This window comes from Saccostrea cucullata, unplaced genomic scaffold (assembly GCF_032062105.1).
Source record: "Saccostrea cucullata isolate Sc308-1 unplaced genomic scaffold, CSIRO_AGI_Scuc_v1 ctg347, whole genome shotgun sequence".
NCBI classification, from domain to species: Eukaryota; Metazoa; Mollusca; class Bivalvia; order Ostreida; family Ostreidae; genus Saccostrea; species Saccostrea cuccullata.
Window position 1 is genome coordinate 376,268 of NW_026933200.1, and position 72,089 is coordinate 448,356.

A 72,089-nucleotide genomic window follows, 5' to 3' on the forward strand; every position below is an offset into this window, starting at 1 on the left:
TATATCGAATAAAGGAATATTAAGTACAAGACCATAAGTGAGTCTAAATTTCCTTGTCTTTTTATATACTTTATTCGATGTTAGCCTAAATACCATAGTTGGTTTACTGAATTATAAATTATTTTTAATTCATAGAATTACTATAGTTTATGAAAATATTCGATATAATTTATTAAACTAAATTTCTGATCTCTAAATACGATATCAAACAAATGATAATTAAAATGTCAATTTTGACGTGTGTTATTACTTAGAGACTTAAAAATGAAATCACTTCGAAATTTTAAATACGAAAAAACCTAGAAATAATTTAATTATGAAATATTCATTCAGTTGATGTCATCAACAGAGGTGCAAATGAGAAAGGCATATTTTTCTTTATTTTAATAAAGGCACTTAAAAATTATTTTATGTGAATAATCACTTACTGAATACAATAAAATTTAAAACGTAATGATACTATATCCTACATTGTACACTTCATATCTTTCCATGCTTTGTCTGGTTTGTTAAGCTAGGTAGAACTTAAATACAATTCGAGAAAGTATGTTTATTAACAATATTTTAAATAACATTCAAATTTGAGGATATTTATGTTTTAAAACAATGTAAGATAATGTAAACGGGATATTGTCCTTTTGACATTAATCATAGGAATCAGTTGATGATCAACTGCTATGGAGACAATTAATCAATATGAGGCAACTCCATATCAATGTTAAGAACAAGTATCTTTACAAATGAATGCATGAGTGGGCAAAAAGAAAGTGAAAATAGATCAGGAATATAATTCTAATCACACCCCTGATTTTTGGGAGGTCCGTGTTTGCTCTGCTCCTATTTTGTTTTGTTTTATGGACTTTTGATCTTGAATACTGTTCCTTATCTCCATGTACATGTTATTGCATTGCTTTTGTTTTTTTTTTTAATTTTGCTAGTAATGCTATGGATAAAAAAAGGCATTTTCAATAAAATAGATAGTGAAAAATTAAAATGTAGATATTATGCATTAATTTGCAGTGTATAAAACTGTGTATTGTAAGAATTTATGACGTATACTCGTATCTTATGGTTTATAAATATAAAAGCATGACACTTTGTCTTACTCAATAATAATATAATATGCATGTAAATATACTTTGTGTCGTGTATAAATAATAATAATATACGACACTTTATCCGGTGTAAAACAACAATTTCAAATACTTTCTACGTACTATCATAACTGTAAACATGTACATATAACAATCGGTTTTGTGAATGAAGTCTGTTTTTTTTTTCTTTACCTCAATGAAATAAAATGTATAGCTACTGCAATTCATGTTTTTAAAAGAAATGATATTTACATGAATACTTTATAAAGAGTATCATATATTTCTTCAATCTAATCACACAGTAGAAAATATCATCAATTAATATTAGATATACAACAGACTTATGATATCATGAACACAACGAAAAATCAACTATTTGTTTACCTCTCAAGTTGAAACTTTATATTTGCTGGAGATCAGTAACTTTTTACACATCAAAGCTATAAAACATTAAATGTAATTATAATTTTAAACAAATTCAAAAACAACCTGAATTGAATAAAGCATGAAATCAGCAACATTAAGATATATTTTGATAATTTTATTGACAATCAGATAACATAAAGTCGACACTTCATTTATAACTAGAAGTCTTGATGATTCTCCGATGTGGAAAAAGATGGTGACTTGTCCCGGAGTGAACAAATCTCAGGTGCTCCGTGAAAGCTGAACTCCAAGTAAAGTAGAGGTACGTAGGTGTAGGCCAATCTCCGGGTAAAGTAGAGGTACGCCGGTAGTCTGATTTTATCTAGTACCTGCGGCACCACTACTTAACACGAAGTCAGCGAGCAAATTCGGGTGGGCGAGACAAGAAAACAATGCAAACACTAAGGTAATAGAAATATGAATATGTTACAGATACAAAGTCCACATTATTTAATTCAATTAGATATAATTAACAACATTTATCATAAAAAAAAATATACATATGGAAGTGACGACTTTCACCAAATAATAAAATAAAACATAAATATAATATTAAAAAAGAAAGAATAGAATAAATAAAACAAGAACAATACAGAGAAGAAACTGTTGTAGCAATGTACTAACGTATGAAAACAAATTATTAATAATCAAATATACCAATAAGTTTATTTTTATTTAATAAGTGACCTTAGTATGTTGTTGTGTCGTACATATTCCTCCATTTTGATGATCGATACAACGAGCATTCATACGCCGTCATGCCCATTATAACGGTCACAAAAAAGGAAGGATTATCAGCCATGCCCATTATAACGGTCACAAAAAGGAAAGGAGAAAAAGACCAATTTAACGGTCATAAAAACAAGGGATAGGAAGAATTATCAATTATACCCAAACTCCCGGAAGGTTTTTAAGTCATGCCCATTATAACGATCAGGAAAATGAAGGATTATCACTCATTCAGCACTGAAAATAGTAAAGAAAAGAGTAATATACATGTAAAGGTAGAAATAAAAAGAACATACAAAGAAATTACAGTAAAATAGTTAGGCTTGTGGAGAGAATGAAAAATTAAAAAAGATGGTAAGATTTGAAGCTTGACTAAACTAGTATCCTATATTATTAGAGACAAATTCATATCCCTTCCACATTCTATATGATTGAAATCATTTTGTCACTATATCCTTACTTTTTGTGAGTCAAAAAATAAAATTTTGTAAAAAAAAAAAAAAAAAAAATAGATAAATAAATTAAATTGCATTTTAGTTTACACAGATATTAGTATACGTGTCTTAAAATTTCTTTAATATAGTCAAACAGTCCAATAAATAAAAGCACATGGATCTTAAAGCACACACTAAAATAATCCCCGAAAACAAACGAAGCACGATACCACCACCATAAAACTTAAATGATACAATACAAACATCTCTCAAGTACCGTATCTTCACCAGAAAATCATCCTTGTTATAACAGTGAAAAATACGACAGTACCATAAAATGGTCAACTAAGAAGTATCAGTAACAAAACCTGTGACGATAGAAAGTAAATAATTGGTTAAATTACTTCAGGGGACTTAATATTTCACACATGTGAAGGGTGGGGAATGTTACATCGGAAAGGTAGTCGACATACAGTCACCTGTTGCAGGTAACAGGTGCCGGTCCAATGATTGTAATACGGGCAATAAAGCGTTTACACAGAAATTTCAATATTAGTCTGATCAAGTGTTCAACACGTGGTAATTCGATATTTAACACGTTTAGCTAACAATTAGATCGCTAAATCAATTGAATTTTGTATTTAAGTATTCTTTTGCCTTTATAGGTTATTTTTAATCTATTTTAACAACAGCGACTGCAAATTCATCAATTCTTGATCTCTTCAGACAAATTTGATACATTTATTTATTTTACAAGACATGATTTAATAATATTTAGTTAAATAAAATTTTAAAGATTTTTTTTTGTAGTAAGAGGGTTTCTGTTTAGGTTGAAATGTTGAAAATTTATCTAACATTTAAGCAATACTTTTAAACTATAAAAAAGCTACAAAAATGATACGATAGTTCGTTTTTGCTGAAACAAATATTAAATAATTAATATTCTAAAATTATTTTTTAAGTATCGACACAATTTTAACATGCTTACCCAAATTTTACAATAATGGTCCGAACGTTAAATTTGAGGCATTTTGGCCCCGTATTGTAGACGTGGCATTGCATCGGTGGTGATTACAAGTGCTTCAAGCTGCTGTTCAGCTAGAATAGACACAGGGAGAACGGCAGGTTAATTTTCATACAGCATTAAATGAAACGCTTGAATTAGTTCTGAATTAAAATTTATATTTTGATACAAAGGCAACATATTGCAATCTCTAGATCGTTTGAAGATTGTAAATTTAAGATATTAAATTGAAAAACCATTAAATATTAAAAGTACTTCCCATTGACAAATCTTGATCAGTTGATCGATTTGATGTAAAGTTAAACTGTCGTATCTAGAACTATCTTTATTTCCGTTTTTATTTAAAAAAGAAAAATTAAATCTTAAAGAAATCATTTTTATATGATTTCCTACTTAAATTAAAAAGGTCCCTTGAGTTTGAAATTTTTATCAATATATTCTTTTGTATTACATATAGGTGACATTTATGTATTCTACTATATATCCCATCGAAAACCCATTTATTTAAAATTCATTGTGGAAGTGTTAAGCTTCAATTATATTTAATCATCAGAAAACAGCAACAATTTATCAATAAATGCTGTAACATATGTTAGTTGATTTTGCAAAATAAAGAATCCGGATTGAAAAGGAGGACTATCTATAAATTCATGTAATATGAACATATCGTATGTCAAAAAATATCATAAGAGTCATTCATAACTTTTTTGACGTCATACGGTGAGTCTGGTGGTCAACTTTTCCTTATTTTACTACACTTATATTCTGTCGAAAGAGTTAGAACAGATGTTATATATCCGGATGTGTGAATGTATTTGATAAAATGAAATATGAAAAGAATCGTAATCAAACTCAGAACTCTATAGAAACAATACAAATTGGGTGCATAGCAAACATGGATGTTGGATCAAGTGGCATGGATGAGAAAGCATCCCTGTCAACCGGTCACACCATCGTGGGCTTCTAATCATTTAAAAATGTATTAGTACAATTACGTGAGACTAAAATAATGCAAGTTACTATTTTGATCTTGATCGTAAAGGAGATACTTAGTACAAAAAGAATGTCATTTAAGTATTGTATTTGTATTTAAAAATTAACATCATCCATGATGCTAGTAAGTCAACGTACGGATGCCAGGATGGTATTTTCAACATCCTTATATGATGAAATAAACTGAGCATAGATTATGTTTGATTGACTTGAGAAGACGACTGAAAATGAGTATGGCTCAACATGCCCGAGATGATACAAGTCACATATCTTCAGAGGTTAAATACCATAAGAAAGATCTAGCTTCACAAGACCCAAATACGAATGAACTGAACTCAAAAGTTTAAAGTCATATGCTGATATGATATATATGAAAGGTAATTAATTAAGTATATTAATTTTTTTTATGAATCTGAATCGAATAGGCTTCCTTGCCAGAAACAAATGAATGTGATAATAAATCAAGATCAATTGTCAACTCCATGTGTGAGTTAAAATGGTACTAAAACTTGCATTGATTGATGAAATTATTGCAAATTTAAATAATCTCTCCTCACATAATTTATACATAGTGTCTCTGAAAGGGGTTAAACAGTTAGATATATTTAGTCGTTATTAATTTCACAATAGCACTGTGGAATGAACAAAAGTCATAGCATCTCTCTGCACGAGACATTTAAGCACGGAAAAATACCCTCTTCACTTTCATACACACTTTTGAATCCTTTACATACATTTTGCTGCGTCGCACAGTAGTGAGAACGATTGCTGTGAAGTCGTGAAGTTAGGAGTTGCTCCCTACGTAGCGGGTTCGAATCCCATAAGCTGTGTTAGGCAGACACCGATCCTTCAAATGAGACCTCATAACCGAGATTCTGTGTCGGTGTCATTACTGGTACGTAAAAGATCCCTCGCTGCTCAAATAAGTACAGGTCTAACAAATGAACAAATAAACATACAGGACTTACATTACTTAACAGGCTTCTAAAGAACCACAGTCTTAACTAAATGGATGACTGAGGTCTCCATAATTATTCAACCGACATTAAATTTATCTAGTTCTTGTAATTACTTCGGTGAGCTAATGGACGTTAACTCGCATTATTTTAACATGAAATGGTCGACACATCTGTTGTGCACGGAGTGTGTTTTAACCAAGGACGGTCATTACTGATAATTACTGGTTATAATTTAGATATACAACTCATACGACACAACAAATGTCCCAATATTACAAAAGTGGTCTACAACGATGTCGCACTTATAAAGTTATTTCGCAGAATATGATAATACTTATTCTTCTTGCTTAAGTGAATAGAACTACGTAATATTAACTAAAAAAGAATTCTTTATAAAAATTTAAAATTTTAAATTCATATTTAGACAGAGTTTAAACATATAAAATAATTGTAATAACTGTAATCATTCAATAGCGATTGTTAGTATCTTTACTACAAAAGTTTGAAAAATGACAATTGATCATATGGTAAAAATTAAAGGACAGTCCGACAAACTGATTATCATTTGAATTTTTTTCAAAATCTGATGAAATTCAAAAGTGAATGAAACAAGAATATCGACCGCCTTGTTTGAAGTAATTATTTCATAAGTTCTTTTGTCGATACCATGATCTTGTCAGCAATTACAATTTATCACTGCGTCAAATGCTGACTGACGTTTTTCATATCAATTGTTAGTCCATTATTTATACTTTGAATTGACGACAGATTTTTTTCGTTATTTTCCGATCATGACAAGAAGCACACGGCGGGTGTGACCGCTCGGCAGGGGATGATCACTCCTCCATGGCACCTGATCCCATCTCTGCTGTTTCGGGGGTCCGTGTTTGCTCTGCTCCTGTTTTGTATTGTTTTACGGACTTTTGATCTTGAGAAGAAAAGTATTTTAAACAGATTATTGATATTCTAACTCTCTAATTAATTGATTGTTCTCATTTTTATAATTATTCGTATAAACAATAATGTAGCATTATATATATGTCTACAATATGAGTTAATTTAAGTTACTAGTAATTTATTCTGTACAAAGTGTTGGACACTTTTATAATTCATCCTGTTATAATATTTCATGTAGGTAGAGGGCATTATATATATATATATATATATATATATATATATATATATATATATATATATATATATATATATATATATATATATATATATATATATATATATATATATATATTTAGTGCAATAAAATATGTTCAAACCAAACCATCCATGTAACCTTGACAAAGACTTTGGTATTCCTGAGAATAAAAGAATAAAAAAAGATTTCATATTTTGGGGGATGACAAAGCTCTGTAAACTTTCTTTTATTCAAAGGCTACTTTATTTCTCTTTGTTAAAGTGCAGCAGCATTGCCAGGGAGAGGAAATTTACCCTGGCAACCATAGGTTATGGAAATACTGAGTATTAAATGGTGATAAAAAAGGTTAAAGTCATCACGTTTATCATTAAGGTTTGCTGTTTATAATAATAATATTATTATTAACGCCTTTTTCTAGTAAACTTTTGTTAGGTTCAATTTCTTTGTCAAAATAAACTTTTGTGACGATCAAATCTGCAGTATCTTTTAAAATAATGTATATCAATATAAATTTAATGTCTATCAATGAAAAAATGCATGTTGCTTATAGCATCGATAGTTTGGTTCCCCTTCGGATTTCGATTGATCAGTTTGACTGCAATCTTTTATTTCTACTTTTCTTTAAATTTGAATTTCTGAATCCACCCGAAAATTAGACACCGTTTAAGACAAGTCATCCCACAATATCAAAATAACATTTTTTTTAATGTGGGTTCTTCGGCTATTTATGTATTGTAGCACAGTTTTCACATAAGCCCTAATTTTTAGCTTCTTGACAGAGATCATCAGAAAAGTGGATTTCTTTGCGATGACAATAGGACAAAGCAGAGGACTTCTGTGATTATGAGATTGTAATAGACTTTTTCGACAAGTAAAAATGTAGAAAATATACTTCTACATTCTTTGTGAAAGACTGTGAATTACATGTTCAAAGTTTATACTCCCTATATAACACCTAGCTTTTTAGACGTCATTTATGGGCATATTCTTGATAATGTCATGAAGGAGGTAACAACAGAATAAAAGAACTACATATAGACTTGCAAACCATTTTTTAAAGACTGTGACAATTCTGTTCAAGAAGCCAGAAGTTTGATTGTGTGTTGTTTAACATCCCATTCGAGTACGAGTCTTTTCATTCAATGATAGAGGTGGCACCTGCTTTATAGCTTAAGTGACCAACGCATGGCGATTGTAAATGTAACAGATCATATTGTTCTATAAACGTCATTATTATGAAAAATTTTTAATTTTGAAAAACACTTACCTTTTATTAATTTGTTTTTCCAGGGCTGAGGAGAGTCGGTGTGGACCATGTGTTACCATACAAGCTCAGAAGCAGGCAATATCCTTGTTTACGGTCAATTTCATCTGTTTCACATCCCCCGTTGTGTAATAAAACCGACAATTTGTCCAAATGTTGCTATAAGTTACAGATTGATAGAGTTTTCCACAATTACAGACTGATGGATGTGTTGAAGAGAAAGGTCCCCTCAAAACAAATTAGAGGCGGAGCAAAGACGAGGGATCCGCCACGAAATATCTATCTCAAAGGTCACCCCTTCACCCTTCTAAAACTGAACCATAGCACATTTTCGTATGAAAATTCAAAATCGCACTAAAAATATTGCTCAATTTTTTATCCAAATGTGGTGGCCTTTTTGCTCAACTCTTTGAACAAGTTTCTGAATCAGATGACTGTAGAGGGAGGGGTAATTACCGTAATAATTTACCACACCACTAACAATGGCGGATACAGAATAGTGTCATTAAAGTAGTATAACCTCGACATTTGAAATTATTATTTCTAACAGCCTTTATCTCATATCTTGCATGCCGAGTGTCAAACATTCTCCGAATGAAATTTTGATGAAACCATTGGTTCATCGTAGTATTCTGACAGAAGGCAAATTGAGACACAATTTAAATATTTGTATTTGTAATGTCGATATAATATGCTGTATTAATGTTATGCTGATTAGTACATGTGAATAAAATCAAATACTGTGTCATAGAAAAAAAGAGAAACGTGACAAATTAGATTGGTGTCCTCGATTCATCTACATGATAAATTCTTATAATATCTATCTGTTGCTAAGCATATATTTTTTTCTAATAATAATCCTTCAGCTGGAAAAGACCTCGAAACACCACTGTGGAGTGAAGCCAGTTGTTTCCTAAAAAATAATATCCAAGCAAGTTTTCTAAAAATTTTCTAAAGTCAGCATTTAAACAAAGGATTTTTCTATACTCGGTACAAATTTTCCTTATGATAAAATTAAAAACAAGGCTTTTTGATTAAAAAGTGAAACAATTTTTTTTACTAAAATACAAAAAAAAAGGAAACCCAAGAAAAACCCAGAAATTTTCGATTCTTGTGATTGGTGATCAGCAAAGTTATTCAGAATCACCTCCGCTTTTACACATACTCTGAAGTTGATATAAAAAAAGGATGGGGAGTTCCTCATAAACAGTATTTTTGTATTCTCCGGAGACCAGGCGTCTTTCAACAAACTGTTGGGATTCCGATGGACCCTTACTGTGTTTCTTTATTCAGCAAAATGTTTCTATACTTCTTTCTACAAAGCTGAATTTGTTCAAAGACCACTACAAACCTACAGCAAAGAAGAAAACAATTGTTATAGCTTTTTGCATCGATATTCAGATTTATCGACAATTTTAAAACAATAACTACTTTCATTGAGATGTTGACTCAATACATCCCATTAAAACTTGAAAAAAAAACTCCACGGAGTGTATCTCATCTGTTTCATATTTAGCTATTTTACTGATAGATGATAAGGGCAAATTATTACAAACCACTGCAAATTACTTCAGCTTTTCCATAATAGATTTTTATTATTCATGTAACAATTCTCCGCTATCGCCTGCATAAGAAGTTCGTTTATTCCAACTAATACGATACTGAAGAGCAATATTCCGCGTACGGTCAATTTTTAAACCAAGACAAGCTACTCAGAGATAAGTCGATGTTACTGGGGTTTCAAAAACCTCGTCTAAAGTCCGAATTCCGTAATACTGTCATAGCGTATTAACATCCCAGCAGGCACACAACATTGAATAAACTTTGAATCAACGTTGTTTTTCTATGTTGATTCAACATTGATTTTATGTTAGATTTTGAAAATTTGTATCAACGTTGAAGTCTTAACATTGAATCAACATTGATAATCAATGTTGATTATATGTTGAAAAACAGTTGATTCAACATTTATTCAATTATTTATTTTAGAGAGGGGGTGTCATATAGCAATAATATACTTACTTAAATTTTTAAAATTTTTAATTGCTAAGATGCCTTTATAATTGTTGAAGGGATAGCGACCCTCTGATAAGACAGATAACTTCCATCATATGTTTGATCTCATCAAAATAGTAATACTACTCATAGTTTTCTTATTCAGTTTCCTGAGACCTCTGAGTAGTCAACTTGATGAGATCAAACACCTGATGGAAACATTACTTTCTATTTCTTTTGCAAATTTCTTTGTAATTGTTTTATTATATTTAACAATAAAACATTTAAATCCAACATCAAATGCTTTATAAACTGAATAAGAGGTATCTTTTTAAGTACCATTTTAAAAATGGTTTAATATTTCAAGTACTTAATACATTATTTTAATTAGAATGATTTTTTTTCACACGAAGAAATATTTAGAAGAAAGATAACTCCTCATCACAGATATATTTTTTTTTTCTTACAACCATATATAACATTGTGATTTTCTGACTTAGGAAACATCGCTCCATGATGTTTTCTAACATGATTTAAATAGGTATAATAGTAAGTATAATTATTTTCATATGCACCTCAAATATTATATTTAATGTTGTGGTAATAAATCGTTACTCTTTCTATTCTCTGTGTTCAATTTCTTCATTTCATGATCTACACATAAAAATCATTTCTGAAAAAATAAGCAGCGCTTTATACTTCAAACTATTTTCCATGTGGTTCTAATGTTATTGTTGTTTATGAAAATCAATATTACAAATCTAAAACTTTCGAAGATGAAATTTATAGCAGAGGGTCAGGACCCCTTAAATGAAAACAGACGGTATATGAAAAATATATATAATTTTATATTGTAAACAGTAAGTGTTTAATTTCCTATTAATAGTTAATTGTGTTACCATTATTTTCACCAAAATACATTCTATAAATTAATCATGTTACAAAATCTGAGCATTTACAAACGTTTTGTATTTTCACATGTGGTCATGAAATAGTTCAGAACATGAAACCATGCATTTCGACAAATTATGTCTCTTCAATGATAATAGTACACTGACATGCCGAAATGTTTTCTTTAAAGAGTATTTTTTTTAATTAAATCTTGGTGTTGAGTCCAGGCGATTGTGTTATGCTGTCTTTTTGAATATTATCCGGATGTCCTACTGCGTATGCTCTTAATTCGCACTTTGGCAAATTCGTTCTGAATTCATATTTATCAATGAATGTGTAAAATTCCTATATTTACCATCCTTGTTATTTTTAATAGTTAGTAATGATATACAGTAGTGCGACTTTGGTAAGTCCGACAGTGTTATAGTCCGACACTATCATAGTCCAAATTATCTATCAGCGAAAAATAGGATTGGCCCGCTCAGCGAAGATCCGACGTTGAATCAATGTTGGCAATTCAACTCAATTTGAATTCAATGTTGATTCAACGTTAAATTTTCAACGTTTAAAAGTCAACGTTGAATCAATATTGTATCTAGATTTATCAACGTCTAAACCCAACTTCAACTAATATTCAACGTTTAAACAACGTTGTGTGCCTGCTGGGATATACACATGTATAACCTTCACTGTATCACTAAGTCGCAAAATGGCTGACATGTTTCATACAATATGCCAAGCCTTTGTTATTTTATACTAAATTCTAATATGGAACGTTCTCTCTGTCTGATCAATAAATACAGCATAAGGTAAATACACTAAGATAACGAACACTATTCAAGATCAAATGTCTATAAAACAACACAAAATAGGAGCAGAACAAACACGGGCCTCCGAAACATCAGAGGTGGGATCAGGTGTCACGGTGGAGTGAGTAGCCCCTGCTGACCGGTCACACCCGCCGTGTTCTCCTTTTCATGCTCGGGAAATGAGGGGAAAATCCGTCGTCAATTCAGTGTATAATTAATGGACCAACAATTAGTATGAAAAACGTCAGTCAGCATTTGACTCAATGATAAATTGTATTAATGCTGACATGGTCATGGTATCGATCATAGAATTTACGAAATGATGTCTTTAAACGAGACTGCTGATATTTTTGTTTCATCAACTTGTTCGGCAATAATTAACCTTGAATATGTTCATACGCAGATAATGCTCTTGCGTATCGAATCAACTGTGATACATAAACTCCGTATGCAGGTAATGAAGGTATATTGCTGCATATGTAAGGGAAGTTGACGATAGAAAAGTTAAAGTCATTACGTTTATCATAGGGCTTGGTTGCAAGATTACCATTTACGTCTTTTTCAAATAAAATTTCCAAATATGAAACAGATATGTCAGACTCTGTGGTATCGTTTATCTCAAGTTAACCAGGATATATCGTAGCGACATAAGAATGGAAATTACCTTTATTAATTGACAATACGCCGTCGATATATCAAAATGCCGAGTTGAAGACCACAGAAAATGTTTTCTTTTCTTCATGCAAAAGAGTTTCCACAAATTTTGCTTCATATGAACACGAAAATAGGTCTGCGAATAACGGAGCGCAATTGGTACCCATGGGAATTCCAATAGATTGTTGGAAGACCTGGTCTCTAAAAACAACACAGCTATTTTCAGAAACTTAGGCATCTTTTTGACGTCAACTTTAGAGTATTTTTGTATACATTCAAAAAGTTTTTGATAAAATAATTTTGCAGATGACAAGGTAAGTAAATTTACGAGTTCCATTTTACTGAAAAAGTAGCCATCGATGGTATAAAAAAAACCTGGACTTTAATTTATCGTGGGGTATCTTGTTTGTAAGGATTCTTACAAAGCTTCAGGATCCAATATAGATATGGTATTTCAATTAATTTTTTTTTTTTTTTTGGGATATTAAAATATTCAAAACTGACATGAATTTGAAGATTTTTTCCTTAGAATGTGAACTATCTTTATAAGTTGGATTACCACTTGTGGAAATAAATCCAAGTTCTTCTAAAACACAATTTATTTAATGAGCCTTACAAACGAAGACAATGTTGTTACCTGCTTTGTCGGCAGGGACCATTACGTACTAATCTTGTTAACTATCTAATTTTTTTTTCATTTATAGATTATTTTGTACAGAAGAATACTCAGTAGATGGTTTTCATATTGCCCCATAATCTTTTAATACGCGATTTCCACATGGATGTGATACATTTAATCCATTCTGAGAGCTGGTCAACAGGGGATGCTTACTTCTCACAGGCACCTGATCCAATCTCTGGAATTTCTGTCGAGAGGTCTTTGTTTTATGCCCTCTTCAAAGATTTGTATTTATTTAGTTTTTGTAAAAATCCATCACTGTTCGTTATTTTCACATTTTTTTTATTTCAAAGCATTAACGTAAATAAAAGAAGGTTAATAAGGATGGACTAGATGGAAAAGCGGTATTTTAATTACTATTAGAGGGAAGAAAAGGAATGCCTAGTAATAGCTGTATACTTACCAGTTTATTATAATTACATATCTATTAAAATCTAAGTCGCACTATTGGTCAGAATACTGATTAACAATGATATAGTTGAATATCAAAGTTCATACTTTTGAGATAATAGACAACTGATTTTTGAATAAAAATATAATTCGTTAATATGCATACTCCGCATCTGCAAACTTATTTTCTAAAAAAAAAAAAAGAGAAACATTTTTATATTACACGCAAGTACTCCCAACCTGACATTAAACAGATTGTTGGGTTTCTCTTCTATGTAGTTTTTGGAGATTGCCTTCAAACATCTTGTTAGATTTAGCATACCAGTAGGTACTAAGCACAAACTCTATCCCATTTGGCAGACAGGTTCTATAATAATATGAAGCAGAATTTATTCATCCTGGTGAGCTTGAGATAAAAGATACCACAGAATCTGACACATCTATTTCATACTTGGATATTTTACTTGAAAAAGACGTTAATGGTAATGTAACAACCAAGCTATATGACAAACGTGATGACTTTAACTTTTCTATCGTTAACTTCCCTTACTTATGCAGCAATATACCTTCATCACCTGCGTACGGAGTATATAAATCTCAGTTGATTCGATACGCAAGAGCATGTTCTACGTATGAACAATTTCTAAAACGAGGTGAATTATTGACAAGCAAGTTGATGAAACAAGAATATCAACAGTCTCGAAGTAATCATTTCGAAAGTTCTATGGTCGATACATAACAATGACCTTGTCAGCAAATACAATTTATCATTGAGTCAAATGCTGATTGACGTTTTTCATACTAATTGTTAGTCCATTATTTATACACTGAATTGACAACAGATTTTTCCGTTATTACCTGATCATGACAAGGAGCACACGGCGGGTGTGACCGGTCAGCAGGGAATGCTCACTCCTCCATGGCACCTGATCCCACCTCTGATGTTTTGGAGGTCCGTGTTAGCTCTGTTCATGTTTTGTATTGTTTTATGGACTTTGAGATTGAATACTGTTCGTTATCTCCATATCTTTCTTTATTCAAAAACTATTGTATGAAAAGAACAGTCTCATTCTGTGAGCTTCCGTAAAAAGAGATATCTAAGATGTTTTAAATAATATTCATTTTCATTCCTACGTTGATTTCATGTATCCAGTCGCATTCGATGTACAGAAAATCAGTGTCGAACACATCTGTTCATATTCTAAAATAAATATTGATTGCAAACTAACAACTGTAATTTATGATACGTGAATTGGCTTCAACTTTTCTATCCCATCTTCACTTATTTACGGTATGTAGCTGTATACCTACGAGGCACGGTATTGACAAAAGGTTTATTTCTGATACTGAAAGTGATATCAAACAATCTCATTTAATGTTAACAAATTCGCAAATTCTCTGGTCAATAGAATGACCTTGCACGGAAATACATTAAGTCGTTAGGTCGAATGTTGTCTGACGTCTTTCATGCAAATTGTTAGAGCATTAATTTCAAAATGAATTGACTAAATTTTCCGTTAACCTAATTATGACACGGAGCTAACTGCGACTGTGTCTTATGGCCAAGGTATGCTTACTCCTCCATGGCACTGATCCTTCTTTTTAAAGACGTCCATGTTAACTCTGCTTTTATTTCTATTGATGGACAATTGATAATGATCAGTTTTGTTATTTAGCATTTTATTAACGAACTACTCTTACTTATTTTTGACTTACTTCTTCTTTTGGGGCATAGGCCACCAACAAGATTTCTACAGACATCCTTATCTTGTTCAATCTCTGATCTTTCCAGTACAGTTCTTGTTGTTTTCTTTCTGCTTCCATTTCTCTTTTTTCCCATCCTCTTTTTTACGTACACAGCAGGTGTTCAGAACGTCTTCAGAAGGTTTTGTGTGTGTTGGCCATTGTGGTAATCCATGTTTCTGTTGAAACTCTTAATCTTACTAGTGAGGGTTGGAACTTACCGGTAAGCTTCCTAGACTTTTGTCTTCCAATCCTGAACCTCTCTCCCGGTTTACCAGATACCTAATCATTTGATGATCACTACTTCCCTGGGCTCTTCTTCGAGTTTCCTTGCGTCGGAATTAGCAGTGTTCCTTCTAGAGGAAGAACTGTAACGTTACGGTTTTAGATTTGTGTCTGCAACTATTGAAGATTAGCAAATAATTACAATGGTTTCATTTTCACTGCGATTTATCACTTTTTCCGCGAAAATAAACTCATCTGAATACTATTATTAGTTTAAGGAACGTTGAAATGCTTATACAAAATTTATAATTTCTTGCAGCGTGAAATTAAAATTATCGCGATTGGTACTTTTTGAAAAATCTTGAAATTTTAACTTCGTGAAATTAAATTAAATTAATTAAAACGACTTTCGGTATGTTGGTTCTCAGGACTCGATTTTTTTTTTGTTGTTTGCAATTTCAGTTTGCACAATTCTTTTGTTTTTTCTCTCCATTGGCTGTTTTGTATGGTTTTTTTATGGAGCAAGATGTCTGCAAAGTTAAATTCCATTCTTTGTGCCCACAATATCTTTTGAATACGATTTTTTAAATTTCTATTACTGTATTACTGTTTAAAAAAGTCTACCACAGAAAGAATAGAAATACATTTAAAAAAAAAACAATTTATCGAGAGGTATGAATGGTAAAAGCAAATACTAGTAACTGCATCTGAATCCTGTTCTGACAAAAAATAAATGAAATATATATAGATATCGAAAAGTATCAATTAACAATTGAAATTTCCATTCTTATGTCGATACGATATATGCTGTAAGCTTGAAAAAAAAAAGATATCACAGAGTCTGACACATCTGTTTGCATATTTTACTTGAAAAAGACGTTAATGGTAATCTAACAACCAAGCTCTGTGATAAACGTGATGATTTTTACTTTTCTATCGTCAACTTCCCTTACTTATGCAGCAATATACTGGTACCTTCATCACCTGCATACGGATTTTTTCTTTATATCTCAGTTGATTCGATACGCAAGAGCATGCTTTACGTATGAACAATTTCTAAAACAATAAATTATTGATAAACAAGCTGTTGAAACAAGAATATCAGCAGTCTCGTTTAAGGTCATCATTTCGTAAGTTCTATGGTCGATACAATGACCTAATCAGCAAATACAATTTATCATTGAGTCAAATGCTGACTGACGTTTTTCATACTAATTGTTAGGCCATTATTTATACAACGGATTTTCCCATTATTTCCCGATCATGACAAGGAGCACACGACTGGCGTGACTGGTCGGCAGGCGATGCTCACTCCTCCATGGCACCTGATCCCAAATCTGATGTTTTGGAGTTCCGTGTTTGTTCTGCTCCTATTTTGTATTGTTTTATATACTTTGATATTGAATACTGTTCGTTATCTCCATATCATTCATCACCTGCGTACAGAGTTTATGTATCTCAGTTGATTCGATACGCAAGAGCTAGCATGCTCTACGTATGAACAATTTCGAAAACGAAATAAATTATTGACAATCAAGTTGATGCAACAAGAATATCAGCAGTCACGTTTAAAGTCATCATTTCGTAAGTTCTATGGTCGATACAATGACCTTGTCAGCAAATACAATTTATCATTGAGTCAAATGCTGACTGACGTTTTTCTTACTAATTGTTATTCTATTATTTAGACACTGAATTGACGACGGCTTTTCTGTTATTTTTCAATCATGTCAAGGAGCACACGGCTGGTGTGACCAGTCGGCAGGGAATGCTCACTCCTCCATGGCACCTGATCCCATTTCTGATGTTTTGGAGGTCCGTGTTTTTTCTGCTCCTGTTTTGTATTGTTTTATGGACTTTTGATCTTGGATACTGTTTGTTATCTCCGTATGTTTCATCAATGCTAATAAGTCCATTCAAACAAAAAAAAATCAAGAGCAGAACAAACATAGACCTCTCAAACACAAGAGGTGTGATCAGGTGTCAAGGGGGAGTGAACATCCCCTGCCGATCCATCACATCCGCTGTGTTGCGCATCGTCATGTTCGGAAAATAGTGCAAAACTTCATCGACGATTCCGTGTGTAAATTAGTAAAAACAATGTAAAACGTCAGTCTGCATTTGACTTAATGATATATTGTTTCTGCTGACAAGGCCATTGCATCCACTAGAACTAAAAGAAATGATAACTTTAAACGAGACTGTTGATATCCTTGTTTTTTCACTTACCTCGTTTTAGAAATTGTTCATACACAGACCATGATCTAATGTATCGAATCAAATAAGATATGTAAACCCCTTACGTAGGTTATAAAGGTATACATGTATTGCTAAATAAATTAGGGAAGTTAGATAATGCTTGAAAGAGTTAAAGTCGTGATGTTCATTATAAACATTTTTGTCAGATTACCATTAGGGTCTTTTTCTAGTAAACTATCTAAATATGACACAGATGTGTCAGACTCTGTAGTATCTTTTACTTCAAAGTCACTGGGATATATCGTGTCAATATATGCATGAAAATAACAATTGTTACTTGATAATACTTTGTCGATATATCTAAATGTCGAGTTGAAGGCCAGCGTAAGTATCTGCTTCATACGAATACACAAAATAGGTCTGAAAATAACAGGGGAGACATTGGTACCTGCAAGCTCCAACAGATTGTTAGAAAACCTGGTCTAAAAAAACACATAGATATTGTCATTCAGAAACTCAAACATCTTTTTAAAAGTAACTTCATAGTTTTTGTTTGTACAATCAAAAGGTTTTTGATTCACAAATGAGCAATGACAAAGTAAGTAAATTTTATAACCCAACCAGATTAAAACTAAATGCGGTATTTTGCATATTTTTGTCCTCAGTAAAGTAATATTTTCTTGAAATGTGCTAAATTGTATATATTGTATGGAAAAACAAAATTATCAATTAACAAAAAATATTATATATTTATTGACTGAGTTCAGGGGCAACATGCGTTTTATTAATCGGACCCGATAATCAAACTGTTTGCCGGAGGTCGTTAGGCAGACAGATTAGTTCGAGGGTCGAATTTACATATTTTCCCCGAGAACACAGTCAATAAATGTTTTGTTATTCCTTTCATTTAATTTAATTTTTTGACATACATGTATTTTGTACTGTCTTCCTGATGTATTATCAGGTCCATCACTTTTGAACACCAACGAATGAAAATGAAATTAATCTCCGCTCATTCTGTGACGTAAGCAGTTCAACATCTCACCGGCCGGTCCAACCACTCCACGGTCAAACATCGACTTTTTTTTATGCCCGCTCAGCAAAACATGAGAAATATTAGACTTTTTTCGTATAGATTTGTATAAGAACAAATTTTAAAGGTATAACAATATAGTTTCAAAGTAGGTTATTGACAATATTTGTTTTTATGACGGCACAAATTATTCGGATTTTTGTATGAATTTTTAGTAATAGGAATCAAATAAATATACAAAATTAATTTTGCTCATATTTTTACAAAAAAAAAGGAGAGAGAGAGAGAGAGAGAGAGAGAGAGAGAGAGAGAGAGAGAGAGAGAGAGAGAGAGAGAGAGAGAGAGAGAGAGAGAGAGAGAGAGAGAGAGAGAGAGAGAGAGAGAGAGAGAGCGCAGCTAGGTCTACTGAAGAACAGTATTTCATTGATATTATCATTCTATATATATATAACAAAATATTGAAGTTCAGCAGACCTGTGCTCGGTGACTATTGCTCAAAATGTTGAAGTTATATTCACCATTTTCTGGAGAAATCAGGGAAATTTTAATTAAACTTACGTCATTTCCCTGACGTAATATCAAACGTGACTCCCCATCAAACATATGACTCATGACTTATGAAAATATTCTGTGCTTTGAAGTATGCAGACAATCCACTGTTTTATATTTCTCCGTCAAAGTTTGATTTTGATGGCAAATAGTGACCATTATACCACATAAAGTTCTTTATATTTCAACAGAAGTCGAGATAATTTTCGAAAAATAAATGAGTTGTTTATAAAAACAGGCTCGACCAGAGACGTCTGAAACGATTTACAAGTAATAGCTTGCAGTGGTGGTGTCTGAATATGAGTTAGGTGCCCAGTGGTAAAAATAAAGCAGTAAAGTAGGCCCTAGTGCACCGGGGACCGTTAGACCCGTATACGATACATGTGCCTGTGCTACGGGTATTTCAGCAGGAATACTGTTAGGTTCAGCTGACTTGTCTTACTCATTGATTACCAGGGGTGGTGTAGGGGTTACTTTTTACTGTTAAAAATCTATCCCACTTATGTCTATTTTCAAGCCATTTGAATATTCGCGCCATTATGACGTTAGACTTTAAATAATCCGGGGATTACGCAGGGCTCCTTCTGTCAAAATGGCTGCCGCTTGTGACATTTCCGATTCGCAAGGTGAATATTATTTTGATAAAAGCCATCGATATCTTTAAGTTTTTAATCAATAATATATGAAGTTATGATGAGACTTAATATTTAGTATGATGTTACGGTTTCAAAATATGAAATTTGTCAAAGGCATAACGTTGACGATTTGTCAAGTGTATGGGAGGCCACGCTTCGAAAAATATTTCTTTATTGATCTAAGGGGGTATATAAAAAAAGGATGACAGACGAACTGCGGTCAAAATTAAGATAGGAAGAGTCCGAAGAAGGGATTTTAGGCTAATTGTTTTGGTTATGTCAATCACTGTCCTGAACTAGGCCTATTTTAACTCTAAACATGCCAGAGAAATTAAACAGAAGACGCACCCTGTGATAATAATATTAAGGTCTTTTCACTGCTTTGTGACTCTCATTTGTTGAAATATCCTCAGGTAACAATGAACCAGATGATGGTTAGCCTTGTAGATTTGTAAATACATGAAAGATTATATAACTGATAACGAAATTTCATCTGGATTTCTCTGTGCACGTAGTGTACTGAAATAGTAATGTCTGTAACATATATCACCAATAACATAGCCCTCCTCATTATTTACATGTAACCAAAGGCACTCCCCATCCTATTACATCAACTCAGGTCTGACACAAACGCTTAATTAAGCTGTTTATGTAGAAATAGTCGGACATATCTGACATTTTCCAGGCTTTTTCAGGATTTTGATATTTTGCGTGCTGGGAAAACATCAAAACTCAGGCATCATTACGATAACATGAAACTTTGCTGTCTCCAACTGGAGTTGAATATTTTTATCCTTGCCAAATTTAAAACTCACAATTCAAAAAAAAGCACAATGGTCCTAGTACTCGCCAATATGGATTGATTGATTGTATATTGTTTAACATGTGCCTCTCCAGAATATTTCACTCATATGGAGACACCACCACTTGCCAGTGGAGAGCTGCAAATTTTGTCCTATGTTCGGCACTCAAGGCCATTGAGTAGTGAGGGATTTTTTCATGCCAGCACCTACTGCGACACGGGACCTCGGTTTGTGCGGTCTCATCCGAAGGACCGGTCTCCACGTCCCACTGTGGGATTCGAACCCGCAACGTAAGGATTGACTCCTTACTTCGCGACTCTAGAGCAGACGCTCTAACCACTGCGCCATGCAGGCGACTTGCCAATATGGATAAAAACAAAACATTACTTTACATTTGGTATTTTCAATACATGTCTTTAAAAATATTTTTTTAAAATGCATGATATGAAAAATAATCTCAACAGTCTGATAGTGATAAAATGTTTTCATCAGATTACAGTTTTTTAAATGAATCCAAAAAAAAAAAATTGTTGAATTCTTAAAATATTTTACTATTGATAAGTTGTGAGTTTGACATTTTGATCAGATTGCATTGAAAATCAACCCAAGAATGCTGCCTCCATTCGGAGGTGGTGAATTCCCAGTTTTAGAATGGCGCCGGTTCTGACATTTTCCTGACATGAAAATATAAAAATTGTGAAAAAAAGCCAGGAAATATCAGTTGGAGTAATCTTGAAATAGCAATAAAGATATGTTAAAGTATTCAAAATAGCCTTATTTAGCTTTTTTGTCTTACTTTTTCATAGGTTACATGGTATGTTTATGAAATTTGAAGAACCATATTACATATTATGTATAATAATTTCATTAATTTCTTAATGGTTTTAATTTTTTTTTTACCTTTGTAGCAAAAGAAGTCATATTTATAAAGATTCGATATTCTTGCTATTTAGAGGCAGCTCATAATCAAATTGTTGTCAGTGAGGTACCTCTAGGGGTGTGGACAGTACAGAATGACCAAGTCATCAAAACCACCAGCGCAGGGGAGGAAAAATCGGAGGTCAAGTCGGTCCATGTCGTGGTATCTGTACAACCCGAGGAAAAGAAACCCTCCCGTGGGGAGGGATACCAGGAGAGGAGGTCAGGGAGAATACCCTCCAGGAAAAGGAGTGTCCCATTTAAATTCAGGTACAGTGCACGTCACTATACATGGCAGCTCACATTTCTTAGGATAGTATATGTGTTCTTACTTTTGTGACACACTTGCTCTAATGCCATTGTCGGAAACCCATGGTTGGTTATGCTTCATTCCTCTCTTTGTCATCAGATAGAGAGAGGAATGAAGCGTAATCAGTTGTAGGTTTCCGATGATGCTGTAATGCTCGAAGTCATGATATGACCAAATTCTGAGTATTTCATGGATGTTTGATGATTTTTTTAAACATGTTAAAAGTTAATAATCTTATGAATTTATTGAATTGTTTTATGGAGTGATGATAATCTCTTATTCAGGTAAACAATAAAGCTTTTAAAATAACTGTAGATGCTTCGAACCCAAATTTCATAGGATCCCATGTAATTTTCCTTTTAACAGGGATTACAGAAATCCAGACCTGGTGAACGAGGAGAATGAGGAGGAGGAAGCAGAGGAGAAATTTACACCCGAGGAGGAATTCAGGAATGTGTCCCTGGTCAAGCGGGCGACCACTGCCTCCACAAGGAAACGAGGTTAGAATGAATTGTGTGTTTTTTCTGACACATTTGAAGAATATTTTTAGACCATAGAAGATAATATGTAGTTATTGTTTTTAGGCTACACTCAAACATATTAAATGACCTTGATCAAGTTGGTGTTGGATGACCTGATGACTCATATGTATATTTCAGGAAGGCCAAGAAAACTGCCTATATATGACTCACCAGTGACACAAGAAATAATTTCATTAGGTAAGAAATGGGGGTGCGTATCATTACCGCTACGTTTTCAAAATTTTCATTACCGCTACATAGTCATTACCGCTACAAAAAACCTTACATTACCGCTTCATAAAAAAGTATACATTACCGCTACATTGCCTCTTTCGCTAGCAAGCCACATATGAGTACAGTACAACCTATAAATGCATAAGACCCGTTTTCCCTGCTCACCACGGGGAGGTGAAAGTAGAACTTTGAATAGGATGGGTTTTTTTTACTATTAAAATCAATTTTATTTCATAAAACACAAAAAATTATAATCAAGCACTGTTTCCTAGATAAAATTCTAAGGTTTGTCAAATGGTTTTATACTATCGCTAAAGCCTTGAAAGCCATTTGCTTCACATGTTGTTGTTGTTTTCTAAATTTATAACCATCGATAAGTAAGCCGGCATTCCCTTGATTTGTAACAAACTGTGGTCATAATGTTCATATGACGCTAAATAATTAAATTTCGACTGCAGAGTTATTTATATAAATATACTCATTCTGATTAGATAGTGAATGAATTATGTTGATTAGAACTCATATACCGGACCATACCTGGCTAAATCGATAGGTAGCGTTATTAATGAGTTGTTTTGGGCTGATTTATTATGTAGCGGTAATGAGTTGTTTTTGGCCGGAAAAATGTAGCGGTAATGATGGTCGAAAATCTGAAAAAATGTAGCGGTAATGAGTTGGAATTTTTGGCAATGTAGCGGTAATGTTGACCTCCCAGAAATGGATGGTTAAGAAATTTTCTTGATACTATTTCATTCATGAGACAGTTAACTTGTGAACTTTTATTAAAAAAGAAAGAAGAGTAAACAGGTGAAATTTAAAGAAACATTATGGAGAAAGTTTTTTTTATTATGTTACTTTTGTACAAATGTTTCCATAAAACAGAAATGACTATTTCACGGTGTAGTACCTAAACGGTTGCTATCCGAACAAAATAGCGTTCATTGTTGCTATTCGAAATTTCTACGGCTGCTATCAGAAATAAATATGTTTGAGGCGCTTGGAAGAAGTTGTAAAACTGTGAAATCTAGACCCCAAATCAATGTAGTCATTGAAAAAAATAAGTGCACGGAACAAGTAAGGCATTTCTATAAATGTTGTCATTTGTATTTTGTAGAATAGTCCTCTAATAATTTTGAATTAGTAGAATCTCCGAAGCCCGTATCAAATCTCAAGTCAATACACACCCAGTTTTCATGCCTTTTTTAACTTATCTATTATTTAGATTGTGTTTATTGTGGTATGTGAAGATGCGTCAATATATAATAATACTTACAAATGATTAAAACTATTCAAAAGTGTATTGTGAAAGAGATTTTTGGATGAAACACGATTTTTTAAAGTTACGGTTGCTATCAGAGTCTTAGCATATCCTGCACCGGCTATAAACTGAAAACATCTCATCGGTTGCCATTTGAAAATTACTTTTATTTCTATCAATTAAATATTAAATAAAGCTATGGCAGCAAATGCCTAAAATAGTTAAGTATCCCAAACAGCTTCTAAAATACGATGTCTATTATATATGCAGTGGACTTTAACCAACTTAATTCTGAGACGTAAGTTCGATTTTGAAAGGCGGGAAGTGGGGGGGGTACATATAGATAAAAGAAAATGGAAAATTGTCGAACTTCTTTCAGTTACATTTTTTCAGGCGCTAGCACCTTTTCTTGTTTGATTATACTGCCAAAGGCTTAGCCCCCCCACCTTTTTTGAAAGATAGACTTAGTATAGACATTGAAAATTGCTGCGTAGGTTTAGCCCCCCCCCCCCCTTACTTTCCACAGATACGTTGCAGTATAGGTTTAACATTGGGAAAGTGGTGCTGTTTGGAAAAACAATTTAGGTAATGAAGTTCACCCCACCCCACCCCTACGGGGTTTATTTTGGAGGTCTAAAAAAACTCTTATCGTTAACCCCCCTCTTTTAATTTGCTTCCGACGCCAATGACGCAATAAAAAGGGCGTGTAGGGGATGGGGGTTATGGTTGGAAAAAAGTCAACACCTATTTAATAAACATTTTATGAGTAAAGGTTATGCTTGGAACAAAATGGGGGGGGGGGGTCGACGTTCCTGTTACTCGAACGAATGCATGCAATAATCAAAACATTGACTCCCCTCGCCCTATTAAAATTTTCACGAATTATTAAATTTATATAGGTAAAACAAGACAAGCCCCTGTCCACCCCCCCCCCCCCCCCCCCACCCCATCCAGAAAGAAAGGAGGGTTTTAAGATAGACGGCCTCCACTTCTTTTTTTCAATAAATTCATAATTTTTGGACTTTTGGAGTGTTTGACATACTCATCATTTTTTTTACTTACAGAAAAGTTTCTTAACAAAAAAGAGAGCATACCCCCTTTTTTTCCTTCAATGAACATGAACATCATATGAACATCCTACCTATATAAAATGTTGAAGATAATGTAAGCTCATACCGGTATGTACTTACATTATTGTCTACGTTTTGCTCTTATGTACATTGTGCACTTTACTGCAGGAATCATGAACGTTGGACACTGGTCAAAACTTCATGTGGGATTTATTCATTTTTCAATTTAGATGTTTTTTTTTTTTTTTATCAGATAGAGATTAATAATCTGTAGGTTGTTTGGATAGGTAGACTTAGTAAACATTTCAGAAAAAAGAATATACTAGTAATAGGTTCAATAGTCACATGATTTAATTGCTGACAGTTTTGTAATTCTTTTACTATAGGCGTCGGAACGAATTGAAAAGCGGGGGTAGGGGGTTAACAAATAAAAACATAGATTCGTCCCAATTTTCAATGACTAAATTATGTATACATGTATCTTTGCAAAAAAGTAGGACGGCTAAGCCCCCCCCCCTTTCCGACGCATATATGTATATTATACATGTACATAGAAACTCCACTATTCATATTATACATATAAACATAAGATCGAAAGTAACATGCACAACAAGTAAATAATTTACAAAGAATATATAGAAGGAACATTTAGAATATACATGTGGTTTCCTTCACAGATGTAAATTGGGGATGCGATTTAATAAAATTTGAAAACTTAAACCTTTTCCAATAGTAACCGGTGCTGTTGTCTAATAGTAGCCGTTACATAAGTTTCTTCAAATAAAACGCTCTAGATTTTAAGAAACCCATCAAAGCGGGCGATGTTATAAAATAACCAATAATATTAACAAATACACAACGAACTGTCGATTCATTTTTATCAAAAACCTAAAAATTTTGACGCAGTTTCAATTTATTTCTTACGTGCATGTAAATGTGTCCAACGCTTTCGACAGTTTTCGTCTTATATATCAGCAATCCTTTAATTCATTAAAATTCTAAATAGACATGCTAGTTTTAGAAGGTATGTTGCGTTCCGTAGGGGTGAAATACCAAGCAGCGAAACTTAGATAATTGAATGATTGACCGTTTTGTTGAGCCAGCGAGGAAAAATACTTACAATTTCGTCCATTTTTTTCCACTAGCAACCGCTCAACTTTCGGATAGCAGTAAAGAACGCGTAATTTTTTCTGATAGCAACCGTTTAGGTACTACACCGTGTATTTTACTTGATTATTTGTTTTAGATGCCAATGAAGCTAACAGCCTGGGGGTGGGGAATGAGGAGGTCAGCATTGTGATCATACAGCAGGGGACAGACGGGGAGGATATTATTCTACAGACTGAGGGGGGAGAGGAACTGAGCCTCACAGAGGGGGGACAGGTCGCAAACAGTTCACAGGAGACGGAGCAGAGCACAAACCTACCTCAGCAGGTTAACATGGCCGAAGAAGGAGGGAAAGGAGAGGAAGGCTTAGCTCAGTGTAAAATAGAAAGTGATAGTGAGGGCCAAAAAGAAGGGACAAGTGATACTGATCTCACAGGGAGGGGAGGGGGAGAGGGGGGTGAGGGAGACAGCACAGCAGAACAGGAAAACCAGGGGGAGGAAGGAAGCTCCCTGACTCAGGAGAGAGGACCAGAATCAGGGAGTGAAACCTCTCAGCCTGAAGTCGAGTCAAAGCCAAGGATTGTCTACCTCAATAAGAAACCCCGTCGGAGTGGGAAGAAAAATAACATGGTGGTGGTTTACTCCTGTGGAGTATGCATGAAAAAGTTCTCTTCTAAAGGTATATTATTAATCATTAACATTATCATTCATTAAAATAATTTAATATACTTAATGGCAGAGTAATTTGGGTTAATTTTATGTACTAAATGGTAACAAAAATTGAGATTTTAAAAGTAATCATTGTTGAAGATGTCACTTTATGATGAAACAACTCATTAGTTACAGTTATTTCCCTTTGCAGATCAGTTCTTTGAAATTTTGATTTTGAATGAAATCTTTAATTTTTTTACATTATTAATTGTAGGAAATTTAAAAACACACATGAAGATACATTTAGGAGAGAAGCCTTTCCACTGTAATGTAGAGAACTGCAGTAAGACATTCAGGAGTAACGAGGCTCTTAGAAGACACAAAATGTCACACCTCGGTTTGTATCAAGCTTTAAGACTTGTCAAATAATGGAGTATTGATAATGTATTGCTTATAATGGAAAAACTAAAGGATCAAGGTTTACTTTAGACATGAAATGGTCTTGTCCGTAGAAACTGCAATCATTTTAATTGTGAATAGAGACTTCATGTTTTCTTTACCTGCAAAAAAATATCCTCATCAGGATCTGTATAATGGAGAAGAGGCATTGTCAAAAAGCATTGTCCTGGAATAAAAAACAGATTGAATATTTGAGTTCATGAATTTATTTTAAACATTAACTGATTAGTTATTTAGATTACATACAAAAGAAAAAATTTCTACACATGAAAAAAAAAATGAAACCAGAAGTGAAGTGTCGCTTTTATTTTTATTTCTTCTATATTTCTCTGTTGTCAATGACTGTATATTTTACAGGTATCAAACCATTTGAATGCAGTTTCTGTAAGAACAAGTTCTCCAGTAATGTAAGTCTCCAGGAACACATGTCACGTCACACGGACAGTAAACCTCACCAATGTCACGTATGTCTGCGGAACTTCCGACAGGTCAGCTGTCTACGGCGACATCTCATCACTCACTCCTCCGAGACGCCCTTCGCCTGTACCATATGTGGCCGCAAATTCTCTCAGAATATGTACCTCAGGTCACACATGAAAATGCACACAGGTCAGTGGCAGGGCTCTTATTTCAGGTTTCCGGTGTTTTACCTCAAATTTATCTTTGTTTTGAAATTCTTAAAAACATGAAATGAAGTATATATTGTATTGTGAAGTGGAAAATAGGGAAAATAACCCAGTTGAGTTAGAAATATACTCGTACTTTTAGAACTGGAAATTAGGACCTTTCAAGAATTTCATTTATAGATACTGTTATAACACATATTTTCATGGGATAAATTGTTTAAATTTAAAGGAAAAATATTGGTTTGTGGGGATTTGATTTTATGGTTGGAAAATATTATGTGCTAAATAACTAATGCATATTAAATTTTACATTTCGTGGTGTATATAAATTTGAGGGTCTCTTCATACCATGAAAACAACTAAAATTAACCCCTTATGAAAATTTGTGATTTCACAGTATTCAAAAGCCCCTCGTGACTTCACAGAAATCAACAGCAATATGTATTAATAAACATTTCTAGTACAATCTTAATTTTAACTATTTAAAAAAATTATTCAGATGGGCATGTACATGTTGAGAGTGACTTTATAGGTCTCTTTCTAAATTTTTAATACACTTATGAATAAATGTGTATAAATTTTGCAGATTTTTTTTCGGTGTGAAGGAGAGGGGCCATTTAAATGTCACTTGTGATTAAATGTGTATAAATTAAGCATATTTTTTCTGTGTGTAGGAGAGAGGCCATTCAAATGTAAGCAGTGTGAGAAAGCCTTTGCTCATCAATCTGATCTCAACAGACACAAAATTGTCCACTCAGGTAAGATAAGGTTGAAAGGCAGAAAAACACCTAACTAAATGAGTAATACTCCTGAAAATTTTCCCTAAGATAGATCTATTTCTCAGTTGTTAAAATTGGTCTCGGATGTAAACAGTAAAGAACGGTAATCTCTTTGAACAATTGTTTAGTGATTCGTAGAATGTGGATTTTATATTTTAAAAAAAAATTCTAAAAAATGTTAAGAAAGATGGAAAGAGGGTTGTTTATATATTTATTTTATTTAATAGGAGAAAAGCCATATGAATGTGAGGTGTGTGGCACAAGATTCAGTGACCCTTCCAGTAAAAGACGCCATGAACGTGAACATGTGGGAACCAAACCATATGTATGTCAATTGTGTTACGAGTCATTTAAACGTGCGGGACAATTAAAGGCTCACCTGAGCAGGAAACACCTGCACCAGAAGGATGACGTCCAGGTGATTCGGACCAGTACAGGTGCTCTACAGTTTGTGTTCCCTAACGCTGACCAGTGCATCACCCAGCAAGAAATCGCAGCCTCCATGTCCGGCGATCAACATACCATGATAAAACAAAAAAAGATAGTAAAGTTAATCCAGGACCTGAACTCTTCTATACAGAATGTCCCCATTAACCCTCCTCCGCATGATTATTCTGCCACCGAGACGCCATCCGTGCTCGATGCAGAGAGACAGGAGGAGATGTCTGTAGACTCAGTTATTAATGAAGCACTGGAAAAAAATCAGGGCCTCATTTCCCAGGGGAGGGAACAGCGAGTCCAGACCCTACCTGTATCTACTTTTGATAATTCTCAGATGTCAGAACCTACAGTTGTGACCATTGCAGAGGTGTTGGACAACGGTCACATCCAGACCATTCAGTCCGATGACTGTGTTCCTGTTGAGTATCTTCACATTATTGAAGAGCTAGCTCCAGAGTCCCTGGAGCAGCAGGTTGTGGAGGTCCACTATCAGGATTCAGAACAGAGGCCAGAGCCAGACCAATCCACAGAACAGGTGCTCTCTAAAGAAAGTGAAGAGTCCACGGCAGCAACAGCCTCAGTATCAGATCAGGCTTCAGACACGACATCCATGGATTACGTCAATCATCCAGATTTCAGCAGCCAAGCTTATTATAACTGGCTCTGTAGTTTTACAGAGCTCTGTAAAGTCATGCCAATGCCTTTAGATGTTTCACTATTTCAGAAAATCAGTCAGGTCCACAAACATTTATCTGATGTCATGGCAACACCTTCTGGGGTGGTGGCAGACAAGGAGAATTTTAAAACCCTCATGAACATCTCAAAAGAACTGAATACAATCATTAATGAACATTTATTTTATGTCATGCAAAATCTTGATGCCATGGATGATAAGGAATAATCATAATTTATTTGTTGTTACTGTTTTACAATGTTGCTACAAGTATTTATCTTTCTGTACTTGAGATTAAGGCATTCATGATAATTAGGGTATCAACTTAATGTGTTTTTGCATTGGTCAGGATTTTTGTATTAAACTTTTGAGCTGACATTTTATTACTATGTAATACATATATGTTAGATTTGTCACTGACATTGCTTGTATTTGTTATTTATTTTACAATGTGGCAAAATGAAGGTCATGAAAACATTTACAAATTTCGTGTTTTTTTTCATCATTTACAATTTCAAGAGTGTGATTCCTAATTATGCATGGTGTCTTCACGGTCATATTATACAAAATGTATGTATCTGGTATATTTGACAGACTGACAATAAGAGGTTAACAAAATAATAGTATAATTCCCATAGGAAATGTAATAGTACATAACTCGCTAATATTACAACACAATTCTTCTGATTTGTGAAGAGTGCAAAGATATTACAGCTGCCTTCATATCAGAGAAAAACAGAAAAAACAACTCAAGGCATGTAGGATGAAGCCTGTCTATAAATCTGTATCAACAATAACCCTATATCCACAACATTTGCACTCTAATAAGTTGATCCAAATACCGAGACAAGCAAACATTTCATCATATAAAATTATACTATGCATGTACTCAATTAAGTACATTGTATATCAGCGTAGGCATAAACCACCATATATTGTAGATTATATTTAAGCTATCAGTATTTCAGGGCATATTATTTAAGATAAAACGTTTTTTTTAAAAATTCCTTCAGAAAATCCATTGAGAGAAACTAAAAAAATAAACCCCACTCAAATATGCAGATTAAGACACTCGAGTTCAATAAAAATCAACAAAGTATATCTAACATAGTTGCAGATAATTAGAACATGTCAACAGTTATCACGGGTTTCCACGTCGCCGACTAAGCATTCTTCGGAACTTTCTGAATTTCTGTAGTCTTCGTATCTGTGCGTTTCTTGCTTGTGTCACGTTTGAAGTCACGGAGACCGGCGTGACGGTGCGAGAGTTACATTTTCCATCTTTAATTGAAATATCGTCTATAGATATGTCTCCTAGATAACCACCTGTCGCTATTGCTTCAAACACCAGCTAGCAATGAAAGAAGAAAATATGATGAAGATCGAAAAATAAACACACCTCATAAATACTCTCATACAAAACTGGATTGTAAATATACAGTTACTTATATTGTACCTGTCAAGTATATTGACGTATATTTATTTAAAAAAAAGAAAGAAAAAGATTTCGATTTGAATTGTCTCTTAGTAAACTTTGTAAATGACAATATCGATTCAAGAACAAGGTCTTATCTATTAAAAAATAGTTCCAATATGCTGTTTGATGATGACGAAAGCTTTACGCTTATCCCCCTTAAGCCTACCTGGAACCCCGCTCTGGCCAGATTCTTAGGTATGTCTAGAAGGGCCTGAATCCACACATTTCCTTGGTTACCATATGCTCTCCACGCCGACTCAATGACGTCACCGGTACGTGTCTAGAATGACAAATTTAAAAAATGGAACACAGTAATAATTTTTTACCCATGTTCATTATTAACCGAATTTCTCTAAACTTCATGAAGTAAAAACCAGTCTCGTTGATAAGTGATTTTTGTTTATACAACCTTGCTACACGTTTTCATATGCCAATTTTTTGATTGACAGAAGAACCATCCAACTCAATAAATCACAACTTCCACTAGGAAGACTGCAACCTGCCTGTCTTTCATTTTTCCTTAGTTTTAGATTTGTTTTGGATTTGCTTTGTTCTAACATCAATTCCAGACGATAATTTGTTTTTATTGAATACGAACAGAATAATTATGTTGGCCAGATGTCTCAAAAATCGGTTAGAAACAAGGAAGAAAGGCCGGCAAAAAATCGAATGAAAAAAAAGATTCAAATATTGTGTATGTCTGTACACGTATAAAGGTGAACAAAATTAACTCTGCGAACAATGTAGGACCCTCATTTAGTTTAAATCCAGAAGTTTTGAAATTGACCTATTTGTGAGTTTTCCGTCTTTGATACATCAAAATAATAATTTAAAAAGTGCTAAACGTATGCCATTGGTAATTTACAGTTGATAAAATAAAGGAGATGGATGATCAAGGCGTGCAGAATGCCTGCAGCTTCAGATATTCAATTTGTGAATTTAGAATTTAAAGCAAAGTTTTCATTATTGAAATTATGATTTTAAGAAAGCTTTTCGGAGGGTTTTTTTTTTGCAAACTGTGATTAGGATAAAAGTTCAAATAAATTGAGCAAAGACCCACTCATATAAAAAAGTGTGTTTTAGTATGAGAAAATGAAATTCTTTTTGCCCTCTTAAATGTGTGTATGCTATTTCATAGGTGAATAATTTTAATCTCTGTGAGATTTATGTTGCGGAGATTTTACAAAAAGTACTAGTATACTTTAAAATTAGATGAAATATCAAAGAAAATTTTCTTAAATAGTAATTTAATTTTCACTTTAATGTTTGTCGCACTATACATTCGCTTGCATTGTTCACCCGTCTTCTTTATTAATGGGTAAACATTTTTAATTATTATCATACTTTTAACAATTGTAAACTATACTTCATGGCAAATACGTCCATCTCGATGTGCAAAACACGACTTACATAAAAGACACAGTTTCACCTTTATAGAAGACCATTGCTAGTTGTTAATTATGAATTATAAGGTCTTTTTTGTTTTAACGTTTAGTTTCTTACAACGAATTCGAAAAGCACTGAATGAAATTTGTTTGGTGCGTTTAACAAACAAGTAATCAAGCTAAAAATCAAATGAAACAATACAAATCAGGAGCAGGGTAAACAGACCTCTAAAATGGCGGTTGAACTGGTGCCATTGAGGAGTAAGCATCCCGTTTACCGGCCACACATGTCGTGTGCTTCTTAGGCAAACGGAATATCTGAACACAATTCAACGTGTAAATAATGACGTAACAGTTAGTATGAATAAGGCAGTCAACATTTGACTTGATAGTAAATTGTATGAGGGGTTATAAAAAAATTGGTGGACTAGCTGAGGCGATAAAATTAGTATTATGTAGTAGTCTGTGATTTCAGAATTTATAAGGAGCATAAAACAGTAAAAGTTTAAGGAATGTTGAAATGTTATATTGATACGTTCAATATTATCATTTTTCATTTAATAATCCAGAAGTGATAAAAAAATTATATGGAATACATATTCCATGGCACGCCAAATTCACAAAAAATGAGCTAAACATAGTTTCACAGTCGATAAACTAGGTTTATCGGTTGTAAACTATAGTTTACGGACTGTAAACTATAGTTAACAAAGTTAATCTATATTTCATATCCATAAACCATAGTTAACGCGATAATCTATGTTTCACAATCGTAAACTATACTTAACACTGAAAACAATCATTTGCGATTGCAAAACATAGATTATCTGATAAATACAGTTTCACGATTTGTAAACTATACTTTACAAACCGTTAACTATAGTTAACGATCTGATAAATATAGCTTCACGATTTGTGAAAATCTGATTAACAACTCTTAACTATAGTTTACGATTGTAAACTATAGTTTACAAACGTGAATCTATGTTTATCAACAAAATCTATTGTTAACGCTTATTACAGACAGATAAACTTAGATTATCATTCGTAAACTATAGTTAACAACCGTTAAATATAGTATTACAGATGAAAACTATACTTAACGAATCGTTAACTATAGTTTACGGTTTGTAAACTATAGTTTACAGTCGATAAACCTAGTTTATCAAATGTGAAACTAGGTTTATCTCATTTTTGTGAATTTGGCGTGCCATAATTATCAGTACGTACTGGTCCCTGCTGACAAACCAGGTAACAACATTGTCTTTGTTTGTAAAACTCATTATATAAATTGTATTTTAGAAAAAAAAACTTGGTTTTAATTCTACAAGTGGTAATCCAACTTATACTCATAGTTCCCTTTCTAATGAAGAAATTCTTCAAAATCATATGTCAGTTTTGAATATTTTTAATATCCCAAAGAACCAAAATGAATTTGAACTACTATATACTGGATTCCGAAACTTTATAAGAATTAATCCTTACATACAAAGATACATTGTGGGTTCCAGTAAATGTTCAACCAAGTCTCTTTCTTTACTCCTCACTAAGATATTAACAGTAGTGAAGGAGAATCTTCAAAAGCACTGTGCAACAATATATTCAAGAAGTGGTGTAAATCAGATGTGAATACTTATAAATTCCAAGGAACTTTTTGACAATTTGAAATCACAAGATTTTACCAAAATCAACAGCTTAAAAACTTTTCAAGTTTATAAAAACCGTTTCCCACGATAAATTAAGTCCAGGCTTTTCGATATCATTGATCGCTGCTTTTTCAATAAAAATGGAACTCGAAAATTTACTTACCTTGTCATTGATCATTTGCAAAATTACTATTACTTTGTTTAAAAGCATTACAAGTACTCTGAAGTCGACATCAAAAAGATGATTGCGTTTCTGATTGACAATATCTGTGTTATGTTTGGAGATCAGGTCTTCCAACAATCTATTAGAAATCTCATGGGTACCAATTGCGCCCTGTTATCAGCAGACCTATTGTTTTATTCACATGAAGCAGAATTTGTGCAAACTTTTATGCGTGAAAAGAAGAAAACACTTGTTGTGGCCTTTAACTTGACATTTAGATATATGGACGACGTACTGTCAATTAACAATGATAATTTCCATTCCTATGTCGATACGATATATCCTGGTGAGCTTGAGATAAAAGATACCACAGTGTCTGACACATGTGTTTCATACTTGAATATTTGCTTGAAAAAGACATTAATTGTAATCTAGCAGCCAAGCTGTACGATAAACGTGATGACTTTAACTTTACTATCGTCAACTTCCCTTACTTATGCAGCAATATACCTTCGTCACCCGCATACGGAGTGTACATATCTCAGTTGATTCGATACGCAAGAGCATACTTTACGTATGAACAATTTCTAAACGAGGTAAATTATTGACAAACAAGTTGACGAAACAAGAATTTCAACAGTCTCGATCGTTTAAAGTCATCATTTCGTAAGTTCTAAGGTCCATACAATGACCTTGTCAGCTAATACAATTTATCATTGAGTCAAATGCTGACTGGCGCTTTTCATACTAATTGTTAGTCCAATATTTATACACTGAATTGTCGACGGGTTTTCCCGTTAATTCCCGATCATGACAAGGAGCACACGGCGGGTGTGACCGGTCGGCAGTGGATGCTCACTCCTCCATGGCACCTGATCCCACTTCCGATGTTTTGGAGGTCCGTATTTGCTCAGCTCCTATTTTGTATTGTTTTATGGACCTTTGATCTTGAATACTGTTCGTTATCTCCAGATGTTTCATGATAAACGTGATGACATAGCTTTTCAATCATCTACTTCGTTTACTTATGCAGCAATAAACCTTCATCATTTGCATTCACGGGGTTTATACTTCTTAGTAGATTGGATACGCTAGAGCATACTCTACGTATGAACAATTTTTTAAACGTGATAAATTTTTTATTGACACATTGCTGAGAAAAAGAATATCAGCAGTCTCGTTTAAAGTCATCATTTCGAACATTCTATTGTTGATACTATGACCTTGCAATTGTCAGCAAATACAATTTATCATTAAGTCAAATGCTGACTTATGTTTTTCATACTAATTCTTAGGCCATTATACATACTGAATTGTCAACGGATTTTCCCCACATTTCATTATCATGACAAGGAGCACACGGCGGGTGTGACCGGTCGGCAGGGGATGCTCACTCCCCCATGACACCTGAACCCACATATGGATTTCGGAGGTCCGTGTTTTCTCTGCTTCAAAATTTGTATTGTGTTATGGACTTTTGATCCTGAGTACTGTTCGTTATTCCATATATTTCATTTCAACCTCACCAAAAGATACCAAACGACAGACCTTTTCAGTGTTTCACTAAAACATCTTATTCTATTACTGATTATCTTATCTTTGTGTATACATTAAGTATCCTTGTCTGTCTATCTGTCTAGCTGTACAACTGTCTGTATGTTCGTTTTCTCTTTATGATAACTTTATCTTGAGTATACATTAAGTGCCCACGTATGGGCAGCGGAAAGGGCAAAAATTACCATAATGAGAAAACAAACAATTATTTTAATTTCAATGACCATAAAAACTTAACAAATGATATACGATGCATAATCAACAGACCTTTTCGCAGAACAAATATACATTAAAGCAAAACCAACGACCACGTACGTAATAAACATATATGAATGCAAAACCAACGATCATCTTTGCAGAACAAACGTACATAAATACACGACAAACGAAAAAAACTTAACAAACGTGCACGCGGTAAATCTAGTCTTGCCGACACCGGGCTCCCGACGGTCCCGGATTTTTTTTTTCTTTTTTTTGCGATTTCTTTTTTTTTCTGTGCACAGAAACTCTGCAAACTTCTCCGGCACATTTTCTTTTTAAATGAATTCAATGATATGTAAAAACTGAATCAGCAGTATCACCTGCCAAAAAGCGGTAAATGTAGTACTCCGTTATAAAACGGACATCGACACATGTGTGTGAGGGAGGGTGTGGGTATGTTTGTGTGTGTGTGGGGGGGGTGTTAGGTTCAACTTCTTTCAGTACCAATTTTTTCCTAATATACATGTACTACATAACCCATTTTTGACCTTACTCTTAAATTTGGGAAAAGTTGCTGCGTTCCTGTCATATGATATGTCACTGTAATTAAAAGTTATCAAAATAGATTCTTGTAATATTTAAAGAATTGGGGAAAACCAATTTATGTAACAACAACGAAAAAAAAAATGACAAAACGGCCTTCAGGAGAATGAGATTTTTTTCATTTTATGTAAATTCTTTTCTTTCATTTGCATTTTCTAAGATAAATTAGCTAAAAAAAGGGAAAAAATAAAAGGGTTGTATATGTAATGTTGTATATCCTGGGAACATAAACATGATGTCAGTTCGTTAATCTTTCTGTGATTATCTTACCTTTGAGTACACATTTAGCGTCTCTGTCTCTCTGCCTGTCCGTTTAGTCTGTGATTGCCTTATCTCTGTGTTTACACTAAGTTCTGCTGTGTGTCTGTCTGTTATTACCCTACCTTTGTGTAAACATTAAGCGTTCCTGTCTGTCTACCAAACATATGGTAGTAGAACCCTACACACAAGTGCCTTAGACTCTGGTAGAATGGGGAGTATATCACTGCCTTGTTGTTGTTTAGCCGACCTGAGGCCTCGATAAACAGGAAATGTCCTAAAATATAAATGATGCAATGTACTTAAAACATAATTTAATGTCAGAGAAGTTTATAAATGGTGTTTATGAGTTGAACGTTTATATTTTAGAATATATTATCACTTATTTGATTAGGTAACTTTATTGTGAAATCGGCTGTATACTGATTCAATAAGAGGAAACATTTGCTTTCTTTGTTGAATTATACTTATGCCAAACTATTTGATTAATACAATTATATCTACTTTACTACAAGTTTAATTAGTATGATAGATTTCTTTTTATTTACCAATCTGCCAGTTGAGATGCCTGTATGAAGTCATACGGAATATGACAAAAATATATAAACCTTGTCACTATTCAAAAGACAGCAGTTTGACTTTTATGAGAAATGAAATAGGACATATATTCAGTGGATGTAAACATTATACATATGAGGTAAGAAAGATATGCCAGATATATATAAAATACATGGTTACTGTCTTGAAATATAAGCGATATTTGGGCGAGGGTAAGAAAACGTGATAGAGGGCGAGGCTTGCCGAGCCTTCTTACGTTTTCGACCCGAGCCCAAATATCGCCTATATTTCAAGAGAGTTATCATGTATTTTGTTTATTCTGCAACAAAATTTTACATTTGAACGTCCAAAACAAGCTAATTCCGACAGATTTAAGCACATCTCTGCAGTTGAAACTATGACGCCATGGCGTAAACATTGCAATATACATGACGTCACAATGCTTTTGGAACGTCGGAATACATGCACGAGGCTTTATTAGGGCAGTGACTGGATAAAGCTTTGGTTTATTAGGTTACCTTTATTAGGTCAATGCAAGGGGTAGTTGCAGAATAAAAAAATTTCAAAAGGCTGTTTTCTGAAAGTTTTATACATAATTATATAACAAAATACCATGTATTTCTAATTCCAAGGCCATATACATACTGTACATAAAAAAGCTCATTTCTTCGTTTGAATTATAAATCATCATAATTATTAACATATTGTATGAAAATCAACAACTTTCATAATTTACCTAAATGTTCCACGGACAATTCAGTCATTGTGTCTTCGAATAAAGAATATTTTCTTAAAGATATACAAAGAGTTTTTGTGAATGAATTGAAAGCAGTTTATCATTTTCCAGATGCTATTGCAACGTTAGACATCAAAGTTGCATGTGAACGCAAGATTTATAAACATAATTTCTGTCATGAAGTGGGCTCTTGAGATTGAAATGTAACAGAGTTCTTTATTTCACTAGAAGTCTAATTAGATTTACAACTCAGTGGTAATCGACAGTAGCAATATATCACAGAGATGCCATCAGGTGAAGCCATTCTAACTGTATTTCGGTCAGCAAATGAGATTTAATTTGCCAAAAATTACAAGCTTTCATGCATCAGTGGTGAAAAATGGTTTCAAATTTATTTTCTTTAGTTCATCAATATCAATGAAGATATTTAACAAGAAATCAGGGTGCTACGAAAAAATAAATCCTTACCTGCATCTTTGACCTGGCCACATGTGTGGTCCCCTATAGGTCCGGTGCCAGTGGAGGGAGTTTCTCCTTTTGTTCTAATCCAATCAAAATCATCTGTCTTCTCTTCTTGTGTAAATCCACACATATCGTTTTCAAACCCACAAAAGGACTGCGTCTTGGCTGAAAAAATCCCACATTTTGGTTTTGAATGTATTTTGAATTTATGAATAATCATATAAAAAGATTTCAATAATAATTACGTGTACATATTTTCATCACAGATACTTTACTCCTAACGTTAAGGTATAAGCAACATATTTAGGTATTCTTTACAAAAACTATAAATAACTATCTCCCCCATTTTGGCTTTTATCTCAATTCCTTTGAACTAACAGTGACCAAATAAGGACGCAATTATAAAGTTCACAGACATAGTGATACTAGATGAAAGTATGTTAGACTTCATAAAAAATTACTAGTAGTAAGAAATAAATCACAAACAGCGCTTGTAAAGAGCAAGGTCTATAGATATCATTTTCTCTTTATTAATATACAAGACTTCAGAAGCCTCTATATTGGGAGTCTTCATCAGGTAAATACAACAGCGCCGAGTGATCCTTTATGAAAGCGAAGCTTCTAAGTAAGGTCCTGTAGTGCAATTTTGCAAAGTTCTTCTTTTGAAGTCATTAATGAAATGTATGGAGATAACGAACAAAATTCAAGCTCAAAAGTCCAGTAAACAATACAAATTAGGAAAATAGCAAACACGGACTTCCGAAACATTAGAGATGGGATCAGGAGCCATGGAGGAATACCAACCGTCTCACCCGTTGTATGCTCCTTGTCATGATCGGGAAATGACGGAAAAAATCGTCGTAAATCCAGTGTGTAGATAATGGACTAACAATTAGTATGAAACACGTCAGTCAGCGCTTGACTCAATGATAACTGCATTTGCTGACAAGGTCATTGTATCGACCATAGAACTTACGAAATGCATGATGTCTTTAAACAAGACCACTGATATTCTTGTTTCATCAACTTGTTTGTCAATATTTTACCTTATTTTAGAAATTGTGCATATGTAGACATGTTCTTGCGTATTGAATCAACTGAGAGATATTAACTCCGTATGAAGGTGGTGAAGGTATATTGCTGCATACGTAAGGAAAATTGACGATTGAAAAGTTAAAGTCATCACTGCACATTTATCAAAGAGTTCGGTTGTTAGATTACCATTAACGTCTTTTTCAAGTAAAATATCCAAAAATGAAACAGATGTGTCAGACTCTGTGGTATCTTTTATCTCAAGCTCACCGGGATATATCGTATCGAGATAATGGAAATAACCATTATTACTTGACAGTACGTCGTCGATATATCTAAATGTCGAATTAAAAGCCACAGCAAGTGTTTTCTTCTTTTCAGATATAAAATTTTGGACAAATTTCGCTCCATATGAATACAAAAATAGGTCTGCTAATTACGGGACGCAGTTGGTACCCCATGGGAATTCCAATAGATTGTTGGAATACTTGGTCTCCAAAAACCACATAGATGTTGTCAATCAGAAACTCCTTTTGATGTCAACTTCAGAGTACTTGTGTGAGAAATCGGAATATTTTTAGCAAAATGATTTTGCTAATGACCAATGGCAAAGTAAGTAAATTTAAGAGTTCCATTTTTACTGAAAAAGCAGCTGACACAATAAGCCTAAATTTTAATTTATTGTGGGGAATGGTTGTGTATAAAGTTGAAAAGTCATAAGCTGTTTATTTTAGTAAAATCTTGTGATTTCAAATTTCAAAAGCTCCTTGGAATTTTTAAGTAGCCACATCTGATTTACAGCACTTATCGAAAATATTGTTGCACAGTACTCTTGAAATTTTTCCGTCAGTACTGTTAATATCTTAGTGAGGAGGAAAGAAAAAGGTTTAGCTGAACATTTACTTGAACCCGCTATGTATCTTTGTTTGTAAGGATTTTTATGAAGTTTCTGAATCCAATGTAGATATGGTAATTCAAATTCATTTTTGTTGTTTGGGATATTTAAGATATTCAAAACTGACATATTATTTCGATATACTAGTATATATATATTAAACTTACGGTAAACACGTTGGTTTGTCTACGGAGTTTGGGGGCGTGGCGGTATCGAAGATCGATTGGTGAAAGTTTTCGCGGTTCTGCAGGTGAAATTCATGTTAGGCATGTAGCTACGTCGTATTGTGTCGTATGAAGTTTTTTTTAAAAGTCATTCAAAGTTTCGCTGCCTTAAGTGCAACGGACACCCTTCCCTCCTTCTTAAGTACATGTATTTGTATGGTTTCTTTTTATGTGTTCTAAATGACAATGTAGGTGATCTTGTAAAAAAAAAATTCCCGCGAGGCGGATTTGAACCACCGACCTAAGGATGACAGTCTTATACCACTACAGTCCTCCGCTCTACCAGCTGAGCTATCACGGGTTATAATAATTATAACGTTAAGATATACATGTGCTTAGAAATGAATCCTATTTTTCTTTGAAGATATTTTCTAAAAACAAGGAACAATCTAATAATAGTTTATTTAATTTAGATTAATGTTTTTGATTAATAATTGATTACGTGGATGTATTTTCATTTAGCATACAACAAAACCTTGTTATGGAGAACACGCGCTCATTGAGAAGAAGGTATGCTGCAGTAATGTACTCGTATCCCTCTTCGATTTTGTTTTTAGAAAACATAAGGTTGAGAAAAGTCCAAGAGTGCAACATTATTGCATAAAACAGAGAATTCCATGCATTGTGACTTGAAAAAAATCTTACAAATATACGCTTATATGGAATCAAAACAGTCAAATTTCGAATCCTGTATGTAAACCTTTTCATCTTATGTATATGTTAACTTATCCAGATGAAATAAAGTTGAAACTTAATTAATCTCCCATCATTCAAACCGTTATAAGAGTATTATTATCATAAATGGTCTTACAAAATAAGTGTTGATTGAAATTAAATATGGAGATGACGAACAGTTTTTGAGCTAAAAGTTCATCTAAACAACACAGATCGCAAGCAGAGCAAACACGGACCTCTAAAAACACTCACATACGGAATTAGATGTCATAGAGGAGTACACATGCCATTTCTTCTTGTCGGTAAACGGAAATGTTCATAGAAATTTTTGGGTGTAATTAAATAATGATCTAACAATGAAAAAGGTCAATATTTGTTCTATTGCTGTATGTATATATGGCAAGGTCATTGTATCGATCACAGAACTAAGGGACAGATCGATGAATTCGAACGAGATTTTTGATATCCTTTTTGCATCGACTTATTGGTGAATAGCCTGTAAAGTGAACGCAGGTAGAACATACTCTAAAAATCGAATCAGCTGGGAAAGATAAACATAATATGCAAATCATAAGGGTTAAGTGCTGTGGAGTTGCATTTCTCAAATACAGTACTAGTGCTTCTGATGAAGAAGGTGACATTTGCATGTCAAGGAGAGAAATGTTGCTCACTACAGTTAACTTAAACAGTTACATTTTCTTTAGGGACACGTTCATAGTCCCTGATTTCATCAGAAGAAATCTTTCGGCAAAAATGTCCACGTGCCTCTAACTTTACCAGAAGTACACATGCACTTTCGTGTACTAATGCTCTCAATGCTGCTGACGTTACAAGAAGCTCTTTTCTAAATAAGTGCCGCTCAGTGTCACCGACATTACCAAAAGCATTGTCATGGATAGAGTTTTCCCAAACGATTGAGTTTACCAAAACAGTTTTGAAGGGAAATGTACAAAAATAACTGAATTCCGCCAACCCACCCCTGTTCATACTCGTTTAACCCGGTCTTTTCTTTCACATGTACGCACTGTCGTCCTTCGTTTAGTTCTTCAATTATTTTGTTTACCACATTTTCACTCTATATATTATGACTAGATGGTATAATTTTTTTTTGACAAAAATATTTTTCTTTATAATCATTTTTTACTATTTGCGCAATATTTTACAAAAAAATGAAATGTCCCTGCAGGAAAAAGTACATTCTTGACCCGAATTCCTCATCTCCCTTTAAATTGATTATTTTTTACAAATAAATTCAAAATGCAAGGATAAAATCAGTACATCTGCAACATTCATAGAAGTCTTGGTTTTTTACTTCTTTGATGTATTCATGAAGTATAATTATAGACCATGCATAAGTTCTACTATAACTTATCACGTTTAATAATGATCAATGTAGATAGATGAAAAATGTGTGAGAAAACCCCAGTTCTCCTCTCCAGAAAAAATACCGAGCACGCAGAATAAGTTCGACGTAACAAGACGTACTTTTCGTAGGTCAGACATTAATGATGAAGGGGGATTGAACTACATCTCTGATGTAATCTATGTTACACTCTAACATGTCTGACTGTTTATCAAAATCTTTCCCAGACATATGGGGAAAAAGACAGTTTCATTGAAATATTTTTCAGTTAGCAGATCTAGGTATGTGACTTTAACTGTAACCTTTCAGAGGTATACGGTGTTATCTATTATCATAAAACATTTGAGATATATCTTAAAAGTGACAATCATTGTTCTCTATTGTTGATGCCCTGTAAAGTATTTGATGACCTCAATAGTTCAAGAATGTTTAAAAACTTGGTTATAAAAAGAAATGATTGAAAAATATACAAGGATCTAAGGAATCGAAATAATTTGACTTTCAGTTTCCTTTATAGTGAGAAAATATTGAAGTTTCAAATGATATATTTTGTTCTAAAAAAGAAAAGATGCATAGACTAGTACTTAAGGTTAAAGAAGTCCATAGCAGGACAAATCTATCCCCAATAAAGCCACCATTGCTTGTAATCATATGTTATAACATTTTCTGACTTAGTAGATTCAGACGACATGATATTTCTTTACGGTGAGAAGTCTATCAACTTTCAATATCCTGAAGATTTTGTATGTTCAAGGACCAACAGAAATTCAAGTGTTTTATTTTTAAATTATTTCAGGCAATATATTTTTTGCACAAAAGAAGATGGTATGTTGCTAGGCATTTATGCAAGATTCCAATATCATTCCTTATATAATACTCTTGGACATCGCTTGAATAGCTGGTCCAACAAATTTTGGCTGATATTTTCAGACATTGTTGAAATGATTTAAAAGTCAAAGGAGAATTCAAATTTTTTTTTATTTTGGATGATATATGGTAATATTATTAGAAGTGGGATCGGATTACCATATGAAAATAAGGACACAGTGGTCAATAGGTAAGCCTTCGGTGTGCTTTTTGGATGATATAGGGCAAATTTTTTGAAAATGATGGAGTACATATCCAATGTTTGAATAATGTGCCTAAAATAAATTGAAAATACATAGGGATTCAATGTTTAAATAATCAAATGTTAAATTATTTAACATTTGAAGAAAATGTCAATATATCAAAATAGAACTTGCAAAATGACCACTTTAAATGAGACTTTTGATATCCTAAACTCATCAACTTGTCTGTCAAATTTCTTGACTCGTTTTAAAAATTGTTAGAGTTTGCCTTTGCGGATGGAATCAACTGAGAGATATAAATCCTGCAGATGATAAGGGCTTTGCTTCATAAATAAGGAATGCTGTCGATTGAAAAGCTAATATTTAAGTCATTTTGTTTTTGATATTATTTTTTGTTAGCTGCATGGGCCTTATCACTTATAGTCAGCAAAACATCTAAATATGAAACAGATGTGATAGATGGTGTCCTTTTTCAAATTCACTGAGATAATTGAGTCAACATATAAAAAAACATAAGGGAACAATACGTCATGGATATATCATAATGTCAACTTGAAGACCACAGCAAGTGTAAAAATGCAAAGTTAAATTCTTCTTCTCTTATATAATTTCTGTTTGATACAAATGCAAAAAGGTATGTCTGTATACGTAAATCTTTTATTTATTCATTTTTATATAGATTTCTCAATAAGTATAAGAGAAAACGGTTGTACATCGTAGAATACCGGTATATAAGTGATCTAAAAATAAATAAGGAATGCTGTTGTTTGAAACTTAAAGAAAGGAAACAACTTATTTTACTCTTTTTTCTGACTGTTATGATCAAAATTAAAAAAATATATATTATTTGTTAAAAAAATCTGTTTTCATACAACATTTGAAAACACCGTCATTAATCGATCTCATCAAACTCTGCAAGGAACATTAAGAAGAAGTTCTAAGGTTTATTAAGTTCAACACGGTCATAATACTCAACATGTGTTCTATTTAAGTAATGAACGTATGTGTACGTGTATGCTTAAAAAAATAATGTACTCAAGAGGTGAAAGGAACACGATAATTCACATAAGCCTCTATTTCAAAAATTATTTCACACCTTCAATTTGATTTTTATCTTACATTAGGTCATAACGTATCTTTCAACTTTTTAAAACCGTATATATAACAATAATAAAAAAAATAAACGAGTTTGCTAGTTGAACTTTTGTTTGCTTCGGGAAATTCCAAAAAGAAATGTGTAGAAAAATGATTTCATTAAATGCGCTCTGCGTCTGTGACAATTAGTATACAAAAGCGCTGTATACATTTATTTAGGTCTAGGCCCACGTGATTTTCAAGAAACATGCGAAACCGAAAAGGTGAGTAAAATCGTCTAAATTGTATTGTAAAAGTAAATAAATCAGCACACTTAAAATTAAGTGCAATCTTCCACATCAACCGATAACGGAATGTTAAATCAACACACTTAGTTCCAATCTTGATAATATATTTGATTTTTTCATGTATAATCATGCGTGTACCTTAATTAGCGGACAAGAAGCAACGCGAAAAGCACTGCTTAGACAAATACTTTTAAAGTAATTTATTCAGAGTTTACTTCAACTGGACTTGTTGTATAATAATATGTCATCCATACTCTTTTTGCAAAAAAAAAAAAAAAAAAAGATGAAGACCCGAATGCCAATTTATTTAACCAATAATGAAATACATGTGTATGGAATGAAATATATGGAGATAACGAATAGTATTCCAGTTCAAAAGTCTATTTAACAATACAGAATAGGAGCAGAGCAAACACAGACCTCTAAAACATCAGAGGTGGGATCGGGTGTCATGGAGGATTGAGCATCCCCTGCCGACCGGTCACAACTAACGTACGTTCCTTGTCATATTTACTTGGGAAATATCGAAAAATCTGTCGACAACTCAGTGCAAAAACAATGACCTGACAATAAGTATGAAAACGTCAGTCAGCATTTGACTTCATGGTAGATTGTATTATTGAAAAGGTCATTGTATCGACCATAGAACTTACGAAATATAAAGAGTACAAAATTGAGGACCAGGCAAAAAAAAAATAATCTCTAGATAAACTAGAGGTAGAAGCAGATTCTTCGGACTTTTAGCGGTCATATCCACTATTAATCCCCCCTTTTTTTTTTTAAAGGTAAATATAAGTAATAGTAGTTTGAGAATAATAATAGGTTAACATATCAAAATTAAACATTATTTTACAAATATGATAAAGAAGAGCAAACGGGTATATTCTTGTTCAATGAATTCAATATCATAATCTCTATAAAGTGTTGTATTTCAAAAAACACATAATAACATTCCTAACGAGTATGATATATATACACGGACCTTGAAAGCATGAAGAGTTGGATAATATTATACTCAAAATAATGTTAAGACATGAACTGTGGGTACAAAGTATAGCATTACGAACGCCTCTCCAATCTTCATGCTTAATTGAAGACGTATTGTAACAGTACAATAATTATGTCATTAATTGTTATAACTTTGATGGTGTTGACTAGCAGAAAGAATGCGATGTAATGTTGTCTATGATAGCATTACACAGGCATTATTATAGATATCGTAGATAACAAACAAATGATACTATAGTATTGGCTGAGTTTAGTAAAATCAACTAGCATTATTTTTGACATTCTTCCAAAATTATATAATACACAGGGCAAACTGGTTTATAATCCATATCTCATGAATTTAAATTTTATGAATGCAGAACAGCATGAAATTATGAGGTTTTGGGAACATTTGTATACTATGTAATGTAATATGTGCTACATCTTACAAGATGAATAAAACCATCATTAAATCAGGTATGCAGTGTCTAACCAAATATCAGATTCTCCTCCTATGCAGTGCGTTAATGTGTATGTCAAGATTAAGATAATATATGGTTGAATAAGTACAATTTACAGAATGATATTTTTAAATGCTCAAATTCATGTATATATTACACACTTTAACAAAGAAGAAATAAAAAACAAACAAATAAGGTTTATATTATTAAAAAATACTTTTATACACTATGATTTAAACAAATTTTCTCATAAAAGTTGACGTGGGGAAAAAAAACCTTTTAAACAGAGCTTAAGAGTCCATTTTTTTGTTCAAAGTATCTTATATTTGATTAATGTATTAGTTATTTCATAAATTTACAATAAGATAAATCATTAAAACTAATACTTCATCAAATCAATCGTATAGTCGTTATCTTGTATTAAGCATTAACATGACTTACATCGGCCCACGCTATACCCCCGGGAACAATCTTTGATGTATTAAATTCAAAACTTCAAACTATTTTATTTCTTAACAGCAGGAAGGCTATATTCTCAGAAATCGGACATTAGCCCTGAAATTCCTAAAATATCCAAGACATCATCTTGAAAATCTAGAAAAATGAACGCGTACTCTCTGCAGCAGAGTTAATGCATACTTAAGCAGGTAAAACCTAAACGAAATTATAGCAGTAATGCAGAGTTATAAAACTTGGATTAATTTCTTTTTATCATAAGCTAACAAACTGGGTCAATTTTTTAAGTGTTCTAGTTACCATGTTCTATAAAACATATCATAGAACTAAATAAAATTCGTATCGACATTCCATGCTGATTTTGAGCGAAAGCAATGACCCCCCGCTTTAATTCTACTAAAATTCAATCATCATAAATTCATTTAAATAGAAAACTAGAATCTAGCCCAGTTTTACAAAATCCCAGTTGTTTATATACAAAACTTTAGTTCATATTCTTAAGTGTATTTGTAGGTTACAATGTTTTGATAAAATGAGAGCACCCAGGTAGATTGTATAGGCTAAATGATCTACATGCTTCTTGTAACTGTTTTGTCAAGAGGGTTTACGTAATGATTGGAATTTTCTAATCAACTTCAACTTACAGAGATATACAACAGACAAGCTTGTCGAATCGGGGATATTTGTACAAAGAATGGAAGCACAGAACCCATCATGAAGAATAATAACAGAAGTTTCGAGAGTTTTTTTTACATTCATGATTTAAACACCCATCTGTGAAAGCTGCTGAAATCTTTTATGATCCGCAGTTAAACAAAAAATGTAGAAATTTATTTTTTTACTGAGTGGAAAAACAGGTGGTAGATTTTTTTAAGTGGTTGTCTGCTTCTGATAATATTTACTGTTGTCAACACAAAGTTTAATCGCCTCTAACAAGAAAAGAAAAGGGAAGTAGTTCTTGTTATAGAGAAATGTTTATTTACTTAAATTTCAGGGCCCTTTTCACAAATTTGTATTGTTTGTAGATTTTCTTAATTAGATAAATAAGTGACTACTCTTCACCTTTTTCTTAAAATTGAATCGGTCGAATTATGAATTATTAAAAAAAATTGTATACCTAATGTTGAAGTATTCTTCTTTAACTTAAAAATCAAGAAATTTCTACAAATTATCAATTGAATTTAATTAAAACTTTCTTAGTGAGTGTTATTTGTGATGAGCATATGTTTCGTAATTAACTCCTTCTGAAACAAAGATTTTCACTCCCAAATATAGTTATCTGTCCATGCATTCATTTGCATGTCGAAATATGACAAAAAGACAATTTGGGTTGCATAACTTACCAGTGATACATTCCATAAAGTCTATATGGGCTCGGTCTAATTCAGCCTTGGTATCATTGTATTTTCCATCTAACTTTGTATAATTAGTCTTCAGACTTTTGAAGGCTTTCAGGGAATTGTTCAGTTTCCATTGATACAGGCCCAATTCTTCCTTTAGATTGGACTCGGACCTGACTAAATGATACAATTGTTTCTCTACTTGCAGAAGCTTAGCATCTGTTATATTGACTTTCTCTAAAGCGTGGTTAAGCTGTTCAGTTTTATACTTTATTTGGCTTTTCAGCATGTATCTTTCTTGTTCCATTGAAGCCACTTTATGTTCGGCATCAATGACCTTTTCGCTGTTTATGAACAGTTCCTCGTGAGCCTGAGCTAAAGCATTGGACGTGTCATTCAGCCTAACCTCCATGTCCAATAGTTTCTTTGTCTTTGCCTGAATCTCATTTCTTAACTTAGTGAAATGGTTATGAAGAGAAGAAAGTAAGCCATGCTCAGTAGCATTAACACCGGGAAACAAATTCTCAATATTCACTGGTCTAATAGGTCCTTCTACGGAATTAGAGGTAATGGGAATCTGATTTGTAGGTAAAGAGGATCTCAACATTTTCTGGACAGAGGCCTCCAGCTCTCGTATTCTGTCTTCATGGTCAGTCTTAACCACGTTAAAGTCTTTTTGCATGTCTGCTGCCGTGTAAGAGTCCCTCTGTTCATTCTGAACTTGGCCAGATCTTTGTCTTGGTCCCCCACAGTTGTCATTCGATAGATACACGTTATAAGAGCACTTTCCATCATTTAGAACGCACTGATTCGTTGATATGACAGTAATTTTTATCAGAATGAAAATCACGCCACTTAAAATTCCCATCTTGCGCAATAATCCTCCAACCGTAAAATATGATGAAAAATTACCGTAAAAGTAATAAACAATCCCTGGGCATAAATATATTTTATGTTAGGTTGGATATTTTAAAAGCGCCTTATTGAACACCATCATTTCCAAATAGAATTAATCCATCAATGCCGACTTCGCTGATCCCCTCATTAACACGGAGTTAGATCACATGCCGAGACTTTTTTGCTTCTGATACGCTGGCAGCAAAGTTTCTACCCCCGAACTTCCCTCTCGTCTGCTCCTCAGAGTTGAAACTTCTGCCACCAATTGTACAGAAAAAATATTACCCAAAAGCCTGAATCTAAATCTGGGAGATGGACTGCTCCCCGAAGTATCCATTTTCAAATGCACAGTTATCCGATACGTCATAATTAAAGAGGTGTATGTTCAGTCAGGTGTGTATATTTTGAAATTTTAGCTTGACTTGTATTAAATAAAGATTTAACATTTACCCGAGAGTTGTTACATAAATAAAGGATATATAATAAACGTATATTTAAGTCAGTATACGATGCTCTAGATGGATGTCATCCCTCCACAAATGTGGAAAAATAAAGAAACCTTTGTTCGTTCGTATATTTTTGCCATTTTGATTACAGGGAATAATTTTTGTCTCTTTTAAACATTCTGTAATGGGTGGAAAATAACCGTTCTGTCTGTCAGGAGGGCTTCCTTAACAAATTGATCAAAAGAAATTATCGAATGATTAATCATACTAGGTTCTACATAAATCTTTTATACAATTCTATCTAAAATATTCCTTCTGTAGAAAAAAAAAACAGTTTAAAATGAGATATTGTAAAAGTTAGTGAATCAGGAATCAAAAATATATCATTATCAAAGTTAAAAGTTTCCCATCTGAACCAAACTAAGAATAGTAATGATTAAAAATTTCCAATAAACATTCGAATTTTCATAATTTGTTTAAGACAAATACAATAAACGTGTACTAAATAATACAGTAACCTAGTCAGACATGGTGATCCTTTGTAGAAACAATAAAGATTCTGTTTAAATGCAGATGCTTAATAATAATAATACTTTATTTAAAGAAGGTAACCTGATTAGTGCAAGCACTATTCTTCCCCAGGGCCTTCTGACAATTAACAATTTAAAGATATACATAGTTATACACATACAGACATATTATAAATATATACATAAATATACAAATACAATTAAACAGGAATCACAAATTATTCTGACATTGTTTTACATATTGTTTTACTTGTCTCTTGAAAGCATTAAGAGTTGGTGACATTTTTATGTGCACCGGTAAAGCATTCCATAATATGGTGCCAGAGTACTGGAATGAATTTTCAAAAAGTTTACATTTATGAACTGGCACACACAAATCAACATTGGATTCAGATCGAAGAGTATATTGGTTATTAATTTGAAATTTAATCATTTCATGTAAATAAGTAGGACAATAATTAAAGACGGATTTATATAACAATACATATTTATTTACAGTAAGCTGTTCATAAACAGTAAGCCAATCAAGTTTATTAAAAAGGGGTTTAGAGGGTGCATCAGGGGGAGCATCTAAAATATACCTTGCAGCACGTTTTTGAAGTTTATGAACTCTGTCAAGATTTGATCTGGACGTATTTCCCCAAATTGTTAGGCAGTAATCAGTGGTAGGCATAATGTATGCATTATAAAACAATTTACGTGTTTCGAGAGGCAGATATTTTTTAATTCTACGGAGTGCAGAAATTTTACGTGACAGAGTTTTACACACATGGTCGATATGTACATTGTATTGTAAAGAATTATCTAAATATACTCCCAGAATTTTTTCATATGTTACATTGTCTAATTTCTGGTTCGAAACGTATAAAGGAAAATCATGGTCTAAGAATTTTGATCTCTTTTGATGTGTCCCTATTAACATGCATTTAGTTTTTGAGGCATTAAGTATCATTTGATGAGTGCACCATTTTTCTATACAAGCAATATCCATTGATAATGAATTTACTATAGATTGGGAATCTTTGCCGGAAGCATGTAAAGTGGCATCATCGGCAAACAAATCTATGTTTGAATTTTTGATATAAAGTGGAAGATCATTAATGTACATTAAAAACAGAAGAGGACCTAGTATAGACCCCTGTGGAACTCCCGCTGTGACTTGCTGATAAGATGATTCTTTGTTAGACAGATGGACACTTTGAAGTCTGTCACTTAAATATGATCGAAACCAATGTAAAGTTATTTCATCAAAATTGTAACATTGTAGCTTTTTAAGAAGAATTTCATGATTTACTAAGTCAAATGCCTTACTGAAGTCGAGAAAGACAGTACCAACAAGTTTGCCTTGGTCCATTTCATATAACCATTTATCTGTAATTTTTGTAAGGGCTGTTTGACATGAATGCAATTCTCTGAAACCTGATTGAGATTCTATTAAAAGATCAAAGTCTGACAATAGTAATCGTACATATTTTGCCACATGTTTTTCTATAATTTTTGATAATGTGGGTAAAATAGAAATGGGCCTGTAGTTATTTGGATCTAGCTTGTTTCCCTTTTTATAAATAGGTGTAACTTTGGCAAGTTTAAAGCTTTTCGGGAAAATACCTGAAGTAATACTCGTATTTATTATATGGGTTACAGGTTTATGTATGATTTGTGCAGTAAGTTTTAATAAACGTGGACCGATGGTATCTACACCAGGGGCCCGTTTCATCAAAGGTCGTACGCCCAGTCGTAGTGCTACGCCGGTGTAAAGTCAGGACTAGCACGAGGAGTTGCGTTTCATTAAAGAGTGTATCGTTACACCTGACTAAATTTAGGCCAAAATTCTACGTCTACTCATGGGTAGGCGTAAGTTTGGGCGTAAAGTTTAAATTAAGTAATTTAACTAATTTTAAAACAAGTAAGCGAATTCTAAAGAAAAAGTACGGTTCTAAGAAGTCTTTTAAATACAAACATTGTATTATCACAGACTCCACATAAAAACAACAGTGAATTTAACGTTTCCTAGTTATTTATTTCTTAAGTTTGGCATTTAATGGCCACGGCTGGTTCAAATCAATTTATGAAAAATACACGTGTACAGTGGGTGCCGACCCAATTGGTTTTTGGCACACCTCCAATAATCAATCAATCAATCAATCAATAAATCAATATTAACTGTACACATGTCAAAGTTTTACAGGATAAGACTGACGTTTAGCTTCAAAGTTCCTGCAGTTGCGTCAGCCTTATGCATCAATCAATATTCATCAATCAATGTTCAATACGATCAATTAATGTTCAATTCAATCAATGAATGTTCAATTCGATCAATAATATTCAATTAGATCAATCAATGTTCAAACAATATTCAACAAATCAATATTCAGTTCATTCAGATCAATGTATTGTATGCTCATGTTAAGCCAATCAATATTCAAATAAATCAATCAATGTTCAATGTAAATTATGTACAAGTTCCTTGTATTCCATTCCAGAATTATCCACGCAATCATGTTCGAGTTGCGCCCTGTTAACAGCGGCGCAAGTCAAGATGATATGTGTTAAGCTAAATCCGCCAAACGTGCATAGATACTCATTAACTGTGCACGCCGCCACCAATGTGGGGGTAGCTTAACACCCTACTCAAATATCCAGCCGTGACCGCACCGATACATATCATATTGAATACACCTTATTTTGCGAGTTTATAATAGTTGAGAGTCCACTTTTAAAATTTTCAAGGAACAGCTTATTACCAGGCGTAGAGAGGTGTACCCCGTCGGGGCGGTAATTGTCGGGACTATGATGGATATTTGACTGCTTAATGTACCCTCCATTGTGATGATATAAAATATGTTTTGCAATTGCGCTATTTACTCGCGCCCTACTTTTTTCGATATCGGGTCTCCCTTAACATTTCCAGGCATTTGAAAATATTTCTCCAATAAAGCAGCACTCAAATTAAGACGTGTATCTTTGAGGGTAGTTAATAATTGACTGCTCCCATGCTCTGCGCGTATATTGCGCGCGCATCATACCGCGTGGGGCGCTGTGATAAATGGATTTATATCGTATTCACTGCATAAATCCGATTATTTAAATATACATACTATGAAGGGGGGGGGGGGGGGTTACAACGGTGTGTTCCCGTTTTGCACACATTTGATAATTAGGTATAGAACAATAGGTGTGAAGTGTGTTTTGATAGCAATTATAGTCTGATTTCTGGTTTGGATTTACCTGTGAATACCTGATTTAGCTTAATGTATATTCATTAGACACCCATTCTCAATATAAGGGCACAAATGCCTCTCTGATTTTTTTTAAAAATGAAGTTCAAGATAACACTTTTTCTATCAATTACCTTTGAAAGAAAGTATCTGAAGATTTTGTTTCCAGATTTTTTTTCATCAAATATTAAAACATGGGTTAATGACAAGACGGTAAAGTAGAGGGTGATTTTATTCAGAAATGTAGCTTGAAATGTACGTTACTCTTTCTTCAATGTCCAAAAAGATATGTCCAAAAAAATGTAGTCATTAAAATCACAATTGGAATATCTCATCTTAACACCAGCACATCCTACCAACTATGTCAGCAACATATTTTCTCAGCATACGAACGTTCGTTTGATTTTTCCTTTCAAAAAACAAAGGTTACTTTTTGATCCAGATGTATAAAAACATTTTTTTTAAATATATGCTTTAAATTTTTCTCTCTGTTTTGTTTAGAGCGATCAGTTTGGAATCTTGTCATTTTCTATAGATACTGGAACTTAAAATGTTCATGTAGTAAAATTCTATTTTGTAGTTACTGTCTTTTTTAACATATATCCATGCCGATTTAGAAAACTACGTAAATGTAACGTACATTTCAAGATATATTTCTGTTTAATAAAAAGCTTAAAATTCATCTAAAAATTCATCGTTTTGTTTCAGTTTATTCCAAAAAAGATTCTCTATGTAATCACATTGTGTTATATGTCACAATCACCACTATAAAGACACGATTGCCTCAGAATATGAGTAGGTAACGTACATTTCAAGCTTGTAATGATATGGAAATTAGTAATAAGAAAATATTGAAAAAAAGCAATTATTGACATAAAAATCATTTCAATGAAGCGTTTTAACGCAGTAATATAAGAAATCATAATGTAACAAACGAGGTTATTGTCATCAACTACATGAATGTCACGTCACTTCGGTAACGTTCATTTCACATATTATTGGGGAGTCCCCTCCACCTCAGTTCATTACCATTCTTTTGTGCTGTTTCGCTGAAATTGACACCGGTCGTAGCCTAGTTACTTCTACCTGTGTGCAAGGGTACAGACAAAAAAAAATAAGAGTCAGACGTATTTTGCTATGATCTAACAAATGCTCGTGTTTGGCCATTGAAACTTAACATAAATCTGTTCCGAATATATCCATCGACAGTCTTGTTAACAATTTCATTTAGTATGTTGCAACATCGTTTGTCAAAACACAAACATACGTGCTTTTCAGCAGATCTGGAAAATTATAACCCAAAATGCAATGATTCAAACAAAACTGAGTATTGTGTGCCTTTCAATATTTGAAATGTACGTGACCGTCTTGTGTTCTGGGTTTATTTGTTTTGTTTCTTTTTCTTTCTTTTTCTTTTTTTTTTTTTTTTTCTTTTTTTTTTTTTTTTTACCAATTATAAGCCTACGCATACCTTGTTTTAAATTATCAACAACAATTAAATTAATATTGACGAAAAGTCGCATATTAAAAGTAAACAAAATGCAAAAAGGTTGCCAAAGATAAATTTAAGACACTTAAAAATAAATTTTCTAGCATGTGGTAACAGTCTACCGCATTTACGAGGATTTGGGGTGCATTTAGATGGATTTATGTGGTCAGTTGTCGAATGGATTGTAACGATAATTTTGTTTCGCTCGTGTAAACGCAATTCATTGACTAAATAAACAAAAATGTCAGTTAGAAATACGCAAAATGAACGTTACCATACGTAACGTACATTTCAAATATAAAAATCAATTCTCTTCCACAAGCGTACGTTAGACACGAAATATATTGATACTATTTGAACTTGCATATCATAAGAAATGCATCATACAGGTTTCGTATTCAAAAATATATACCAGGTATCAAAATTATATTACATATAATTGACCTTAATATATTTTTTTCCTCAGCAGAAACGTTTCTTTTCATTAATTTTGGGATTTAGCCGACCTCCAACCTTTGAAACTTTCCTTTGTGTACACATTCGAGTGTGTGAAAGTATGAGAATACATGAAAAATCGTGCGAGATTCACTTAATTCGAATTTCATGGTAACGTACATTTCAGTAACGTACATTTCAAATGATCACTTTTCATGTAAAAAATAATTTTTGTGTTGAGCAAAACGTCTTTGCCAGTTTACAGGATACAAGGAGTTGCTTATTCAGAGACGTCTCATATTTTCTACTTAATATATATTCTTAATGGAATAATATAGGTAACGTACATTTCTTTCTTATCTCTACGATTGAAAATGTCTTTCATTCCGTAAACATATTTATAAAAGTTGCTCAAATTGTTCAATTTCATGTTACATTATCTAAGTAGGAGTAATTAATCCTTTGAAATTTCAAATTTAGCCCATTAATAAATAAAGGAGAACAAAACTATCAGGTGTATAATCTTTGTGTTTGCTTGTAATGTGGTTGAAATAGAATTAAGCGACAGGGACATTGCACAATAAAATTTATTTATTATCACAAAGAAAATGTATTTATTGTTATGAAAAAAAATATATATGATACACGGTTAAACTTATCAGAAAATTTTTACTTGAGAATCAAAACTATATATTACACAGAGGGGATTCAGCATAATATTTGCCTCAGCGACAATAACGTACATTTCAAATAGGCTACTATATTTGAATTTGGAACTCCTCAAATACCCTTTCAGATCGATAATTATATGAATTCTTATTCATTGTTATATGACTATTTATAATGTTGATTTAAAAATTACATCAGTGGCATTTCTTCTAAATGAAAATGAGGCGACATTATTTGAGCCCTTATATTGAGAATGGGTGTAGAGGTTTAATACAATTTTATAAGCATTTTATTAAAATTCTATATATATTTATGGGAAAATATTTTATCTTATTGAATAAATTATTAATATTTATTTAATGTTATTTATTAAATAAGTCCATTTTTTTAAAGAATACGTTTCAATAATATTCGAAATGAATTAAAGATATAACGAATAATAAAGAAAATAAAGAATTATAATCGATAAATAGATATCGAATAATTAACTTTGTATTTATTCTCTTATTTTTTCACTATAAGTTCACCTTTCACATACATACTAAGCATGTCATACACACTATTAGTATGGTATAGACTAAAAATTGTCTTAATAGAAATTTCTTCGAGCACCATGTCTTACGTTTTCACAAAGCATTCACACACATTTGATTACTGTGTTGTATGTATAAGGTATTGTAACTCGACTATACATATATAATAACTATATATTTATACCCCCGCCTGAAAGCCTGAGAAGTGGGAGGGTATATATAGTAATCGGGATGTCCGTCCGTCCGTCTGGTACGCTTTAGGGTGCCATTGTGTCTTATTTACTTTTTGGTATGACTCATATTTTGGGTTTACCAGAGCAAAATATGGACACTGCCATTATATTCATTTGGAGGCGGGAGATCCATTAAAATCGTCTCTTTTGAAGAAAAAAAAATCGCAGAAATATAATTTTTGAAAAAAAAAATCGGTCTCAGAAACAAAGTCATCCTCTTACTGGTAACTTTCTACATTTAACTTAAAGAAAAAATAATTAACCTTAAAACCAGATAGGTTTTTTATCATGTTTGAAGAGTTCATTTTTTATTTACTCCTAGTCCACAAGCGTGGATTTCGAAAGGATCAGAGAGAGGGTTCAGAACCTCCAGAATTTGCAGATTAATTAACATTTAATGTACAGAGTTAGGGGCGAAGGTAATTTTTCTTCTAGGTATGTGTGTATCTGAGACAAGTGAAGTCTATGAGAATCAAAGACTAAACCCCCGGATAGGGGTCTCATAGACAATAAGAAATTTTTAAGTTGGGAAAATATTATTAATTTTATTATATCGATGTAAGACGGTCATAATTACACAGATAAGTTCAAGAAATGATTTATTCCTAAAATTATTTTTTTATGCAGAAGACATTTTTATTTTTCATGATTTCGTCTAAAAGAGTATATTTTACATAATCTGAGGGCATATGAAGCACATGTAAGAGAACAATATACATATTTTTGATTTCCTGCATAACTTAAATTCTAATGAAAAAAAATAAAGACTAAATGTAACTTAATATCTAAGAGAGAGGCCACGTAAGCAGAGACTTTCTGTAAGAATATCTTTGTAGTCATTTCTCTCTCTCTGTCTCTCTCTCTCTCTCTCTCTCTCTCTCTCTCTCTCTATGCATACTTGTAAAACGGTACATTAAATTTAAGCTTCAGATAGTAAAGAATTTTTGTCTATAACTGACTGTACCTAGAGTCTAGTATTTCGAAATTATTTCATGAACCTTTGTGGCATTTTAATAGTCAATAAAAAGTTATAATGAATCATTTGGCAAAAATTTAATAGACTTAGAAAGGATTGTCTTACATGTACCTTAGAAGTTAATGTGTTAAATTTATTTCTTGACTCAAAATGTGTACATATGTAAACTGCATTTTTTATACATTATTTTTGCTTTCAATTAAGTATACATATCTTATGAAAATAATGTTTTAAAATCGTATTCTGTCTTAAACTTATTAGTATTTTATCAGCAGAGTCAGTAATTATCGAATCATGAAATGATTATCAAAGGCGAAGTCATTAACCTGTATAAAATTTCGGGAAGGGGGGGGGGGAGGGGTTGCTGTATATAATTAAAATTCCAAAATAAACAGGTTAGCTTTTAATAACATTCTGAAATACATGTACGATCCTTTTTTAACTTTCAATTTATAAGACTTATGTTTATTGAAAAATTGTAAAAACCTAAAATCGATTTCTTATAACATGTATAAGGTACATGTATCCTACATGAGACTATAATCCATGCATGTTTCAATCAGTGCAAGTATTTATTATTCTATAATTTGTGTTATTCTATTCTTTTACGGGCTAAAATTATATACATGTTTGTATGCAGTGGACAATGTTTATATTTTTTGCGCCTGCGCAATGCAACGTTGTCAAGGACTTAGTCCTGCGAAGCGTATCGTTTACGACTAGACTTACGCCACTTGGTGAAACGCAAATTACGCCTGACTAAATTTTGGCGTAAGTCCCGGAAGTACACCTATGTTAAGGCTTAAATCTACGACCTTTGATGAAACGGGCCCCTGATGATTTATTAACATCTAGTTTGTTTAGTAAGGAAAGCACTTCGTCAGGGCTTATAAGCGGGATACAAAACATTTCTGATCCCAATTTAGACTGTACAAAATTTAAAAGGCCATCGAAATCACACTCTTCTTTATTTACTCCTTCAAGGAGTTTAGCAGAGACATTTGAGAAATGAGAATTAAATATCTCTGCAATTTCTTGTGTATCCTCTGTTACATTATTATTTTAAACAATATGCTGTTGAATTTCCCATGGATACAAATTGCAACCCGTCATTAGCAGACCTATTTCTTGAATTCATATGAAGCAGGATTTATTCAAAAATCCTTTGTTATAGTCTTCAACTCGAATAATCGACGACGTATGAATAATTCACAATTTTTTTTCCATTTATTTTTGTATTTAATATCATGTAGAATTTATAGAAAAATGTTTATATGAGAAGAATATTAGTGCATTTACTGTGACCTCCAGCTTGACATTTAGATATATCGATGGCGTATAACCAATTACATGTAAGAATAGTAATTTTTAATCATATGTCGACACGATATATCCCAGTGATCTTGAAATAAAAGATACTACAGAGTTTGACACAACTGTTTCGTATTTTTATATTTATTTGAAAAAGACCTAAGTGGTAACCTAACAAGAAAGCTATATGATAAACGTGATGACTTTAACTTTCAATCGTTTACTTCCCTTACTAATGTAGCAAAATAGCTGCATCATCTGCAGTTTATATCTCTTGGTTGATTCTATAAGCAAGAGCATGGTCTACGTACTTAAAATTTCTAAAACGCGGTTCATTATTGACAAACAAGTGGATGAAACAAGAATATCAGCAATCTTCTTTAAAGTCTTCATTTCGTAAGTTCTATAGCCGATACAGTGATCGTGTCAGCAAATACAATTTGTAATTGAGTCAAATGCTGACTGACGTTTTTTATACTTATTGTTAGTCCATTATTTGCACACTGAATTGAACAAGGATTTTTCCCGTTATTTCCCGATCATGAGAGGGTGCGCGCGGCGAGTGTGACCGGTCGGCAGGGGATGCTCACTCCTCCATGGCACCTGATCTCGCCTCTGATATTTTGGAGGGCTGTGTTTGCTCTGCTGCTATTTTTACTTTTTTATGGACTTTTGAGCTTGAATACTGTTCGTTATCTCCATATATTTAGTTCTAATTGGATTAGATACGGAAGAATATACTTTATGGATGACATGATCTATGTATGACGAATTTTTTAAATGAGGTAAGATACTGACAAATAAGTAGATGAAACGAGAATATCAAAAGTTGTGTTTAAAACAATTATTTCGTAAGTTACATGTATTTCTTAGTTCTTTATATTGTTGATTCAATGGACTTGTCAGAAAATACAATCCTTTTAGTCAACTAGGAGACTTATTGTTCACAGAACAATAAGAGGTCTTTCCACCTTCTTTGAATTTCAAATTTATTCATATCTGACTCCTTAAACTTATGTGCCATGAAAAAGAAAACAGAATTGTCTTAAAGCATAGAAAAATAAAATTAAAGAAAAAATTGGAAAGACCTTGACCTTTGACCTTGAAAAAATATTCAAGGTCAAAGGTCAAGGGTCATAATACAATTGACCCCATGGTTCTATGACTTATAGTTTTCAAGTTATAAGGTTTAATAGTAAGTACAAAGAAGTTAAAGGGCAATAACTCATATAAGGGTCATGAGATCCTTTTGCACTTATACAGTGAAGTTAGGCGTAAAGACCCTGAAGACATTTGTGAAGATTTGGTGACTCTACGGTCTATAGCTTCGGAGGAGTAGCGAAAAAAGGTTTTTCGCACAAGGGGCAATAACTTTTAAAAGGGTTAATGTTAGGGGACAAGAATGAAATCTTTGAAATAGTTTTATGTGTACATAGTAATGATGCATAGACATTAAGTATATGTTGAAAGACAAAAGAGATACAAAAAGAGCTAAATTTCTCATTTTTGGAATGACCTTGACCTTTGACCTTTAAATGAATTTTAAGGTCAAAGGTCAATGAATCTTATGCAGTTAGTCCCATGTCTCTACGACTTCTCGTTTTGAAAATTTTTGATTATTTGTAAAATTCAAAAAGTTTCAGGGGCAATAACTCATTGAAGGGGTCATGAATACTTTTGCAATGAAGGATTTAAGGTTTTTTTAATTAGTCGAAGACATTGGGGAAGGTTTCATTCCTCTACGATTTACGGTTTTGGAGGAGTAGCAATAACAAACATTTTTGCGAAAGGGGCGAAAACTCTAAAAGGGGTCGAAGTTCATATACGCAGGGTCAAACAAAAAAATCATTTAAGGAGTACATTCTTTTGAAATATAAATCTCTTCAATAACTTGTGAAACAAAAAACCATTCGGCGGAAAAATAATAAAAATAATAATAATAAACAGAACAATTTCAATAGGTCTTTCCACGGAAAAGGTGGAAAGACCTAATTACTGACTGAGGATTTCCACACTAATTATTAGGTCATAATATACGTACTGAATAATATATGGATTTTCCCGTTATTTCGGATAAAAACAAAAAGCACATGGTGGATGTCACTTAACGACAGGAAATGCTCTCTTCTCTATGACATCTGATCCAACCTCTTATATTTTAGAGATCAATGCTTTGCTCTGCTCCTGATTTATATTGTTCAAATTCGAGCTTGAATACTGTTTGTAATCTCCATATATTTCATGATTTTAACTGTCAAAGAATGAAATGTGTTGTCTAAGAAAGACAAATATCAGATTATATACAACCTTGAATAAAATTTCAAGAACAATAAAATGTTCACGCTCAATTTTAAGATAAAAAATAACACTGCCAACACATTTTACACTGTCAGTGAAATAATTTTTTTTAATTGACGCAGTATACTGAAATCATTTATCAATATTTTCTTTCGAAATAGGAACTTTTGAAATTAGATAATCTAAAAAATCAATGTAGGGCAATACACTAATGCATTTTTTGGGAAGAAGGTATCCCTGAACAAAAGGATAAGCACCATATTGCATCACATGAAAACTCGAAATATCATGATTAATAATTACGTAATCCTATTCTGCTATTAATCTCGATTACAGCAAGAAATAGATTTGTATGAGGATAAGGCAGCGTAACAAATACGATCTACATCTTATCCTTTCATCTAGACCTTGAGTGTAATTAAAACAGATGGGGTATAGGAACCTTGATTGTAAAAGATTATCCTTTTTATTGATTATTGTACGTCATTTCGACTACAACGGTGGATTATATATAAAATACAACAAAAAAAATCTAAGAAATGCATATACCTGAAATTTTATACTTCCATTTATATGTACATTGTGCACTATCTCAGCAGTAGAAGACGTCATATCAGCGAGTGTCATATTATTTTTGGAGAAGCTGTAGTCGGTGGTAAATGGTGGTATATTTTGTATCCAAACGATCATTTGGTTTCGGATGTTTGCCTAAAATGAGAATACATGTTCAAAGGATTAGCTTCATTTTAAAAGTTTTTGCATAATTGGGACACAGTTACAATTTATGAATTTTTTAATGAAGGGATACTGATTATAATTGAAGGCATGCAGAAGTTGATTGCCAACAACTTGCGTCATAAAATCGTCCTACGTGTACACATATATACTAGTAACTTGTAAGAAAACGTTGCGGAGAACGTTGCACTTTTTCTTAAAGTAGTATACCTTTTTATCAAAATACCTCAGTTCGAAAATACGGTGTATACCTGTTGCATTTTCTAGTCAGACATACAAGTGAATTACATCTTAAGAACGACTTTGCACAAACTAGACACCATTAGTGTTAATAACTCTGACATTTATCAGCAAAAATATGGAAACGAGTCGAGCTACTCTCTGCCCTTCTCTCCAGCGAGATTTGTTCGTCATTGCCACTTACAAACATACGACAACTTCAATGTGTACAAACACACCTATCCAGAACAGTTCAAAGATTTTCAAAGTGATCTCTGTTATTGCCAAGCATCTCGAATATTGGAACATGGATTATTAGTATATTTATGTACATTAAATCAGATAACTTTGCTCTCTGTATTCCTTATAGAAGTACTCACACTAAAATTATTTAAAAACCTCGCCATCTATCTAACATGTTCCTTGGTACACAATAATATATTTACAAAAGAGTAAAGCTTATTTTTCAGAGAAACTAATCTAGAATTGACAAATTATACGATGAAAATACGCATTTTGTTTATAATGTTGAAATTAATGACTATAGGAAGCTCTTAACATTGCACTCGAAAGAGTTCTAATTTTATAGTAGTTTAATGCCGTTAGAGTGCTCTGTCCTTAAAAGAAATAAAGAAGAAGTAGGAATTTACAGTTAATGACACGTGTTTAAATAGAGTTAAAAACTTTTTACATCATATTAAAACATGAGTGAGTAATTAAACACGGTTTTCCATACATTTTTCTCAATTTAAGTATATACTTTGTTGAATCTCTATAACATATACTTAGTGTCTGGTTTTTTTTATGGGGAAAATAAAATAGGCATCTTTGTTGAAATTAAAATAGACAGATTCATTATATTCACTCTCCTATGATATATTATCCTCAAAGTCCAAAATGCAATTTTCATTCGTGTTCCTTGAGATTACATTACAAGAACATTCCTTACTAATATTTTTCTCATGAAGAGTTATTCCTCTTCGTAAATAATATACATAAACTTTAAATGACCATGTTGTAACTTCATAAATAATATTCTCATATTTTCTGTTAACGGTTCTACCTGGAAGAATATTTGCTGATCAATATAATCACTTCTAGATTTCCTTATTAGAGATATTAACTCTAAACTACCTCTCTGATGAGATGACAGGAGATGGAAACCTAATTATCCACTTCCTAATTCATCATGAGGCATTCTGGGATCAAATGTTGCCCAAAAGCTTAGGAATATGTTTGGCAATACACATCTTCAGTGTGAACATGTTTGCAAATTTTCTTCATAAATATTTATGGAACAAAAATCTCCATTTTTCCGTCTGCATTTTCCAAATCTGAGTTAAAACCTTGCTAATTTGCCATCTCATAATTGCTCCTACAATGTCTTGCTAATTTATTCTGTTCATCGAATTTCAACTGTCTGAACCTAACTAGAAAAAGAAGCAGAAAAAAAGTCACTACAGCTATTTACCTTCTATAATATGAAATTCTTCATATTCCCGATTCAGTTCATTCCAGTGAATGGAAGTGAGATTGATTCAACGTACCAATAACGGATTCCAAAACTTCATATAAACTACTTGCAAAGACATATTGCAAGGTCATGTAAATGTTCAACCAAACAGTATCTTAAACCTCGACAAAACTTTTACAGCGAAAAGGGGAAACTTCAGTCGTAACTTCGCAACAATATATATTGTAAATTATGTATTCGGTACTTACAATCAATATACAGTAATTTTGTTTGTTTGCCAGAAAGGAAACATAAATATCTATGCTACTATTGAAAAAACTGCTAATAATAGAATCAGAAAATCAAATATGTATACGATTATTCGACTCTCAAATCTAAAAGCGTTATGAAAATTGAAATCTGGCGAGTAAACACGGACTTCCAAAAACATCAGAGTTGGATACCCACCGTACGAGCGCCTCTTGTCATGACCAGGAAAAACAGGAAAAATCCGTAGGTAATTCAGTGTATAAATAATGGTTTAAATATTAGTATAAACACGTCCGTCATCATACAACTTAAGGTTCATAAACCCTCTGCTCACTCATATGAATTTTTTCTTTAACTTTTATGATTTTCCAAAAGAAATGTATATGCTGAATAAAATACAAGCAATTATAGCATGGCTTGCGGAGCAATTTTTGACAAAAAACGCACTTAAACTTGACAAATTTATGAAGGAATAATAGACATTGGTGTCAATAAGAGTTATCTCTCTTATCAGAGTATCGATGTACCTTAATGATAGGTTTCTACTCAGTTCATGTCGCTATACTACCGCATATTTGAGTTCATCTCATAATATGCGTCGTTATCTAAGCTCTATATATCCTTTGATTATATGTCATCATTCACCTCCTTTTTGTGAAAAATTAATAAATGAGATAAGCCGGAATTTATTTATCCATCCATGCAGTGTCAGTACGTAGTTACTAGGTTTACGGGTTATCTCCCCTTTTCTATGCATCAATGAAAGTGAAAGGTGGGTGATGAAAGTATCCGATTTATTTTTCTGTATTATGAAATATTTTTTAATAATTTCCAGTTTTTAAAGTTAAGTTTCTGTCAAAGAATTAACATGGATTATCTTATCAACATTGATATTGCTCGATGGCAAATATTTCATTGGATTGAAACAGATGGATTTGCCTCCCGTCCATACTTTAAACACTGGCACATGGTACAAGATACACAAGTATGGTAATAATAACCAACTTCATCAGTATATTTTGAATGAGGAAAAACGTACTTAGTGAAATATTATTTAAACAAAATGAGCTAATCTAAAAATAGGTTTGAAATTCAACTTTATTCGGTCCGTGTTATTCAAGGTCATTGGTCAAACATCCGTACACATGGTAGCCTATATTTAGATACTTAGTTCCCTTGGCCTATCTTTAGGGGGTTTAGAAATGGGAATATGCATAGTTATAATTCTTACAATATGGGGATGGGTTATTTTGTAACTTCGGGCTTGTTGTATTTATCAGTTTATCAGTCAAAATATTTTGTGACATAAAAAACTTTTCCTTAAAACAGTGAATAAATAGAAAACATACAGATTGAAAATAAATTAAAGTTTGATAAAGCTATTGTATCATGTCTTTAGAAATGTTATTTACCCTGATTCACATAGGAACAGAACTCTAATTAAAGGATATAAATTTTCAATCAAGGCCATTCAACCTAAACAATGGTCCAAAGAGAGGCTTGGAAGGTATAGAATTGCAACAAAGGCAGTAATCAATTGTGAAATAAAATAATTTGAAGTAAAATAAAGAACAAATTGTGGTGCTTTTGAATGTTAATTGTTATATTACAATTAATGCATTTTTATGTATATGAATTTAACATGAAATAAGATGTGTATTTGTTTATACATATTTACAGTTGTACATGTACACATGCTATGACAAAACTCAAGGTAAGTAAATATGAATGATGACTAAATAGATTTTGAGTAATCAGTTGCACGGAAGCATTGCAATGAACAATTCAGGCTGTTAAAGCTGGGGGCATAGGTTCTATGCACCCAAGTTGAATTGTACATTGTCTGTCAAATCTACATATTAATAGTTATATTAGGACCAGCAGCATCCTCATCTATTCGGATATCTCTTCTCTTAGGGGGCTTGAAAAGGGGGACAGCTTCAGACTCAACCAGAATAATAGCAATGTGCATAGTAATTTAGGGCCTCAATGGTTCACTAGTTGATATAGATAGGATTTCCCGAATTTTATTTTAATTAAGTACATGTAGATATCTATTGTCTAGCAAGTCTAGCTATTATTTTGCTGGTTAATATATGTATATATAAGTCTTCAGATTAAGTAAGAGGGGGGTCAAAGGCTTGTTTCACATATATATTCTGTGTTGACCTTTTGATTTGGTTCAAGTTATAAATAAAGGAAATAAATGAAGGTCAGGCTGTTTGAACATTCGGAAGCCGTCTTCAGTGTATGTGAACATAATTATGAATTTTTCTAACAGGGCCTGTACCTTATTTGAGCAGGTTTGTTGATATCATGATAACACAATAAAGACACATACATTTAATGCCTTCTCACCCCTTAACTGCATAAAGGCCTTGTATCTTATATAGTTGTGTTTAGTAAATGAAAAGTTTTGTACTATCTTAAGTTAACATGAAAATCAGGTAAACTTATTTTACTCAATTCATTATATACACTATTCCAAAAATGTCGATAATTCACACAGAGATAAATTTCAGCACGGGCTTTTATTTCCCGTCAATGTTCTTTAAGACTTATACAAGAAAAATCTTTAGGTATTTAAATATAATTCTACAAATAAAAGACTATTATAAATAATTGATAGGCTAATCTTGTCAAAATTATTAGGAAATTAACATTTATTCCTTTGAGTTATCTTTCTCATCAGGGAAAGTGAACCTCAAAATAGGAAATGCAACTTCAAGTCCCTGAACTTTTACCAGTTTTAATCAAGTAATTCAGTTTCAGAAAGGGATGAGGGACAAATTACAGAGTTCTTTAGGTGCTAAAGTCAATGCAGACTCATTTGAATAAGGTTCGCAGTGCTGGTCTTTCTAATAGATGTATTTTCCTTATGGCATATGCTGTATGAATGGTCAAAGTAATAAATAAATAAACAAATAAATAAAATAAAGAGGGTTTATAATGAAACTTCCAGTATAAGGTTTAAAATAGGGCTTAAATTTTTGTCAGTGTTGGCTTTTGCTGTGTCTCTAAGTTATTAGATAAAAAAGGATTTGCTATTTTCACACAGATAAAACTTGCTTCAGTTAAAATTCTATATTCACAGATTTTAAACTCAAAAAGGATAAATTGTTTAGGTAACTTGCTTTATTCATGTGGAGTTATAAGATTTAAAAATAAATAAATAAATAAATAAGATGAAAGAACCGCATAAGGCGAGATTTCCTAACAGCATAGATATACAAATTCGGGGATGGGGGGGGGGGTGTTAGATACATTTTATACCACAGGCTAGATTATAATCTGACCCATTTCCTACAATTTTTTCTTTTTTATAGTAGGCGCTTACTGTTAGCTTACACATTTGCATATTTTAGGGGCATTTCTTCATTGAAAATATCAGTTCAAACCCAGTTGCCATTCGCAGGTATTAATATGGTATGTGTTTATCCCTCATCTCATGTGAGCAGTTAGCAGAATTATTTTCTGTTTACACATTTATCTTGTATGGGATCAAGATGCATTAGTCGGTGCATAATTGCATATGTACATGTAAATTACATCCATGCATCAGCTATTGGGTACAAATACAGGTTACTCCTACATGTATAAGAGCCCCAGTTAACGGCCCTATGCTCCTTATGTACCTCGGAGCCAAGTCAAAAGTATCTCGTTGTGAACCTCTAGCATGCTGGAGTAAAATATAGGTTAGCTAGGGGATATAAATACAAATCCACAAGTGAGTAGGAGTTAACTTTTCATAGTGCTAAGATTAAATAAACTTCGACAGCATTTTAGGGTATTATAGAAAGGATAGGTTTACACTAATTTAGCATATTAATTTTCATGCTCTCTATCATAAAGCTATTTTTTACAGCCTTAAAAATAATTTTGAAGTTTATAATTTTAATAACCCATTCCACAGCATATTTTTGCAGGAGGAAAGGGGAGGGGTCCCTCCCCAAAATTCCCAACGTAGGAAGCTTAAGGTGTAGTACGATCATGCCTATTTGATAGAGTATTAGCTGGAAAGGGATTTAGAATGAAGTTTTTAGTCATAGGTGCCTTACATGTCTGGTGCAGTCCATCCACATTAACAAATGCTTAGGGGTAAATACAAAGTACACGTACCCTATTGTGTTTCTTGGCTTCAAAGGTAAATAGTATATACAAGATTTAATCAATTTTACATGGTCTTCGGAAGAGCTTGGATTAAAAAATAAAGTAGTACTTAGATAAGCTCATTTCTACAGAACTGGCAAGATACGTTACAAAATATCACAAAATATGTTCTGCACTTGACAGAGTTGGAATATGAACACTTAAAATTATTCTACAATACAGGAACAACTTAATCATCCTTAAGGGGGGGGGGGGGTAGAGAGTATAGGTGCTCATCTCATTCATCTTGTTTGTAATCTTTGCAGGAAAGTATATTACAAATTTTTCTTTCAAATTACCTAAAAATGAATAAGAAATAAAATTCAAATGAATAAACCAATAAATAAAAAAGGAGGGATAAATCTAGTTAAGACATATTTTCCACTTTATATTCTTACATTAGTCCAGTTAGTTCTTTCTTTCTGACTGAGTAAAATAGCTGGATATTAATAATAGAAATAGAGACCCAAAGCAATACAACTTCGAAAGATATAAAATCAGGGAAAAGGGGGGGGGTAAGGCACGGTAAATTTGAAGGGTAACCAGATTTATTTTAATGCAGCATAAATCTACAGTGGGTTGGATATGAGAGAGAGTGATGTTCACGACGGATGGGTTGCTGAGGGTTTTGAGTAGGCTAGGAGTCCATGGTGGGTGATTAAATTGAAGTTGCCTACCCCCACCAGGTGGCGGTGGGCACCTACGGTGCCCATGTGGCGAAATCGTCACCTTCAATTTAACCATTGAACTGTTGATTTTGTTGACTTTTTGTGGTTGATGTTGATATAAGTGATGATTGATGTTGATATATGTGATGTTGACTTTGAAAATTATATCTTATATAATGTAAATCTAAAGCAAAATAATATAATTAAAAGACAATTTGTGTTGAAATGTGTCCGTAGCACGAATGAGGTCAACCCAGCGTGCTACTTTTCCCGTCAGGGAGGGCACAACTTATGTTGATGTTGGGGGTATGCCATTTTGCCGGCTGCCCCACTGTTGTGTAGACCACTGTGGACAATACCTGCCAACTCGAATAAAACATTAAACTTAAATACTTAGCATTTGTTTATTATATATAGGTCTTTGATAATACCGCATATTTGAGTTCATCTCATAATATGCGTCGTTATCTAAGCTCTATATATCCTTTGATTATATGTCATCATTCACCTCCTTTTTGTGAAAAATTAATAAATGAGATAAGCCGGAATTTATTTATCCATCCATGCAGTGTCAGTACGTAGTTACTAGGTTTACGGGTTATCTCCCCTTTTCTATGCATCAATGAAAGTGAAAGGTGGGTGATGAAAGTATCCGATTTATTTTTCTGTATTATGAAATACCCTCCCACCTCAACCCTTGAGCTAGGTGTTAAGTATTACTCTTTCTCCTTTTGTTTGTTTAATTTACGTATACATTGTTTTTCATGGGTTAGGTATAGCCAATTTATTAAAGTTATGGAAATTTTATTGAGAATCTTTTTCTGCTGTGTGGTTTTGTTTTTGTCTTTTCAGGTATTAAGAGATTTCGTTGAAGGAGACTGACGGTGCTGATCAGGATTGCCCGCTATTTCCGTTTTCTAGGACCTTTGGAATGATCTCTGACCAAATACCATGCGTGACAGGTGTCAACTTGGCGATTTATCCATGATTTCAAGGAGCTCGGGGAAAGACAGTAGACTATACTTCACAGTGGTCGTATTGGCGAAATCGTCACCTTCAATTTAACCATTGAACTGTTGATTTTGTTGACTTTTTGTGGTTGATGTTGATATAAGTGATGATTGATGTTGATATATGTGATGTTGACTTTGAAAATTATATCTTATATAATGTAAATCTAAAGCAAAATAATATAATTAAAAGACAATTTGTGTTGAAATGTGTCCGTAGCACGAATGAGGTCAACCCAGCGTGCTACTTTTCCCGTCAGGGAGGGCACAACTTATGTTGATGTTGGGGGTATGCCATTTTGCCGGCTGCCCCACTGTTGTGTAGACCACTGTGGACAATACCTGCCAACTCGAATAAAACATTAAACTTAAATACTTAGCATTTGTTTATTATATATAGGTCTTTGATAAATACTAGGTAACATACGCAATGTATTGATAAATATGATTATTTCTGAATAAACCTTCGATTCAGCTCAACATTTACATATATTGACAACGTATAGTCAATAAACATTGGTGACTTTCATACTGATGTCGATGCGATATTCATATCGAGCTCATAGTAAAAGATATCACAGAGTTCGACACATCTTTTTCACATTCAGATATTTTTCTTGACGGTAATGGTTATCTAACAACCAAGTTATTTGATAAACGGGATGTCTTTACTTTTTCAATCGTTATCTTTCCTTACTTATGCAGCAATATACCTTCATCACCTGCATAGAGGGTTTTTATCTCTCCGTTGAGCATATTCTTTGTAACTATGAACAATTCCTAAAACGAGGTAAATTATTGATACACAAAGTGCTAAAGCATGAATATCTGCAGTCTCGTTTAAAGTCATTTCGTAAGTTCTATTGTCGATACAATGACTTTGTCAGCAAATGTAATTTATCATAAGTCAGATGGTGACTGATGTTTCTCATACTAATTGTTAGATTATTTACACAATGAATTGTCAAAGGCGTTTTTATTGCATACGGCCATGACAAGGAGAACAAGGTGGTTATGACAAGTTGTTGGGGATATTCACTCCTCCATGTCACATTATCCCTACTCTGATACTTTGGAGGTCGGTATTTATGTAGGTGATGAAGTTATATTGCTGCACAAATGAAGGAAGTTGACGATTGAAAAGTGAAAGTCATCATGTTTATCATAAAACTTTTTTTTTAATTTACCATAAACTTCTTTTTCAAATAATATATATTTAAATATGAAACGAACAGCTGTAGTTGCTTGCTTTACTGTTTCCAAACTTCTTTTCCCTTCATACCATTTCCGCACTCTAGTAATTTTCTTCTATAAATATCGTTCCAATATTTGACTAATTTGATTCACCTCGTTCCATTTTTGCACTCAAACTTCCGGTTAATTAAGATTTATCTATTTAAGCATCCCCAACAGGATATTTTCTTTTAGACATGTAATGGCAAAGGCCATGAAGTTTGAATTGGCTTGGTGTTTACAACAAGAACTACGATTGTGGGTTTTCACGTTGACACATGGATTTTCCATGTTATTTCTAATAAAAGCATCTTGCATAATTTTCTTTTATCAGCGAGAAAAGAAGAAAAGATGGATTGATTTTAATTAAAAAAATTATACATCAATAATTTTATAGCTATCCCGTGTTAGAGTGTTTTTTTTGCAATCCGCTGAGTAGACAAGAGTAACAATGAAGCAAATTGACTGGTATTCTCTTTAAATTGATGTTAAAAATGAGTAAAAATCCTTATATTCATTTGCATTATTGACGTTTTGATGAAGACGTGGTTCCTATGTAGACAAAATGTAAGATCCCCCTGATGCTCATTAATTTCGTCCCAAACATTAAAATATAATGAATGCATAGAATTTTGGAAATCAATGCTCTAAAAGAATTGTT

General features: G+C 32.9%; 2 protein-coding genes and 1 non-coding gene across 3 annotated transcripts; 1 reads left to right on the forward strand and 2 right to left on the reverse strand.

The window, feature by feature from the left end:
* Window positions 1-19,821: 19,821 nt before the first annotated feature.
* On the forward strand, window positions 19,822-30,213 carry LOC134237635 (zinc finger and BTB domain-containing protein 24-like). Its single transcript, XM_062719772.1, has 9 exons — window positions 19,822-19,869; window positions 21,635-21,869; window positions 22,276-22,409; window positions 22,569-22,628; window positions 26,239-26,778; window positions 27,025-27,147; window positions 27,567-27,818; window positions 28,510-28,593; window positions 28,842-30,213. Exons 1-9 carry the CDS (start codon window positions 19,836-19,838, stop codon window positions 29,954-29,956), a joined length of 2,577 nt encoding a protein of 858 aa, XP_062575756.1. The 5' UTR covers window positions 19,822-19,835; the 3' UTR covers window positions 29,957-30,213.
* LOC134237636 (MAM and LDL-receptor class A domain-containing protein 2-like) lies at window positions 29,894-49,868 on the reverse strand. The gene is made up of 5 exons (XM_062719773.1): window positions 48,660-49,868; window positions 38,778-38,936; window positions 37,141-37,292; window positions 31,372-31,485; window positions 29,894-31,079 (listed from the first exon to the last, which is right to left on the reverse strand). Exons 1-5 carry the CDS (start codon window positions 49,522-49,524, stop codon window positions 30,870-30,872), a joined length of 1,500 nt encoding a protein of 499 aa, XP_062575757.1. The 5' UTR covers window positions 49,525-49,868; the 3' UTR covers window positions 29,894-30,869.
* Trnay-gua (transfer RNA tyrosine (anticodon GUA)) lies at window positions 41,136-41,223 on the reverse strand. The gene is given in 2 exon segments: window positions 41,136-41,171; window positions 41,187-41,223. It is a non-coding gene; the product is annotated as a tRNA-Tyr (tRNA).
* Window positions 49,869-72,089: the final 22,221 nt, after the last annotated feature.

Coding starts and splice junctions, on each gene's coding strand:
- LOC134237636 (XM_062719773.1), bottom strand. CDS start 49,524: ATGGGAATTTTAAGTGGCGTGATTTTCATTCTGATAAAAATTACTGTC. Junction 31,486..37,140: donor CGCTTAATGTTTACACAAAG/GTAGGGTAATAA, acceptor TTGTCATTCTAG/ACACGTACCGGTGACGTCAT. Junction 31,080..31,371: donor TGGCCAGAGCGGGGTTCCAG/GTAGGCTTAAGG, acceptor TTTCATTGCTAG/CTGGTGTTTGAAGCAATAGC.
- LOC134237635 (XM_062719772.1), top strand. CDS start 19,836: ATGGCTGCCGCTTGTGACATTTCCGATTCGCAAG. Junction 19,870..21,634: donor TGACATTTCCGATTCGCAAG/GTGAATATTATT, acceptor CTTGCTATTTAG/AGGCAGCTCATAATCAAATT. Junction 27,148..27,566: donor ACACAAAATGTCACACCTCG/GTTTGTATCAAG, acceptor TATATTTTACAG/GTATCAAACCATTTGAATGC.